Consider the following 72,089-nt stretch of genomic DNA (forward strand, 5'->3'; position numbering starts at 1 on the left):
TGTAGACCTCCAAGATATCGCAGTCTTTACCCATGGTGAACACTTAACCAGTTTGGGAATGACCTTTGTGTGGGTCAGAGAGATACCCAGCATCAGCAAAACCTTCCAAAACACTAACTTCGTTTTGGGATGGGGAGAGGGGACGCAGGCCAGTGTTGGCGGCGTTCCTGGTGTGTGATGGGTCCGAATCCATCATCTCTCTGTAGGGATAGAACAAGCCCATATCAATCGTACATCTCAAGTACTGAAAGATATCTTTTACACCAATCCTAATGGCGTCGCGTTGGCGCAAAGCTATATCTTAGTTAACAAGCTTACTGCAAATGAGATGTCCGGTCTTGTGCATTTAACTAAGTACAATAATGCGCCTATTGTACTAAGTAAGGCACTTCTGCCTCTAGCACATCCTCGTCATCATCCTTTCGACGAAGAGGATCCTTTTCAGGATCAAGACTACGGACGATCATGGGGGTGCTTGAAAGTTTGACCTTGTCAAAATACCTAAGCATCTATCAACACGATGCTCAAGTTCCAAACCGAGACATAATCGTGTTCTCCCAAAATCCTTCATCTCAAACTCGGATTTCAAGTGTTCAGCGGTTTTCCTTAACTCTTTAAGGGCTTCCAATGAAGATCATGTCCAACATGAACCGCGATAGAATCCGAAACTTATTATGGAAACTCGTGGGCATATCCCTTCCCAATCAAGTAGTCACTTTAGTGAGCGTTTCAACCTTATTGCAAACGCGCTCCGTGGTCTAGAGCCACTTGACTTGGGTAAATGAAGTTCACCATGAACCTTCATGTATATTCCGTATCTAGATCCCCATAGAGATACGTAGTGACCACATTTGTAAGCTGCATGATCAGTTATTTGGAAACTACCAAACTGACAGGGTAGTGGAGTGCAATGACATCCATTACGAGAGAATCTGTCTCATCGTAGTCGATTTCAGGGCGTTTTTGTGAGAAGCCTTGCGCCATAAGGCGAGATTGCCATCTCTTTTTCTCATCACTCTTTCTAACGAAGACCCATTAGTCAATAGGTTTTATGTTATGAGGTGTTGGCATCACTGGCTCAAAAACCTTCCTCTTCGTTAGAGAATCCAACTTAACCTGGATCGCATCTTTCCATTTAGGCCAAATCTCTCTACGTTGGCATTCATTCATCAACGGAGCTTGGTTCGATATCATCGGACTCAACAAACTCATGCGCAATGAAATGCGCGACTACATCATCAATTATGATGGAGTTTTTATCCCACGTCTCATGTACACTAGTGTAAGTTTCATAGAGCTCTATATTCTCAGGAATAGGGTTCTAACGTTGAGGCGTCCCCCAACGATAACCATAACCCGAAAGATTCTCATGAGACGGATTTTGAGTATCGATGATCAAAGGATTGGAGTGTGCCAAAGTATCCTTCGAAACCCACGGGCCTCCCATGCATCCTAGCTGGGGCCATGGCCTGTAACGCCAGAGTGTCACTCTCTATGGCGTTGGCGCCATGCCTACCTCTGTGTAGGGTGGCGCTACGTCCTCTCGTAGGGACGTCCATCCTTGCAGGCATGTTTGCAGCATATTTGTGTGATCTCGTCACTTTAGTAGGGATCGAGATGAGACATAGTGGGGACAGGCCACGACAATTCCTGTCGTTCCTGCTGAACATCTGTGTTCTTATCTCCCCCTAACGACGGGAAGACTGTCTCATCAAAATGACATCCGCACATCTAGCAGTAAGGAGATCGCCATGCAAGGGCTTTAAATGGTGGACGATTGTTGGAGTCTCAAATCCAACTGAGTTGCTCATTCGTCTGTAAGAACCCATTATAGAGCGCTGTGGCGGCACAATTGACACATAAATGGCACACCCAAAAATGCGTAAGTGCGAGATATCAGGCTCGTACCCAGTCACTAGCTGTAACGCAGAGTAAGATTGGGTGGCAGTGGGTCGTAGACGAATTAGCATAGCTGCATGCGATATTGCATCACCCCAAGCGGATATAAGGAGGTTGGTGCGCATTACCAATGTCCGGACTACCATCGTAGTCGTTTCCGCGAGACCATTTGGGTGTGCTCATGGGAATGTGATGTCCAACATCAGTCCCATTGCAATAACCATCGAAAGTCTTCGATGTAAACTCACTAGCATAGTCAAATCCAATTGACTGAATAGGATGATTCGGGGAGTGAGCCCGTTGTCATATGATGTGTGCTAGAAGTGTTTCATAAGCAGCATTACAAGTGGACAATGGCACAACACGTGACCAGCGTGTTTGCATATCAACCAACATCATGAGATATTTAAACGTCCGCAAGTTGGTGGAATCAGTCCACAGAATCCCTACGGATTCTATGTAAGAACATAATGAGTATTTTCATATCCTTTGCATAGGGCGGTCTCAGTCCTAATTTTCCTAAGGAAATGGCTTTGTAAAATGAGCGAGAGGCCTTAGAAGCAACCAAGGAGAGTTTTGGTTGGGCCTGAGCGTTTGAGACTCATATTGAAGCAAAGTTTGTGACTACATCACCCATCATGGTGTCATGATCATGGGAAGTGGCATCCACGGCGTTATAACCATGGGGATTGACATCCATGGCGTCATGGCCATGGGTAGCGCCATATATGGCGTTGTCACAAGGGACTTGGGCGGCCATATGGCGCCCCAAGACAGCTGCAGCGCCAGATGCTGCAATTGTTGCTGTCTTGCTAAGTCCAGAAACCAATTTTTGATTCTTGCTTCATGTCGCTCGAGAGTGTCCATGTGAAGTCTTTAGTAGACGGATCATCATATCATGACCAGGGTGACTTATCCTGTTGAGACAAAGCCAATATGTGTCTAAATCCAAGAGATCTTCTCTCATAATTTTATTGGATTTAATAGCTCGAATAGTGACATAGAGTCCACTAGAGAGACACATAAACTTCTCTAAGATGCGCCTTCATTTGCATTCATTAGAGGCATTGCAAAGGAACTCATTTATGTTCTCTACATGCGTTTTCGCATGGAATCCGTTGGCTATCCATAGGTGCGAGTTGCCCTAGGAGCGTAGAGAGTTTCTGTGAGAATAATCAAGGTGCCATATGGCAAGAGGAACTTGGGCTATTCCATGTCCTTGAATTAATACTGATGGCCCAGCCATCGTAGTCACAAAGTAACATGCTCATGAATCAAAATGGAGTCGTAATGAAGAGAACTCGAAATTTTATTCATAAGCCAACAGAGTACATCATTATCTCTTAACCATTAGGAAAATCTAATCCAAATGCTTAGCTAATGCAAAACAATGGTAGTCGTCTAACTTCTTTCGGTAATTCCAACGCAAATATGACCAGGTGAGTAGAGAGATGTCGGTGGAGCACAGCTCGCTTAATTACCACTTATCTCAAAACCTTCCTAGACATCACATTTACATTGAGTACGCCTACTTTGAAGAAAGACTAAACCATAGGCATATACTACAAAAATAATATGGCAATTGCCTATTACATCTCTTGGAAAAATAAAGACTTAAACAGAATCGGCGATCTATTGATCCCAGCCAGATTTGTAGTCTTCAACCCTTCACTCTAGATCATCTTCTTGATCTTCTTGTTCTACATAGTGAGCTTCTCTTGCTTCACAAATATGCTTTGTAGGCGGTGACAAGTTCTTCACGAGCTCTACAAATGTGTGCCCAATGATCAGACACTCCACATTGAGAACATACATCTCTTTGCTCAAACTTCATTGATTGAGGCTCTTTGAAAGCGTCATTAAGATGACTCTTAGTGTTGGTGGAGCCACCAACATGGCCAGAGGCGTTGCCTCCCTTTCTCTTTCCACGTTGACCTCTTCGGTTCCGTGTTCACCTATTTTGGCGATTACCTTCCTAAGTAGAGCGATTATATGGACCAGAAAGTCCAGAAGTATCCCTAGTGTTAGGGTTTTGCTCTTGGCGCCTTCTTTTAGGGGCACGACTATAATTGGATTCCGGAATATACTCTATTTCCACGGATCTCGAATTATAGTTCTTCACAAGGATGTTGTCATACTTTTCAGTGACATTCATAGCTCCAATGAGCTCATGAAACCTTGTGATCCATCCTGCAGTAACATCAATTCGATAGTTCTTAGCAACCATCAATGCAGAAACGGGGAAGGTAGAGAGAGTCTTCTCAATCAACATCGCATTTGTGATATCTTTACCACAGAATTCCATTAAGGATTTAATGCGAAGTGCTTCCGAGTTGTAGTCAAGAACTGACTTGAAATCATAGGAGTGGAGGCTATGCCATCTCACTTCTAGGTCAGGAAGCAAGGAAGGAGTCACGGACGTTGCCAAATCTTTCTTCGAGTGAGACCCACAGCCTTCTGGGGTCTTCTTCATTCATACACTCGTACTGGAGCGAATCATCCATATGACGAGTCATTAGGATGATGGCTTTCGCCTTATTTGCCTCTAAGGCTGCTCTATTTGCTTCCAAAGCTTGAGCTTGCTCAACAGTCAACAGTTAGCACGTCCTGGCTAGGCTCGAGAATCATATCCAGGATTCCATCGGCCTTGAGATGCTGGCGGACATCACGAACCCACCTGTGATATTCAGAGCCAGTTGTTCCCAATGGAGCAAAGTCCAATTTGTTCAGGTTACTCATCCTGAAAGAGAACAAGAAATTAGGGTTAGTTTAGGAGCGTGAAAGGCTACCACGAAAACATATAAAATTTCTGAGCGTAGTCGCTTCCAAGAAATTAGGAATTTCCGAGCGTAGTCGCTTCCAAGAAATTCGATTCCAAGAAGGGTTGGATTAGATCGAAACAATGATGTGTGTGGTCGATCGTTTTTCTTCTCAACAAACTCTTAGTTTGGAGGACTCTACAAGCTCTAAGCTCGGAGTGAGCACGAACCCCCACAGTTCGGCTTTTGGTCTCCCCTATGAAGAAGAAAGGGGGGTAGAAGAAGGGATGTTGGGAGTCCCCGAGAAAAAGAAGAAGAAATTGAAAAACTTCAAAAACAGGAACTTTTAGAAAAGTTTACCTTGAAAAGTTGTTGTGCGGGGCTGTGCAAGAATTGCTGCGGGGTCGCTAGGAATGTCGGGGGATGCGAGAATATTGCGGGGCCGCGAGAAGATGTTGCAGGGGTGTCGCGGGTATGCGGGTTTGAGGAGTCGCGGGCGAGTCACCGGGGTCGCGGGGTGGCTAAGGAGATGCCGCAAGGTCGCTGCGGAGTTGCCGCAAGGTCGCTGCGGAGTTGCTGTGAGGTCGGGGTGCGTTTGCAAGAAAAACAAACGCGACTGCTGCGGGGATGTCGCGAGGCCGCAAGGACAGTTGCGGGGATGCTGTGGAGATGCCACGAGGCCGCTGGTGAGTCGCGGTCGCGAGGGCAGGCGAGCGCGCGCGAAGGTAGAAGGCAAGCAGGGCTTGCGGGCGCTACAGGGGCAGCGAGGCTAACCTGGTAGGGTTAGCGTTGAGTTGCGATGCGGGGGCAGTAGTAGCTCAGGCAAGGTAAATCTGGTGGAGCTTGGTCAATTTCTGGGGTTTTGGTTTTTAAAGCTAGGGTTAGGGCTCGTGCTGATAACGTGTTGTAGAGAAACTGAAATTGAGATAGAGAAATTCGCTGTGTATTCTCATTGATAATAAGGGCCTCTATTACAATGCATAGAATCTCAATCATACAAGGAAAATAATCTTACATTGAATAAGAATCTAGATCCTTCTAATTTAACCCTATTACCACTAGGTCAAGTAACCTAGAGTTTGAGTCAAACACAAATTAGGGTTTACTTGAATATTAACAACATTTTTTGAACAAATAATTTAATCGTATGTATGACGGATTTTTAAACTTATAATTCAAATTATGATCGAATTATGCCGTAAGAAATGTAATCAGATAAAGGATGAAATTAAATTTAATCCTTATGCTTCTTTTGAGGTGGGGCTTCCACATTAGACCAGGTCGATTATGGATGAGATCGTGGTTCCGTGGCTGGTATGGCATTGTGGTGCTCAAGCTTAACCTTACGAATTTGCCAGAAAATAGAATATAATAAGAATAAGAGTACCCTTTTTATCATTGTGCATATTCGAGGTTGTGGAAATGTGTACTACTCTTTTCACGCATGCAACTGAAAGCAAAATATGCACCATGATTGTTATGGAGGGAACTCCGGGAAGCCAAGAAAGAGACACAAACATGGTGCCAAATTATTTCTTCTGATTGATGTGTCATCAAACATATGCTTTGTATTTTGCACTAAAAAACACATTTTATTAATTTTAAAAAGGACAATATGATCGGAAGAAGAACAAGAGGAGCGTATTAAGGTTGGAAGAGAACATGGTTTCCATCATATTTATTTTTCGAGGAGTTAGCAATGGTTGCTTATCACCATAAAAAGTGAATAAGGTATTTAAAAAACATAAAAGTGAATGGTTTTATCCAGTGGCGTAGCCAGAAATCTTAATTAGGAGGGTCATAATTTAAATAATAATACTAAACAAACACGCTTTTCTCTTATGATATTTCTCCAAAAGTGCTTTTGTAAATTTAAAGACGATAACACTAAGAAGAAGAAGGAAAAGAGTGAAGGAAAAAAAAAAAAAAAAAGACTTCAAGAGAAAACGGCGTAAAGAGAACGAGGAGACAAAATCAAAGTGTATATACCTAAATTTATATAGATATAGAACTAAATCACATTAATGAAGTACCTAAACAATTGTGGTATGAATAAAGTATGTGTGTATATATAAGACTAATTAAATATATTAAAAACCTAGACTATCATAGAAATATGGAATCCGTCAGAGTTGGGCCAAAACATTTAAAAGCAATTTTTTTCTTCATGTCAGAACTCAGAGGGGTCAAATATGGTATTAAATATAATATATGTATGCAGTTGTGTATATATCAACTGATCATACGTTAATTTCAAAGACTGAGAAGGGTCAAATGACCCTTCTCGCCCTACTGTAGCTACGCCACTGGTTTTATCTTTAAAAGTAGGTCACAAGTGTCATATGTTACTATTTGTTAACTATGAACATTGTATAACCCGTTCTTCTTGTTTGATTTTGACATTGGATGAATGCAAGACCGATCCTCTGCTTTAAACACAGAGAATGACCTAGACTTTCAGCATGACCAATGAGAGCATTTCCGACCACTTTCACCCTTCACAACGAGACCTACTATGACAAAAGGAATATGCAACTCCATAGTGAAGTAGCAAAATTAATCATGTAGATTAAAGTGATTTAGATCTGTAAACTAACATATAAAACATTTGAATCTACAAAAAATCATAAATCTTAAAATCTGACCTCTAGTACGAATTCTTTTACAAACAAGTGGCCAAGCGAATATCTCTTTTTAAAAAATATTTAAATTTTGTTTTAAAAATTGAATCTTAAGACTATACATTTTTTAATCCTATATCACCACAGAGGAGCTTAATCCTATCCCGAATTTTCTGGTATCAGCTGACTGATGAAGAAGATTTAACAAATAGTTAGAAAACTAATCAAAAAACCATTAATGGATTTTTTTTTTGTGGACAAAATTAATGACATATGTCTAATTTCGTTTTCTCATGGGAAACCATTTGCAATATTTATTCAGGATTAAATGAAGGGTCCAGCAACACAGTACAGTTGGATTTGACTCCATAATTGCAATCAAGTGGGGCCCAATCAATTAGGAGTCCATATTTTGTAATCTTGTCCGTACTCAGACGCGCCTTTAAAATTGGTGTTTCTGCCTCGTTCAGGAATCTTCCTCCTCCTGCTCCTTCTTCTCCTTCTTGCTGCTCCAAACCGGCGAGTATTTGAATTTTCAAACTCGGCGTCCGACCTCGTCCAGTCAACGTCTCACACCCACGCTCATCACGCGCGTTCAGCCACTAGTTTATCGTCATTTCCCTGTATTGTTATCATTTAATCACATGCCGATTTGATTTTGTTTTACCAACTTTTGCTCACTCCCACGGGAACACACGCGCCGCGGGATTTTTCCTCCCTTTCCTTTCCGGGAAATTCCTTTACCCAAATGAAAATTAAGAAAATCATTCAAATTCAAATAGTGCATTTGTACTTTTTAATTCTAACTTGTAAATAAATAAAGCAAAAATCTTAACAATTGAACATATACGGTAACTGCGCACAAAACAGTAGATAAAACTAGTCTCATCACGTAGTTGGTTCTGAAATTTTGTGGCATGAGGCAAATGTGACCTTGTATAAATTAATATTGAGTATTCATGTTTTTTTTTTTTTGGATAATTAGTAATAATTTATTCTATTGAAAAAATAAGTTGTTAAAAATAAAAAACTTCTATAGATTTGAAATGGTTTTTTATAAAGACCAAGAAAAGTTCCATGTAGATTACAATTCTAGCTAAGCAAGTTGGCATATAACTGCTAAGCCAATCTTACACTTCTAGAATATGGTTTCAAAAAAAAAAAAAATTACATATAGTATCCTTAAGTAAGTATATAAATTGGAGGCCTCTAAAAACCGGTGGCCTAAGATGATTGCCTCACTTGGCACCCCTCAGGGCCGGCCCTTTTCATAACCATGTGAGTGACTAATGTATAAATATAATAAAAGGCTTTTATGTAAAATTTCAACGAAAGTAAGTTTTTGTTTATCTTTATTATGACGTACGAATAAAATAATAATAATAATAAATTTTTTTTTTTTGAAGAGGGCTGGTGCGGCTGCCCTCAAGCCTTGATTAATGAAACTGCAGAATACAAGGGGGGGGGGGACGTAGAGCCTGAACCCCTGATTACAATAAGCATAAGCATAAAGAGAACATCCTGAAATAATATCAGGAGTCTCCACTAAGGCTATGTATTCTGACAAGCACCAATTAGCAAAGAGTGCACAATTGGCTACTCTATTTGCTTTAACAAAACGGTGAGATAACGGAAAGATTACTCTATAACGAAGAAGCATCATTACAAATATCACAGCTTTCTCACTATGTTGCCGCACGGAGATATATCCGGCGACACTCAATTTTATCCTGCCACTAGGAGGTTGATTCCATTTGATGTAAACAGCTCGCTGCCTCGCTAAAATAACTAATGCACACTGAAGGTGCATGCTGGGACCAATCCCACTTCGCCCTACCATTAAGTGATAAAGGCTTATTGCTGGCATAAAGCCACAATTAACTAAATAGAAATAACAATAAAATATAAAGGAAAATAAAATTAGAGCCAAAGCCCAAGCCCAGGCCCAGGCCCAATAACCATTAGGCCCAACAAGGAACAAACAGGATTCCAGCCCAATCCATCGACACCACAACCCCACTAACGCCACCACCACCACCACAGTGCCACCATCACCGTGCCTCTACCATGTCCCGACCTCCGTCCAGAGCCCAGCTACCCAAAGAGGCAGATAGCCAACCGATCTGAACCCAAGCAGCCAAAACACCAACAAAGAAGTCGAGACACCAGAACCACAGATCGACGATGTAGCTGCACCGACGCTAAACCTCCACCCCATCCCTCCAAACTACCTGTCCCCCTCCATCCCTTGCCAAGCACTGTTGCCTATCCGGCCATCCAACCCACTCAACCTGAGATTCGATTGGATCCGATCGGGATTGAGGGGTTCAATCTCAACAGCAGCCCAATCTCGGCCACCACCATCCTCGCCATCTGAGAGAAGAATCACCACGAAGGCCAGAGCCCGTCTGGCTGCACGTGCCACACGCCGACGAGGGTGCGCCGCCGGACGATGAAAATTCTTTACGGGGAAAACCCTACTTTTTAGAGAGAGAACGAGAGCCTTTACTCACCCCTATGGTTGCTGTTTCCAAAATAATAATTATTTTTTATCGGTTCAGAGTTTTGTCACATTGAATTTTATCCTAACAAGGTTTTTCTGATACCAAGTTAGTTTATGTTTTCTCCTAAGACCTATTTTGATTTATGGTTAAATACTTACTTGTAAAAACTACAAACAACGCTAGTTAGTTGTGAGTACACTTTTATTTCATGTCTTTCATATTAGGTTGTGGAGAAATTTTAAATACACACCCCTAACTACTTAATACACATCCCTATTATTTTATATTTCAAATTAGATTTTATAAGTAGGTTAAATGACCAAAATAGGCATCTATGTATTAGAAGAAAAAAAAAATTTGAATCGCGCATTTCTGTGTCTCTTTTTCTAAACTCTATACTGCAATACATCTTTCTTCTCTGCACTTCATCACCTGAATTTCGACTATGAACATGAATTTGAAGACCTTGTCCTTGTTCAGCAATCTTCAGTTGAGATATGTATTCTTCATCTTGTATTGAATACAATTCAATATGATCTCGAGAGCTATCTCATTGAGATCCACCGTTGTTTTGGAGGTGGTAGCTAGTAAGTTGCGAGAGTGAGTAGAGTAAGAAAGCAAAGCATTTGGGTTTTTTTTTTCCTATCAGTTTTTAGTTTTCATTTTGCGTAACATATTGAACATGTAGTGCATGAAAGTGTAAATTTTGCAGACTATATTGAAAGTTTAAATTTTGAAGGATTTGCAAATGTTCAAAATTTTACATATTCAAATTTCAATTAATTGATGTCGTAATGGAGTTGGGATGAGCCAAAATATCCAGCAAAAAATAGAAGAAAATATGTAAAAGAAAATTATGAAATCTCAATATAGTAATATATAATAATCATATAAATAATAATCTTAATATAGTCAAATAATATGATATTTCATGGTTTTAGAGATTAAGGATATTTTAGGTCATTTGGGTTGTGTATTTAGTCTAATATTAGAATGAAAAATTAAATAGGTGATGTATTGAGTATGAGGTGTGTATTAAGAAAATAAGGGTGTGTATTTAAAACTCCTCTAGGTTGTGGTTTCATACTCATCTAAAAAAGAAAAATCTAATCCATGGTCTCATGATTCCGGGTAAAAGTATTCATGCGTTTACTAACACATAAAAGAATCGGAATGAGTGTAGGTCTCACCTCCTTATAAGGAATCGATTCTTGAATACTCAGAAATTTGATTACAAAGGGGGGAGATGAGTTGGGTGTAGGTACCACCTCCTTATAAGGAATCGATTATTGAATACTCAGGAATTTAATTACGAAGGGGGGAGATGGGTTTAGGAATCAACTCCTCCGGAATCAATACCGATTCTTTTATTCTTCCATTCCAGTTGTCTCCGATTCATGATTATTTTCCATTCAAAGTAAATAAACGTGCCATAAGTTTTTTTTTTTTACGTGCCATAAGTTTTTTTTTTTTTTTTTTCTTCTTTCAAAAGAGGATCAAAGAGTTTCACTCTTGCCCTCATGATGACTCGAATCCATGACTTCGTACATAGGTAGTGAGTGCTCTAACCACTGAACTAAAGAGGATCAACATGCCATAAGTTGATAAGTAACATTATTTATCAATCAATGACTCAACATATTTAAAAAGTTATATATTTTCTTACAAATATGAAATTAATTTATTTGATGAAACAAAATAAGTAAAGAAATAAAAGATGATAATAGATATCACCGATCACTTGACGAATGACACGACAATCTAGCCGGTTCTCCCACTTAATCTCTAAAATCCAATTTTTTTATTTTCATAAAATAACCCATGACCCAATGAAATTGAGTTTATCAGAGTAGTGGAGCAGTTATGTTACTGACGTTTGGTTCTATTTATTGTCCTAAATACTACTAGTCTACTACCATTAAGTGGACAGTGGACTAACCCCGAAAATCCATCCTCTAATCGTTTTCTCATCGAAACTCCGCGTGTTACTTACGCGCCGCGTAAAGAACCCTATTTCGTCCTCTTTTCACATTCCACGCGTGCCTTAATAAAACCCTCCTACCCTTACCTTTTCATTTCTCATTCTTCTCTCTTCTTCTTCTTCTCTCCAAAACTCTCCCAGAGACTATTCCCCTCTCAGATCTACATGGCCATGTCATCGCCGTTGCCGACGACGTCGTATTGGTGCCACCGATGCACCCGCTTCGTCCGCATCTTCGTCCAAGACGCCTCCGTCACCTGCCCCTACTGCGACACAGGATTCCTCGAAGAGATAGAGACGACTCCGCCGCCGGCGCCGACTCATCACCACCGTCGCTTCCCGCCCTCTTATGCTCACGATCAAGGACCGGGTCAGAACCCCGCTCCGACCTCCCGCCGGGTCCGCGGGAGCTCCGGCGACAGGTCGCCTTTTAATCCCGTCATCGTCCTACGTGGCGCGGCCGATGACTCCGAGTCGAGCTCGTTCGAGCTCTACTACGACGACGCTGCCGGGTCGGGGCTCCGGCCGCTTCCTCCCACCATGTCCGAGTTCTTAATGGGGTCGGGCTTTGATCGGTTGCTGGAGCAGCTGTCCCAGATCGAAATCACCGGGCTGGGCCGACCCGAGAACCCGCCCGCTTCCAAATCCGCCGTGGAGTCTATGCCGGTGATTAAAATCAACGAATCCCACGTCGGGTCGGAGTCGCACTGCGCGGTCTGCAAAGAAGCTTTCGAATTCGGATCGGAGGCCCGGGAAATGCCTTGCAACCACATATACCATTCGGATTGCATCCTCCCATGGCTCTCGATGCGAAACTCGTGCCCGGTCTGCCGGCACGAGCTGCCCGTTGACCGAAATTCGGATTCGGGTCACGACGAGGAGACCACCGGGTTGACTATCTGGAGATTACCCGGAGGCGGGTTCGCTGTGGGTCGGTTTTCGGGCGGGAGAAGACCCGGGGAGCGCGAATTGCCGGTTGTGTACACTGAAATGGACGGCGGGTTTAACGGAAACGGGGCTCCGAGAAGGGTATTATGGCAATCGAGGAATAGAGGAAGAGAGAGCCGCGGGATTGGCTGGGCTTTCCGTAATTTGACCTCGTTCTTGGGGAGGTTTAGGTCAAATTCGTCTTCGAGGACCGGGTCGGAAACCGGGTCCGGGGCATTTAGTCGGAGTCGGAGCCAGTCAAGGTTCGGTCGGTACGCGCAGCGCCGGAGCCGGGCTTGGGTCTTGGATGATTAGAATGGGAATGGGGATGAGAATTTTGAGAAAAAAAAAAAAAGCTGAATTTCACAGCTAATACAAAAAGACCACAATTTTGTTTCTTTCTTTTGTTTTATTACAAATTTTTTTTGTTTTATTTATTTATCGATTGGGATATGTGAAAAGTGTATTCATTCCAGACTAGTGATTGGTCATATTCATCACTGTATATACTTTTTCTCTTTTTAGGGCAAATTTGCCTCTATATGTAGCAGAAGAGCTGAACATTATTGTAACATTTTCAATCTTATTGTATAATTCGAGCTCCAATTTGACAATTTCTTCTGGTGCAGAAATATATAGTTGCCTTATTTATTTTTTTGGTTCATGTGTGCCATGTGGCATTTTGGTTAAGAAAATGTGGCACTTGTTATGGAGAGGTCTTCAGTGGCCTCAAATAATTGAGATTCACTTAAATATCTACAGTGTCATATCTCGTGAGTGATGAAAATTAGGTTTCATCAAAAATCTTTTGTGGCTTAGATGGCTGATGGGCACTAACAACGTGCCCACTGATTGGTATGACGGTATGAGTGACCTCTTTTTATTAGGGTTTCTCTCTATATCGGGCAGTCGGATAGTTATGTTTGTTTAGTTGTCTAATCCAATACTATGTGTGTACTAATACAAATGAATTGATCATATTGACCGGGAAAAATGATATGGCACGTCCACCTCACTTAATAATTTTCTAACATTAAAAGAGTTGGAAATATAAATTTAAGTGTTTAGATTCGATTATACATCTTTTGGTTTATTTAGTGGAAAAAACTTAGCTGACCAGGGCTGGTCAGCGTGGGCTGACCACACCCAATAAAAAAAAGACAGCTGTCCATTAAAAAAAAAAAAAAAAATTTGGTTGAAACCCCCAAAACATCTCTTTTCTCCTTCATTTACCGTATCGGAACCAAATCAAAACCCCCCCCCCCCCCCCCTCCCCACACCATCCAGCTCTTCCCTACCTACTCAACCCTCTTCCCTCCTCAACCCCCGCCTCTACGGTGCTCGACGACCAAGCAGTGGCTGGGGCTTTCCTCCAGGTCAGCACCGCAGTGTTACGTGCTCCTCCTCCTTCGCCGCTCGCGGAGCAGAGGATCGTGCCTCTCCCGGAGAAGGTCAAGAAAAGCCACCGGGGACCGAGGTCCCGGAGCTCACAGTATCGCGGCGTCACGTTTTATCGGAGGACCAGGAGATGGGAATCGCATATTTGGTCCTCGGCTCTCTCTCTCTCTCTCTTCGAATACGGGTTTCCTTCTGACTTGTACTACTGAATTATAGGGATTGGAAGCGATGGGTATCGAATTATAGGGATTGGAAGCGATGGGTATTGGATTCAAAGCGATGGAGCGATGGGTATTGGATTCGAAGCGAGACAATGGGTACTGGATCATCAATTAAGTGGTATAAATTCTGGGTTTGGTGTTCTAATCCAAACAGTTCGATCATCAATTCTGGGTAATTAGATTTCGATTGGTGTTCTCGTTTAGCTTCTTGAAACTCTTTCAATGACAAAAGTTGGTTACTTGATTCTAATTTGATACCCTGTTGCAGGTTAATGGATAGTGAAAATTGTACGAGCTTGGGCAATCAACCAATAAGTGATTCCGAGGACTTACAAGGTAAAGAGCAGTGTGATGATTCTCATTGTGAGCCTACTGATGATTTGCATGTAGTGAATGAAATTGAAAACAATGAAGAGGCAATTGAAGAGGTCATACTTGGAAAAGAGTTTATAGATGTTGAGAGTGCATATAAGTTTTATAAGAATTATGGTGGCAAACATGGATTCAATGTGAGGATAAGAAACAGTAGAAAAAACAAGGAGAATTTTGTGACATGGGTGCGTTATTGTTGTGCAAAAGAAGGTTTTCAAGAAAAGGACAAGCGTCGTACAAATGCATCTTATTCTCAACCAGTTACAAGATGTGGTTGTCAAGCGCATCTGACCATCCTACTGCAGAAGAATGGAAATTTCCAAGTTGTCTCATTTCAGACAAGTCATAATCATGCCTTGATTAGTACTCCAATGAAGCATTTGCTTAAGGTCAATAGAAGTATATCTGAGGCACAAAAAGCACATGCAGATGATGCTGAACATTGTGGTTTCTCCATAAAAGCAACTGTGGAGTTGATGAGTAGAGAAGTAGGAGGGCCAGAGAACCTTGGATTTTCACAGAAGGATTACATGAATTACATTCATAGAAAGTGAATGTCTAAAATGGAAAAGGGAGATGCAGGTGCTATATTGCAGTACTTTCAAAAGATGCAATCTGAGAATTCTTCATATTTTTATTCAATCTAACTTGATGAGGATGACATGATCACAAACATATTTTGGGCTGATGCTCGATCGGTAAGTGATTACAGTCTGTTTGGAGATGTACTTTGTTTTGATACGACATACAGAACAAATGAATATGGTCGACCCTTTGCACCGTTTGTTGGGGTTAATCATCATAAGCAAACAACATTGTTTGATGCAGCTTTGTTATATGATGAAACAACCGAATCTTTTAAGTGGTTATTTGAGACATTCCTCTCTGCTATGTCTGGTAAGCAACCAATGACCATTCTTACTGATCAGTCTGCTGCCATGGCTAGAGCAATAAAAGAAGTTTTTCCACAAGCTACTCATCGCTTATGTGTGTGGCATCTTTATCAAAATGCTGCTAAGAATCTCAGTCATGTCTTTCATGGATCTTCAGAATTTGTTGATGATTTTAGCAAATGTATGTATGACTATGAGTTTGAGCATGAGTGGCTATTAGCATGGAATGGACTGCTTGAGAAATATAGCCTCAAGGAAAACAAGTGGTTGAGTAATTTATTTGAATTGCGAGAAAAATGGGCACTAGTGTATGGGAGACATACTTTCACTGCTGATATGCAAAGCACACAATGAAGTGAATGCATGAATAATGTGCTTAAGAAATATTTGAAGCCAGAGCATAATCTTTTGCGGTTTTTCGAACATTATGAAAGAGTTTTGGCTGATCGAAGATATCAAGAGTTGATTGCTGAATATAAGATGATACAAGCAACTCCTATCTTAGCAGTAAGTGCACATATGCTGCAACATGGAGCAGAGGTCTATACTCCAGAGGTTTTCTTGCTCTTTCAGAAAGAATTTGTGAGAATTCATAATTATAGTACTTACAAGGTCGGTAAGTCTGGGATGACATCAGAGTATATAGTATCATATAGTTCTGAACATAATGAGCACCTGGTCAAATATGAAGCTTCAGCACAAAATGTTAATTGTAGTTGTAAAAAGTTTACTTTTGTTGGGATTTTGTGTACTCATGCACTAAAAGTGCTTGACGAGAAGAATGTGAAGAAGATTCCAGCGCAATACATTTTAAAGCGATGAACAAGAGAAGCAAAAATTATGAGTATTACTAGTTATCATCTTACTGAGATTCACGGTAATCCTAAGGAGTCGATTGGCAAACGGTATGGCTACTTGTGCCGCACTTCTCGTGATATTTTAACTGTTGCAGCAGATGATGAAGAGTTAACGAGATATGCACATGAATGTTTGGTTGAGATGCTCAAAGGCTTAGAGTTAATAAAGAAAAATCGCACTGAGAAAGAAGGGAGAAGTTCTAGTGATAGCAGCGAAGTGAATACTACTTTTGGTCAAAGTGAAGAGGTTGAGGGAATAGTTCAATCTAATGCTTATGAAACAACAATTGTCCGTGGAGTTAAAAGAAAAGCTACAATTGGCCGTCCACGTACCAGATTCAAAGACCCGACTGAAAAAAAAAAGAGTAAAGTACCAAAGAAAAGCACAAAAGCTCCCACAAGAAGGAAAATACCCATGCAGGTACAGTTCTAATCCTTCTATTACGAATAAGTGAGTTTACTTTATAACTTTGATGAATTACATCTATTTTGAAACCATTTGTAGGAATTTGAGAGCATTTTGGTCAGTTCAGAAACACACCAAAATAGTGAACGTGATGTTCAACTATCTGGTGTTTTGACTCAAGTAAGAACATCTTCATATTATAACGTTATAATTTTCATGTCTTATTGTATGTCATTTGTGAGCATCTTTATAGTATATCATAATAAGTTATGATTTGATTCTTTTATGTTCACTGAGGAATTTTAGCTCAATTATTTGATCTGCCAAAATGATTCTTTTATTCTTTTGTGAAGGTTGCAGAACACAAATATGTTATATTAAAGTCCTCCTTTTCTTTAGCTGAAAGGAGGAAACAAAAAACTATTGAGGTCCAGACTTACAGTCAGAGGGCTTTAATATAACATGCATCTGCTATGTCGCAAATGATGGATGGCTTAGTGCATTAATATATAGCAATATTTCCTTTAGGTTTATTACTGAGCATTACTTTTGGTTGTGTTTTTTCTTGAGCATTACTTTTCTTTGATAACTGTGTTTAGGAAGGTGAGATTGGAACTTGGGACCTCAGACGTGGGGTGAATGCTAAGTAAAGAGGATGAGATTTTGGATGACGACCCTGTTGAAGCTTATTTGCTTTTGGATACTGCTGAAGCTTATTTGTATATAGGGTCCTTTTTATAGTTCAAGTTATTTTGGAGAGACCGTGTATGAATGAATGTGCTTCAGTTTTGCTATCTGATTCTGGTGCAAAAGGTGTTCTGTGAAATGGAAAGTCTGTAAATTTAATAGAATTTGATTGGGATTTTACCCTTTTTCAAGATGATCAATTTACTCTTCAACTGGTTACTTTGTAACTAGCTAGTTTTTGTGCCTTCGGATGTACACCCTTTAACTAGCTAGTTTTTGTGCTTGTGATTTACATTGTAACTTGGAGAATTAGTGCTTACTCATTTCCTTTGCAACTCGGCTTTCAATCCTTTATGAACTTCTACTCTCTGTTTTTGCTGCAGAAGCAAATAATGAATACAATTGGCTATGCAGATTACTGCAACATTCTTACAAGATAACAACCAAAACCACAAACATTAAACAACCAAAACCACAAACATTAAACAACCAAAACCCCAAAGATAACAACCAAAATCCCAAAGATGTCAAAAATACATGCAAATCTCTAATAAATCTGAGAGCATTGATACACAAATTGCAAACCAAAATTGAACCATCACAGAAAAAACATTGAATTCTACACGCATTTGTTCTTCAATAGAGCAATCTACACCCCTTTACATTTTATCTTGCACACTCTCCGCCGCTTCCAATGAGCATGAATATTATCCAGCATGTTGTGTGTCAATCCATCTCTACCTACAAACAACAGTCAATTTTCGACTCTGGTAAAACTCGTAACTCTGCATTTGAACTACTCGTTCCAAAATCTCACAATTCCCAGAGTGGAAAGGAAAACAAGTATATACCCATATTGAGTTGCCTTCTGGTCTTAACACAGCTATTAACCAAGTCTTTGACTTCCTAATCGGTCAACGGCTCACCCAATATCTCCTCCCTGGACTTGACATACTTGGGACCCGACCCGGGTAAATACGGACCCGGCGACTGCACCGGCTTAACCCCTTTCTTATGCGGCGGCGGCGGCAGCTGGAACGAATCGAACTCCTTCAGTTTCTTCTTGCTCAGAGGCAATGGGGCCCGACCCGTCCACGGCATGCCCATCGTGGTTGGGCTGAACGGCGCATAGGGCGGCTCCCGGAGCTTAATGGGCTTCTGCTTCCGGGTCTCGGTGTAGCTGTACTTGAACTCAAACGGCGCGCCGCCGATGACGTAAGAGAGCCCGTTGTCACCGACGGAGATGTAAGAGGAGGAGCACGTAACGCTGCGGAGGAGGAGGAGCACGTAACGCTGCGGTGCTGACCTGGAGGAAAGCCCCAGCCACTGCTTGGTCGTCGAGCACCGTAGAGTTGGGGTTGAGGAGGGAAGGGAGGGAAGAGGGTTGAGCAGGTAGGGAAGAGCTGGATGGTGTGGGGGGGGGGGTAGATTTGGTTCCGATACGGTAAATGAAGGAGAAAAGAGATGTTTTGGGGGTTTCAACCAAATTTTTTTTTTTTTTTAATGGACAGCTGTCTTTTTTTTATTGGGTGTGGTCAGCCCACGCTGACCAGCCTTGGTCAGCTAAGTTCTTTCCTTATTTAGTTTGCTTTCTCAAACATCTCATTCAGGGTGTAAATAAGACAATCTTTTTTCCATGAAGTCTCGCCCTAACATGTAGCCTTTTTGAAACTTAAAGGTCAGGGTGGAATAGACTAAAACATAATGCTACCATTGAAGTTCCCTCATTAGCTAGGGGGAGATTGAAAACTAGGGCAAGACTTGCTCGTTATTCTACTAATTTTGACTCTTTGTGTGCCCTTTGCAGCTCGGGGATGAGGACATAAACCACCTTTTCTTCTCCTGCCCCTTTGCTGCAAATGTTTGGCGCTCTGCTGGTATTATCAATTCAGATTTCCAAACCTTTGAAGATTGGTTTCTTTCTTGGTTCAGGAAGGATTACCAAAAGTCTATTACTGAAAATCTTCTCCTTCTTTGTTGGAAAATTTGGGAGGCGAGGAATAATCTAATTTTCAGACATTCCTCCTCTCTTCCTAACATGGTGGTTCATGCTGCGGCCTCCATTGGTGAGAACTACAGAAGAAACAACCCTTGCCACTTCAAGGGTCCTGCTTCTATCCCTCAAGTTATCCGCTGGTTACCTCCTCTTGCTGGCTTCGCCAAGCTCAATTTCGATGGTTCTGTTGTCAACAATAAGAAAGCTTCTTCTGGTTTTGTTATTAGGGATCATGATGGTTCCCCCCTCTTTGCTGGTGCGAGAGCCATTGGTCATGCTTCTGTCCCCATTGCTGAAGGAAGTGCAGTCCGTGATGGTCTTTATCATGCCCTCCACCTCAACTGTCAAAAGCTTTATGTCGAAGGTGACTCCAAGTTAATTATAGACTCTATCAACAAGAAATGCGCTCCTCCTTGGCGTCTTCGTACTCTTGTGAAAGACATCCTGAGTCTGGCTAGCAATTTCGAAGCTATTTCCTTCTCCTATGTTCCCAGGGAAGCCAACTTCGTTGCTGATGCTGTTACAAATATGGGTCACAAGTCTTCTACTCCTATCACTTGGTCAAGAAAGCTGCCTTTCTCGGCTTTGTCCGCTTTTAATTCTGATCAGTTTAGTTCTGGTTGTAGTAGGGGTTTCAGGTTGTAATTTTCTTTTCCTCCTCAAAAAAAAAAAAAAGTTCCCTCATTCAAATTTTGGCCATCTACTGCAGCCAAGGTCCAGCCTACTCATGCCTAGCTTGTGCACACAGGTATTATAATAAATATCTAATGCAGGACCTTTGCATTTGATTGCAACTGGACAATAACACCAGTTCTTTATTTTTTGAAAGGGATTTTCCCCATGAATCTGAAGTGCAATAGAATAAATTTAATTGTTTCACCAATTATGAGTGAGGCCTTATTGAACATCCTGGCCTCTAGTATTCATCACCCAAAAGTAAATATAAAACTTCAAGTGGGTATCTAAATGAAAAGGAACCTTAATCCAGGACTCCAGGTTATCACTCTTTTTTGAATACAAATTCTTCTTTTCAATTTTATATGTGAGAGTAGAGAATCCAGGTCATCATACATTAGACTCTGAAATGGGTTCCTGAGTATGTTAGGAATTCAGAAAAAAGATTAAAAATAGTACTCCTTAATCCTTATGTAGCACTTGCTTGCTCAAAAACCAGTTTCAGCTCAAGAACCAGTCAACCAGCTCATATTTTCATCAAAATGCAACATTTTGTCTGATAGTTTTGTCTTAGTGCTTAATTCCATATGACCTGTTGATACCTTGTATGGATCACAATGAGTTTTTAATTGATAGGAGCATTTTAATGCGACGTTTTAATTGTTATTTCCTCATATTTACTTAGTTATTTCCTTAAATAAGTTTCTTTTTTAGGAAAGTTTCTATTTTTAGTAAGTTTAATGTAGTTTCTATTTTTAGGTGCACTGGAGCAAATGGAGAAGAAATGAGCTTAAAGGTACATGAGAAGCTAGGAAACGTTGGAGAGGGCTAAGACAAGGGTTGCAAAAATGAGCTGAAACGAAGAAATGAAGTTTTCCTGGTCCAGCCAGGAAATCCTGATTCAACCAGGAAATCCTATTCAGAAGAGGAAACTTTGTCAAAGCAAGACTCCTGAGTCATTTGGGAAAGCATTGTCGAAGAAATAAAGAAAAATGGTGAAATGTGAGGAGTTCTGATGGCACTAGGAGACCTTATGGCTTGAAGATGACACATGGAGGCCCAAGAATCTTCTAGATTAATGTGATTTCGGCAAAATGATGAAACCCAATCAATTTGGGTTGTTGGACGTAAAATTGGGTTGTTGGACGTAAAAAGAGGGATTTTTGGAAAATAAAATCCCTTATTGCCGTGAAAATCAAGAGAGGATCATAGAAGATGACGTTGGAGATATTTTTGGGGGATTAAATCTTGATTTTGGCGTGAAAAATGGATGGAAATCATGGAGTTAATGTCAAAAATCAAGAGGGGATCAAGGATAATGACGCCATGGAGAGATTTAAGGGAGAAAAGGTCCAAAATGCGTCCGGATACATTGTCTAGGTTCATGCCTAGATATTTGGCCGAAAATTGTGAATAAAATCAGATTAAATCTTGGGAAAATCAGCAATAATATATTTGGAAAGATTATGGACTTATTTTGGAAGCTTTTGATTGGCTGGATGACTCAACAGTGCTGACATGGCATTCTGTGATTGGTCGAAGCTGTGTGACATGACTAGATAATTCTTTGGGAAATTAAAAAGAAAATTCATGAAGCTTGGCCGTCCCCCTATATAAACCCCCCTATGCAACACCACAACACACGTCTCTCACTCAGAAAACAAACATCAGAAAAATTCTCTCCATTCTCTAGTCTTCAGAAGCTCTGCGTCTCAACCAAGGAGGAGAAGAAGTCATGCAATACATCAAGATTCAAGCCGCCATCCACCCTTGGGTCGTCCCTAGAAGGTTGCTTGCTTTCAAGGATCTTCAAGTTCTTCGTCTCAAGACTTTGTCATTCATCTTCCACGGTGTATTTCATACTTTCTTCTGTTTTCCTTTGTTTGATTCGTAGAGTTATGAATTCTAGTTAACATGACGTTGTGATTTCTTTATGTTGATTTATATGTTGCTTATGTGAGATTGCTTAATTGATTTCGGATTGTAGAAAACTTTTATATGTTTATATTCTTTGGTGGCCAACTTAGGATATATGCATGTAATTAGAGTTAGATTTAGGTAAACAATTCACCTAATAGTTTTGTGAACCTATTTCATAAGTAGTAAAGGCTTTGGACAAAAGTCGAAATCAATTAAGGAGGATTGCAAATAGATGAACTTTTTCATACTAGGTTGTGCACTTTGGTTGACATCCTTTCTTTGTTCTTCATGCGTTGAATGTGTTCTTGAGTAGCTAGCTTTCTAGACTATGATTGCATGTTCAATAGGTTTAATTTATGTGCTTTCACTTAGATTAAATATTGAAGGAAAGTAAAAAATGGGAAATCGTTTGCTTACTAACGTTTTACATGGTCAACTTCTTTCTCATGACATAGAAGATCAACTATAGGATTTGTGATTGGATTTCATTCATATGGATGTGGTTTTGATCTTTATTCCTTGCGTTCCACCCTTGTATATATGTTTTTACGTTTTCTTTATTTTATTTATTTTAACTTTTGATTTTATAATTCTTAAACCCCCCTTTTATTTCGTTATTTGTATATATTTTTTTTGTAAATTACTTTATACTTTTATTAATTCTTTATTTATTTTTGCAATTACATGTGTACCCTCAATCCCCGGTTAGAACGATCTCTACTTATTTTATACTAACAACTACATGCAGGGTTAAATTGCGCGCTACTTTTAGCGTGTCATTAATTGATAGTACTATCAACCTCCAATTGTTGTTGAAGTATACACTTTGCAATCTCAAAGTAAGCATAGCTTCAAAAGGGTCTCTCTAGCAGTTTCAAGTTTGTGAAGGCCGGGCATCCCTAAAACTAATGCGTCCGTATGGAGAGGCAACAGTGCAGCAAAGCTCAACCTGCATAACTGAGACCAAGCACTTCAATTCTTCTTCACGGATGGTATTCGAGAAGTGTGACAACTCAGGGCCTCGTACTTGTGCAATGTTATGGGGAAAAGCTAATTGCACCCATTGAATAACGTTAGCTTCTCCTATGAAACTTTCATCAGTTGGACATTTGCCAGTAAACAGCTCTAACAGCAATCAGCATTACTCCGAAACTGTATGCATCTCCAGCTGTGGATGGTTTTTGTCCAAAACCGTATTCTGCATTGTACATAGTTCATTCTGAGGTCAACAAATTAGGAAGCAATCATGTTATTATAGATGCTACTATTCACACTCACAGAAAGTCATTCTAAACTCCGAGTTCATGATGTTTTGAAAACACTCGACACAAGAAATTGCAAGATGATTTTCTGACTGTACAAATAACACTTTCCTTATTGTTAAATGAGCTCATAATGTACTTAAAATAAAAGGGGACGATTACCTGGGGGATATATACCCGGGTATATATCCTATGGAATCCTTGAGGATATTTGTGGAGTCAAGAGAATGTTGAGTGCCTGATCCCTCTATCAGCAACTGAGCCAGCCCAAATCTCTAACCTCTGCAATCATGTCTTTGTCCAACAGAATGTTGCTTGGCTTCAAATCACAGTGAGCCACTGGAACTTCACAATCATTATGCAGGTAATCCAATCCACAAGCAACATCAATTGCCACATTCAATCTCTCCAAAATGCTGAACCCGGCTCCATCGCCATTTTTCCTCTTGCCCTTAATCCAATCTTCCAAGCTCCCATTACTTAAATACTCATAAACCAAAGCCAGAAACTCCATGTTCTTTGTGTCCAAGATCGAGCAGGATGTGATCAGTTTGACAAGATTTCGGTGCCTCAAACTCCTTAATGCGTTCCACTCTGCGAAGACTCTTCCAAGACCCTGCCGTTTTTATATTGAGCACCTAGCCTTGACTGCAACTTCAATTCCTTGGTCTTTAAGAAATCCTTTATATACAGAACCAAAGCTCCCCTTTCCAACCAAATTTTCCGGGTTGAAATTCCCTGTTGAGCCACGGAGCTCTTCACACGATACCATTTGATGCTGCCCTGTGACTACTAAGTCATCACAAGTTTCTGTAATTTTTGCCCTGCAGCCTTTTCTTTTCTTAGCATAGACCAAACAGCCCACTATAACAGGGAATAGTATTATTCTTCACACATGCAAATTTGAGGCAAATTTTTGGGTTGCCTTCTAGATGAACATTAGTGAAATTTTTAACAAATACGCCACCATTAGGAATCACTCCTTCTAAGTGGTTAAACGATAGGTTCAAGTATTGAAGGGCGTGTAGGTTTTGAAGATTTTTAGAAATGGAGCCAGAAAGCTGGTTTGAGGAGAAGTCTACAAACTCGAGGCCTCTAGCATTTGGAATATGATCCGAGAATATATTTCTAGGAATGAACAATCTCTCCAAGCTTTTACACTTTCCTATTGACCCCGGGATATCTCCAGAAAAAGCATTGTCAGAGAGGTCTATGGTGACTAGACTTTCTGGGACCCAATTTCTGCAGGCAAAGGTCCACTTAGAAAGTTTTTTGACAGATTGAGAATGGTGCTCAAACTAGGGAGGTTGAGAATTTCACTGGAAATGGTTCCGTTGAGCAAATTGTTTGACAAGTCCATGGCAAGCAGATTCCGGAAGTTTGAAAAAGAAGAAGGTATTTGGCAAACAAAGTGATTCCCGATAAATCAATGTTGTTCAACCTTGCCCATGGAGTTTGGAATTTGGCAGACATTTCATTTCCTGCTAAACCAAGCATTTGTAGATTTTACAATTGGCCTATTTCAGTGGGAATTTCACCAGATATTGAATTGTGACTTATATTAAGTAAGGTCAAGCTAGTGAGATAACCAACTGAGGTGGGAATGTTACCATAAATTCGATTCCCTCCCATGTACAATTTTGAGAGAACCTTGGAGAGATTGCCTAGTGATTCTGGAATGACTCCCTCCAACTCATTGTCGTCCATGGTAACAAACTGCAGACGAGCGCAGTTTGTTAGAGAAGTAAGATGACTGAGACCAGTGTTGTCATAACTAACGATCCGATTAAAGCCAATGGTGTACATTTCAAGGAATGGCAAATTTTCTAGCCCTGGTGGAACTGTTCCTTCCAGAAAATTGTTTGACATTCGAATTGATTGGATCCTGGTGATATTGTGCAAAGATACTGGATTTTTCCCTGTCATTATGTTAAAAACAGTTCCCGTAGGATAAGAGGTTTGGAAGTGTTTCACCAATGTCTTTAAGAATCCCACCCCTATGATGGTTTGAAGCAACAGTAAACAGAACCAAGGAAGTGATGTTGTATAAGGAGGGGGCAACAGTCCTAGTGACCTTATTCATCCTTGTTTTACTTTGCACTTTAGAGTTTCAATTTCACTCCCAAAGTAACTTAGTATCGCATGTTCAGTACTGTTTATCTAGTCAGTGGTGTTCAAGTGTGGTCCCACAACTTTAGATTTGATATCAAGAAACTAGATTAAATAATTACATTCTAAATGTTTTAAGTTTAGCATTTCATATTATGCATGAGTCATGACTATAAGTTTCCATGTCATAATGTGACCAAGTAAACAACATTGATGATAAATGAGGTAATTTTAGTATATGACTACATGCCTGAAGTCCATCTTTAAGAGTAAGTGCAGCGGTTTGCACTTGACCGGGCATGGACTTAGAAATGATGATGTGTTGCCCAGTTGAAGCTATTTTCAGCTTCCACCGGCCAAAGCTTCCCCAACCAAGAGTTGGCTTTGCATGACCAAGGGCAAATAAAAGGGCAAGGCCATGACTTTTTTCTTGCCCATAGTCATGGAGCTGCCAGCACTGCAGGACAGGAGAGGACATGAGAACGTGGGTGAACAACATAAATGGAGAGGACATTCCTCTTATAATAAGAGCACACACCCTATATTAAAAATAGTAAATTGCATAAATCTCCATTATTATCATTTATTTACATCAAATATATTCTAATTAAATTTTTTTTTTTTTTTTTAAATTAGTATGAACAGTGAAAAATAAGTGAACAGCAAAAACGAGCAGTTAAAATACTAAAGGAATAGTTAAAATTGATGAACAGTGAAAAGTAACACAATGTTGACCAGGCAAGAAAAAAACGGGTGCAAACCTATGTCCAGTGGCAGTGAATAGTAATTTGATTGGTCGAATTCTTGACTTCTCGACTTTGCCTTTTCTTGACTACGGGTGCACTTGCTCTAATGGTAAATCAGAATGCCCAAAAGTTGAAAATAGCTTGGAGCTTTTGCATTATTGAAAATATTTAAGGGGACATGCTTGTACTTATTTATTATTATTATTAGTAAAAACGTCAATAAACAACTGATAAGTAAAATAACAAGTTCATGACTTGTTAATAATTTTTATTTTGTTGATTACTTAATATTACTAATGTTTGTAGACCAGATACAATTAAGTTTGAAAAATATCACTTAACCAAAAATACTTGCATAGCGGCAGAGAGCTTTTTGTTATGTGATTGACTCCTTCTGCAAATTCGCACTAGTTCTGCGGCGCACGATGTCGAGCGGGCCTCCGGGCTTTGCCGGCTTCTTTGTGCTGCTGCCGGAAGGGTGATCTAAGGGCAGGCTCCAGGGTGGCGGTTTTGTTGGATGGCGTGCTCGAAGTTTTGACAGATTTTGCCTCAGCGGCTGTCTGGGGTGGCATCTTTGTGTTTATGGCGATGCGGTGCGGCATCTCTGTTTTGCGTGGTTGGCTGCTGTGAATCTGGGGTCGGTGACGACAATGGTGGCTCTAGGTGAACTACATCGGTCTGGTTTCTGCATAATCTCAAGGCGTGGCGTCTCGGGTTTGCTAAGTTTTCAAGCGTCTGGGGTTCACGGTGGTCGGAATTGTTGTGACGGGGCTTTGGGTAGCAGCGGTGCCAGACGGGATGGTGAGGGGCGGCGGCACTTGCAGAGGATGACGACTTGGGCCGGTTTGCCATGGCTTGGGTGATGCTGTCCTTGGGTTGTTCTCTTTTGGGCGTGATTAAATTGGGTCTGGTTGCTTTAGGCTTGCATTATGTTAGTAGCTTAGTTTATTTCCAATAATTCCTTAAGTTCTTTTTAGGGACTAATACACTTTTTGTGCTTCTAGCGGATATTTTGGAGTAGTACCGAAATAAGATTCATGCTATTTCAAATGTATTTAATGTCAAATGAGTGCTCAAATTTCTACGTACCACTGTGGGTACTAATACAACTTCTTGCCTACCCCTAATTGGTAGTAGGAGGGTATATAATGATCATTCTGGCTTGTAATCAATATAGTGGCTTTTTGCCTTGATTAAAAAAAAAAAAAAAAAAATTGTTTGTAGACCAGATGATATTAAGTTAATACTTAACAATTTTTTTCCCGAATACTTAATAGTAAAGCCCCGCAAATCTTATCACTTGGGCATACATGCATGCATGGTTCACATACATCGTCGACATGCTCGGAGGAAGGTAAGTTCATGGTTTGAGGTAAGTAATGCTTTAACAAGTGCTTTATACCTTGCATGTAATTAATTACTCAAAACAAAATATATATATAAAAAATATCTAATATCTGTTCTCTGGAAATATCTAGAAATTTTTTTTAAAAAATTTTTATATAGACACGCCTGTAAGTCCCAGGCCTGAAAGATCAAGACCAACAACTCTCTGACCCTGGCCTTGTTTGGTGCGGTCCAATTGCTGCATGGGGATGAATTCTGGTCCCAGCCGAAAGATGGAGGGAAACTGAGCAAGGCCTCCTTGAAAGAGATCAAGGCCTCCTTATCGGCGGAAATGCTTGGAATTATGGCCGATTCTATGCTTATAAATATATATGCCTAAAACAAGAACTAGGGTGAACGTTTGAGGAAGCAGCATAATATGGCGGTGGGAATCCATATCCGTATCTTGGTGTGGATTAAGAAAGCTTATCCACTGAAACTTATAAACGGGGGAAGAGAATGACACATTGGTTGTCTAGTCAAGTGGGAGTGTTTATTTGTTGACTATTCTGAACTGGGGTTTCATTTAGTTAATGCCATTGCCATCAGGCAGTAGTGATCAAAACCCTCTTCCAAGTACCTTGAAACAGTCAAACAGAGTTGGCAAATGTCTATGTGTGGTTGATAGGTAGCAATGATTTTATTCTTCGATGTTGATAAGGGGTTTTAATTTTGTAATGGAAGTAATTGATCTCCTAACTTAGAATAATTTCGGCTAATTTGAACACAACTCCTCATTCTGTCTGTATTCACTTTAAGGAGTTTATACTGTAATAAGCCTTTATATTGAATCATCAAGAATTAATGAATAACAAGATGTGCTTGTAGTTGTGTAGACTGTAGACATAACTGATTTGATGCTAGGGCATCAAATTGGAATATCAACTAGCCAAGTGGGTTGTTGCTGACTATGGTCAACTGAAATATCATTTATGATCAACCAACCTAGCTAGATTCACGAACGTCAATCATCTGATGAATCTATAGATATTCTTGTGCGTTAATGCATGAATCTATAATTGTTTCTATTCTCTAATGTTTAATTACAAAATCCATCTTGTTACTTTGCATGGACAAGTACTCATTCCGTCAGTCATTACAATCAGTACTGTACTGCTTAGCTAGCTAGTAGTATCACCAGCCTCCATTAGTTGTTGAAGTTTACACTTGGCACTCTCAAAGTTTTGTGAGCAATTGTAGCAGTTCAAGTTTGTGAAGCTAAAGTAATGATCATTACATCAGTCATTCCTCGAGCTAATGCGTCCATCAATCAGGAGAAGCTAAAGTGCAGGCCTGAGATCGGGCAATTCATTTCTTCTTTAGGGATGGTATTCGACCCTTCGTTGTGCCCTTGTACGTGCTCATAGTGTAACAACTCAGAGTCTAGTACTTGTGCAATGTTGTGTTGGAAAACCTCATGCTATTGGACTTCACTCATACAAATTTTGGCCATCTACTGCAGCCAAGTCCTGCCTATTCATGCCTAGCTTGTGCACATATACATAATATACTAAATATCTAAAGCAGGGCCTTTGTATTTGGTTGGAATTGGACAAGAATGGCAGTTCTTTATTTTCTTGAAAGGGATGTTCCCCTTGAGTCTGAGGTGCACTAGATTAATTGTTTCACCAGTTAGGAGTGAGACCTTCCCTTATGAACATCCTGGCCTCTATTATTCATCACCCAAAACCTCAAGTGGGTATCTAATTATTGCAGAGTTTCCATGGTATCTAAAGGAAATTAAAAGAATTCAAATATCCAGATTATATCACACTTTTTTTTTTTGTTTAAATAAGAATTCATCTTTCACTTTATTCGTGGGAGTAGAGAATTATGTATGCGTACGTGCTTGCTCAATACATAATACATGCGGATGTGTGGTAAGTTGCTGATGGCCAGTTTCAGCTCAAGATCACCAGCACATATCTTCATCAAAATTAAATGCCGCATTTTGTCTGATAATTGATTTATTTCATAGCGCTTAATTACAAATGAGTTCATGGTACTTTGTATGGACAGGTACTCGTTACTTAAGTCATTAGATTACAATCACTTCTTAACTAATCGTACCTCAAAACTCCAATTGTTGTTGAAATTTACACGCTGCACTGTCAAAGTGAGCAAGCTTCAAAAGCGTCTCTCTAGCAGTTTGAAGTTTGTGAAGGGCATCCCTCAAGCTAATCCGTCCATCAGGAGAGGCGAAAGTGCAAGAGAGCCCAACCTCAATAACTGAGATCAGACAATTCAGTTCTTCTGATGAGATGGGATTTGAGCCTTCGTCGTGCTCATAATGTGACAACTGAGAGTCTAGTACTTGTGCTATGTTGTGGGGAAAAGATGACTGCACCCATTGAACGAGGTTAACTTCTCCTGTGAAGCTTTCATCGGTTGGACTTTTTCCAGTAAACAACTCCAACAACATTACTCCAAAACTGTATGCATCTCCAGCTGTGGAGGGTTTTTGTCCAAAACCATATTCTGCATTGTATATATATTTCATTCTCAAGGTCAACGACATAGAAAACAACCATATTATTATATTATAGGTCAACAACCATAGAAAACAACAAAAATGAACTCATAAAGTACTTATATAAGAAAACTGCTAGCTCATCGATTTATACTGACCTGGCGGTATATATCCTATGGAACCCTTGAGGACATTGGTGGAGCCAATAGAATGTTGAGTGGATGTTTCCTGTATCAGTAACTTTGCCAGCCCAAAATCTCCAACCTTTGCAGTCATGTCTTTGTCCAAAAGAATGTTGCTTGGCTTCAAATCACAGTGAGCCACTGGAACTTCACAATCATTATGGAGGTAATCCAATCCACAAGCAACATCAATTGCCACATTCAATCTCTCCACAATGCTCAAACCGTCTCCATCTGAATTTGTTCTCTTGCCCTTAATCCAATCTTCCAAGCTCCCATTACTCAGATACTCATAAACCAAAGCCAGAAACTCCATGTTCTTAGAGTCTAAGCTTGAGCAGGAGGTGATCAGTTTGACAAGATTTCGGTGCCTTACACTCCTTAATGCATTACACTCTGCCAAGAAACTCTTCCAAGACCCTGTTGCTCTTATGTCGAGCACCTTGACTGCAACTTCAATTCCTTGATCTCTAAGAAACCCTTTATATACAGAACCAAAGCTCCCCCTTCCAACCAAATTATCCGGGTTGAAATTCCCTGTTGAGCGACGGAGTTCTTCATAGGATACCATTTGATGCTGCCCTTTGACTTCTAAGTCTTCACAAGTTTCTGTAATTTTTGCTCTGCAGCCTTTTCTTTTCTTAGCATAGACCAAACAGCCCACTATAACACATATGGTTGCGAAGACTGTTGTAATGATCATAACTGGGACTAGTATTTTTCTTCTTCGACGACCATCAATATTCTTCACACATGGAAATTTGAGGCAAATTTTTGGGTTGCCTTCAAGATGAACATTAGTGAAATTTGTAACAAATAGTCCACCGTTAGGAATCACTCCTTCTAAGTTATTAAATGATAGGTTCAAGTATCGAAGGGCATGTAGGTCTTGAAAATTCTCTGGAATGGAGCTGGACAGCTGGTTTGAGGAGAGGTCTAGAAACTCAAGGCCTCTCAATTCTCCTAGACCATTGGGAATAAGACCTGAAATTCTATTTCTTGACAACAACAATCTCTCCAAGCTTTTACACTTTTCTATTGATCCAGGGATATCTCCAGATAATGCATTGTCAGATAGGTCTATAGTGACAACACTTTCAAGGGACCCAATTTCTGAAGGCAAAGGTCCACTTAGAAAGTTTTTGGACAGATTGAGAACAGTGCTCAAACTAGGAAGGTTGAGAGTTTCACCGGAAATGGTTCCGTTGAGCTGATTGTTTGATAAGTCCATGGAAAGCAGATTCTGGAAGTTTGAAAAAGAAGAGGGTATTTGGCCAACAAAGTGATTCCCAGATAAATCAAGATCGTTCAATTTTTTGAGATTTCCTAAAGAGTTTGGAATATGACCAGACAGTTGATTTCCTGCTAAACCAAGCATTTGTAGATTTTCCAATTGGCCTATTTCAGTGGGAATTTCACCAGATATTGAATTGTAGCTCACATTTAACAAAGCTAAACTACTAAGATGACCAACTGAGGCAGGAATGTTACCATAAATCCGATTCCCTCCCATGTACAATTTTGAGAGAACCTTCGAGAGATTGCCAAGTGATTCTGGAATGACTCCCTCTAACTGGTTGTCGTCAATAGCAAGATATTGCAGGTTGGTGCTGTTTGTCAAGGAAGTCATAAAACTGAGACCATCACTGCCTTTACTAATGATCCTATTGAAGCCAATGTTGTACATTTCTAGGAATGGCATGTTTCCCAGCCCTGGTGGAACTGTTCCTTCCAGAAAATTGTTTGACATTCGAATTGATCGAATCTTGGTGATATTGTGCAAAGACGCTGGAATTTTCCCTGTCATAAGATTAAAGCAGTTCCGGTAGTGTAAAAGATTTGGAAGTGTTTCATCAATATTTTTGGGAATCTCACCCCAAAGTTGATTTGAAGCAACAGTAAACAGAACCAATGAAGTAATGTTGTATATGCAGGGAGCAACAGTCCCAGTGAACTTGTTACCAGAAAGATCAAGTTCCTTGAGATTGATAAGTAGACCCAACTCACTAGGTATGATCCCACTGAGGCTATTTGTACCCAAATTCAAATATGTGAGCGTGGATGAGAGGTTGCTTATGGATGAAGGAATTGAACCAAAGAAATTGTTTCGTCCCAGATTCAGGACTTGAAGTTCTTTTTGGCTGAATATCTCCTCAGGGAGCTTCCCTGTTATGTTATTCCCCGCCAAGTCGAGCATTTCTAGTGCAGTCAAGTGGCTCATGTTTGAAGGTAGTGGACCTTGTATGGTGTTGGAGCTCAGGTTCAGAGATCTCAAGCGGAAAAGGTTAACAACTTGAGTAGGAATTGCTCCTGTTAACTTGTTGTTTTGAAGTTGGAGGGATTGGAGGAAGGATAAGTTACCAATGTGAGGGCTTATGGACCCTGTAAGCAACATATTTCAAATATCAACAAGACATAAACGATATGGAAGTGAAATTACATAAAAATTTCGAGTTTAATGTGCATAAAGAAAGTCGGTAATTAAACTTGGCACACTCCAATATTTCATTCGTGTTTTTCACGTTGTACAAAAAAAGTCCAACTGCATTGATCTAACTAAGAGAGCAACAAAAGTAGGTATTTTAGCAGATTTAATTTTTGTAAAAGTCCAACTGCATTGATCTAAGCGCCCGCGAAGCCTTTAGGTATGATAGCCCAAGTCTTGGAATTTTTTGAAAAAGTGTTAGATGTGCACGGTTGGGCCGGCCCTTTCACAAATATGTGAAACTCAGGCGCTAACTGTGAGTTGATAGACCTGGATCGAGCTAAACCTGCGTATAATTAAGCTTACGCAAAGTTGGCCCATAGTCTGAAAAAATAAGGTAAAGCTCGAGCATGCTCATCAGCCCTAAGCTGCAGCATTACGTTTTTTTTGTGTATTTAATATTTTATTTCAACTAATAATTTTTTTTTTTTTTTTTTGTTGGTGAAGTTGCTTCTCCCAACTTAACTAGGTTCTAATAAAGCTCATTTCAACATAAACAAAAAACAAAAAAAACAAAAAGCGACGTGAATTGCAAATATAACTAGCAAGCTCAAAGAAAATGTAAAAAATATCCAATATCCGAACTCGTATTTAAAAATGCAAAATATGTGGATAATATTAAAATTAAGATATTCGATAATATCAGACCATACCTGTAAGTCCCAAGCCAGAAAGATCAAGACCAACAACTCTCCAACTCTGACCATGTTTTGTGCAAACAACTCCGGTCCAATTCCTGCAAGGGGATGAATTCTGGTCCCAGGTTAAAGATGGAGGGACATCGAGCAGGGCCTCCTTGAATGAGATCAAGGCCTCCTTGTCGGTGGTAATGCTTGGAATTATAGCAGACTCTGCGCTCAGAAATGCTATGCATAGAAGAAGAGCTAACATGGAAACCTGAGGAGGCAGTAGAGTATGGAAGTGGGAATCCATGGTTTTCGAGGATTATTGTGGAAGAAGCAGCTTAACCACTGAATTTATAAACGCGGTAGAGAATGACATATTTTGGAGATTTAGTCAAGTGATATTATGTTAGTTTGTTGACTATTCTGAACTGGGATTTCATTTCTTTCTGATAGGTCCCATTGTCAACATGAACAATAATTAAACCCATGTCTTTGAAAGAGTCTAAGTTGATAGACTTGGTTGACAAGTAGACATGCTCTGATATGATGCTTTGATACGAGAGATTATTCAGAACACCGCCGTGTACTTGCACCAACATAAATGAATGGTTAGATTGCATTAAATACACTTTTTGTTTATTAAAAATAAAGTTGATAATAAATATCAAGGGTTGAGATTATTTTATAAGGGTTGGGTCACTTGCACGGTTGGTGCATAGAATAATTTCCAGCTTTGATACTGTAATAAGTTTTTTACATTGGACGTACTCGAGACTTGGCCTATCATTTTCGGCTAATCTGAACACATATAACTCCCTGAAAGGTTATGCTGTGGCGTACAAATCTTTAGATTGAATAATGAAGTATGAATAACAAGATGTGAGAACGCGCCGCACGTGTGGAGAAAAAGCAGAAAAATCCCGAAGGTTTGTTCTCTCCCGGCTGAACGCTGTCGGCGCCACTGCCGCCGCATTCCCGCCCGGGAGGGGATGCTGATGATGAGTAGCGGTGGGTTGTCGGAGAAGAGCACGCGGTCTGGGAAAGAAGGCTGGGTCTTCGACCTTGGGCTGGACAGACAGATCCCATTCTATCCTTCTCGGATCGGAGACGAAGGCGGTTGTGGAGCAGCGACTAGATGGCCCTTTCCGGTGGTGGGATCTGGCGCCACCATTTCGGCGATCTGTGATGCGGCGGACGAGATCGAATTGAGGCAAGGATCGGTCCCGGTTTTGGATCTAGTTGCGGTCGTATGCAGGTTGTCGGATCTGTCTGCAATGTGGCCGGCCGGCGCGGTGGCGTGGTGTGGTGATGTGTGGCGGCAGAGTGGTGACATCGGAGCTTGCCGGCGTCGGGAAGGACTGTCTGGGGCGCTTGCTCTCTGTTGGGGAAAGGGGTGTTTGGGCTGGGCTTCTTTTCTTGGGCCTTACTGGTTTTGTGTTGTTTTCAGTTTCTTTAGGTTTTGGGGTTTTTGTCCAGTTATTGTTATGTTGAAAATAAGTCCCTCCTCTTGTGAGCGAGGGTTTGGGGGTTTCTATCTAGTGTCGATGCCATTGTTATGGTGTCATGGTCGTTCTGCTGTGTCATGGTCTGGTCTTTTGTCGGTGCTTTTTGGTTATCAACGTGATGGTGAATCACCCTTACACGTGGTCTGGCGGTTTTGGACTGCGGTGTCCGAACGGGTGAAAACAATTCATCGTAATGTTGGTGGCTGGGTTGTATCGATCGGTACAGGTTTGGTCGTTACTCATTGTAGCTCGCGGGTATGAGCGTAAAATTTGGTTAGGGATTGGGCCTTTTTGGCTCATAGAAGTCACTCATGTTGACGGTCCCGTAACTATGGATCCAATGCTATGTAATCTGTTTGGTTATTAATGGAATTTTCATCTTCTAAAAAAAAAAACTGAATAACAAGATGTGCTCCTAGCTAGGTGCGTGTTCGGAATGTTTCCATTGTGCTAAGCGTGTTTGACTAGGTACACATGAATGCATGATTGATTAATTTGATGTTAGGTCTTCAAATTGGAACATCAACTCTTTGTTATAGTGCCGGATTTTGTTGACTATGGTAAACTGGAATTTCATTTATAATTAACCAACCTACACCCTTTGCCATCAATGAATTTGTATACTCATGTTTTTTTTTTTTTTTAGTCAAAAGAATAGATTTAATTAATTTGAAGGCCAAAATAGCACATACAATAATTTTTATACTTCCTAACTTCTGCCCTACATCAGTGGCCAAGTATTTTTGAAAAAACTAGTACAATTTACTAAAACATTGACACTAACTTATTCAGTAAGATTACATGACTGACTAATCTTCTTACACAAAATTAAACCTAAAATGAGAATTCATTCGCCAATGCACTCAATTATGGTTCTTGGGAATTCTCTTTTAACTAAGTGTAAAAACACTATATGGACGGTAAGCTTTAGATTAATAAACGTTCTATGTAATAATTAATGCCTAGTCCAACTGAGTGATCCACTCTAGTTGGAGGTCAGAGTAAGGCCCAAAGGTCACACCCCAAACCCAAATGAAGAGAACCAGCCCAATAGGCCCAAGCATGCTTGAAGCCAACACTAACCATCCAACGTCGCTAAGAGCGCTGCAGAGGCCCCCATGCACCTTCATCAAATCCCTGGTAAAACAGCAACATGAATCTTCACTGCCATACCTATGCAGTCCATCGAGCAACCCACCACCAACTATGGTCAAAACCAAATCGATGAAGAATGTATCTCTCAAACCAAGTGTATCAACACTCAAGGGACGAGTAGTGTCGTCCTTGAATTTTTGAAAGGCAGCGTCTTTCTTCAGTAGAATACCGCCTCCGTCATCTAGCGAACCACCAAAGTTGAAAACAATCTCATATGCTGCAACCTTCATCTCCTCTATACGAGCTTGTCGTGGCTTGGCTTCCCAATTATCCAAATCAGCCATCGTGTGGCCACCATCGTGGAAAACACCGTACCCATCAGAGCGTTAGATCCACTCGAGCAAAAGGTTGCCTTGATGATTAAATGATCAGCCTGATCATGAGATCGGCGTCCACCACATGATCAGCCAAAGGGTCATAGAAACCTGGCTTGGTGTTTGTCAAACAAACTCGATGCTAAGAGACCATAAAAATAGGATATGAGTTGGCGAGGGAGCCTGCTGTGATGCCCCGGAAATTCGTATTTATTTTTTGAGGATTTTTCAGAATCTAATTTGTGGTTATTGGGTGGTTTCGTGGCTCGTGGATGGAGCGGAAGTGTTTCGGGCGAATAATTATTCGAAAAATGTGGATTTAGGGGGGGGGGGGGGGTTCAAGGTTGACTTTTGATACGTTGAGATTCTCCAAAAACTTTCTTCACGAAAGTTATAGAGCGCGTCGATACGAGTTCGTGGATGTGTGGAATGCGGAAATCGGAGTTCGTATGAAGAAGTTATGGCCGTCGAAAAAAATTTATATTTTGGTATATATGGGATTTTTCCGAAAAAAATATCAGAAAATTGGAAAGTTTCCAAAAAGGGAAATTTTTCTCTCTCTTCGGTCCCGACCCCGATTTTGCCCTCTCCACTTCGTCTGCTTCGTTCTTCCTCCTCCGGCCACCATTAGACTTGATTCCAAGTGGGCTTTCTTCGCCTCAACCTCCTCTACACGTCTGTGGAAGTGATTCTTCACGATTCGAGCTGTGGTGGACGCTGCAAGGCCGAGAAGAAGCCTCGTCGGGGATGAAATCGCCTTCGTCGGAACTAGAGATTCCGGCCACCTTTGCCGGTGATTCTTGAGGGCTTTTGGAGCTCGGAGGACGTAGATGCTTCCCAGAAGGTGGCTTGCATCGATTCAACTCGTGGAGGTCGAATTTTGGAATTGAAATTCTAGGGTTTCAATCGAGTTGTTTTGTTCTAAGGTAAAATTCGATCGATTGATTCAAAATTGGATCTTGGTGTAGTTATGAAAGTTGAAATTGGAGTTGAGATAAAGAACTTTGGTGTTGGGAGTTTTGTCAAATTCCGACTTTGGGCCGGCGGCACCGCCGCCACTGTGGTGGTGTTTTCAGGTGGTTTACGGCCCCCTCAGGGATAGTTTCTGTTCCTGAGTTCGATCTACTCGTCGATACGAGCATTTCGATATATTGTTTGTAATTTTTGGAGATCATATGAGCATATTAGGGTTTTTACAGTTTCGGACAGTTCGATGTTTCGATCCGTGAGGATCCGACTATCCGATCGACTTGTGGTTTTGGCATATCGATCGTGGAAGTATTCCGGAGACTTTGGGAGGTCTCGGATGTGGTTTTGCCTTGATTGGCGCCACTTTGGGGATTTTAGTTCAAAACAGGGGTTTCAGACTTAAATCTTTTGTGAATCATTACTGATTTGAGATCATTGGTGAATAGGTGCTTCTAAAGGTGAATTGGACGAGTTGTTGGTGTGAGTGTTAGTTCGGTTATGTATAGAAGACGCAGCGAGAGTTTTGAGGTGAGTAATCTCATAAGATTCATTAATGAACGGAATACCGTTATCGTTTTGAGAGTTATTTAGTAACTGCAAACTATAGTTGGTATTAGTAGGCATTCCTGAGCGGATGACTACGTATATATATATTTACGTGAAATATATATGTGTTGGTGGATTTGTGGATTTATGGAAACAATATGCATGAATGATGCGCTTTATTGTTTTGGGTTGTGGCTTTTCGGAAAACAAATGGTGGGAAATGGTATTTCAATTGTATTGAAAAGTGTTTGAGGATTTGAGAGTCACAGGTTGTGATTTCTCCTTTTGGTTTGATTTAACGTTTTGATCTGACGACCGGTGGTCTGAGGATGTGATAGTCACAGGTTGTGATTTCTCATTTGGATTTGATATAACTTTTTGATCTGATGACCGGTGGTCTGAGGATGTGAGAGTCACAGGTTGTGATTTCTCCTTTGGATTTGATTTAACGTTTTGATCTGACGACCGGTGGTCTGAGGATGTGAGAGTCACAGGTTGTGATTTCTCATTTGGATTTGATTTAACATTTGGGGTCCAGTGCGACTCGTTTAATGTTTTGATCTGAGGGTCAGGTTGGCCTAAGGATCCGGGGTAGCAGGTTGCATCCTTAGGCAGTGTTATATCGTAAGGTTGAACCTTGGCCGGGTGACAGGTTACGATTCAGTTAGAGTTCTAGTCTGTCTGCCATGGTATTTCATGGATCTAAGTAGGTTACTTACGACTCCTGGGTAAGTATTTTGTCCAGGTTGGACCAAAGAATCATATTCTATTTGTTAGGTTAACGATAGACATGATTGATGTGTGTTGTTATATTGTCCAGGTTGGACCGATTTGATGTATTGTCTAGGTTGGACCGATTTGTTGTTTTGTCCAGGTTGGACCGATTGTTGTTTTGTCCAGGTTGGACCGATTTGTTATTTTGTCCAGGTTGGATCGATTTATCATATTTGAATTATTAGGTTAACGATTTATATGATTTTGTTACGGTGTGATTTTTGTTGTTTCTTTTGGGAAAAGAATATTGTTTTGGGAAGCATGGTATGTTTTCCTTATTCTCGAGTTGAAAGGTTTTCCTCGTTTTGGTGTGAGTTGTGTGGTGTTTGTTTTGAGTTACTCATACGGGCTTGTAAAAGCTTACTGGGTTTGTTGTGTGACAACCCGGTACACTATTCAAACGGTGTAGGGGTTAATCCTACAGGTTAAGTGGAGGTAACGCCTTTGCAGCTTTACGGTAGGAAGTCATTTTGTGACCTTACCATTGATAAGGACTTCCGTTGTATAGTTAACTCTGAGCGGTATTTACTTATTATTTTGTTGTTGACAATTTAATTCATAAGTTTGTGTAATATATAACTCTGTGGAGCGAGTGTATATTAATTTTGAGGGTTCAGGGCATCAGTATGTACTTGGTTTAAAAGGAAAAAATTTCAGGTATTTTGTATTGATGGCTGAACGATCACGCATATATAATTATGGTATTGTATATCGATTTTTATTTGTGTTAAAAATCAGGGGCGTGACACCTGCAAACCGAATGGTCGTGCGGCATCGTTGATATTCCCAGCCTTGACACTTGCGCCTTGGGCTTCAGATTTAAGGAGCCTAAAAAAAAAAAAAAATTATGTTAGCCTAGAGCAAAAAAATAAAATAAAATAAAAATAAAGTAACGAAACGATGATCATATCAGATGCAACATGCAAAAGACTGAAAGAATATAGATTTTTCTCAATTCAAGTTCTCGAGGCCAACAAGTATCTCTTTCTCAATCCAAGACAGAAATTCAATTGTGGTTGAACCGTTGAAAATCATACCAGAACAAAATTATATTTCCCAATGATGGCTGAAGATCGAGACTCAGAAAGAGAGTACGGGTGTAGGAGATGATCAGACGAGACTCATGAGAACAAGACTGTGGCTTGCAGAGTTGAATTTATATTTTATCTTCTGAAAAGGCAAAAATGTAAGATCTTTAAAGCTCTTTTCTTTATGTTTTGAAGAAATTTTTGCTAATTCTTGTTTGATATAACTTTACTTTTCATAGCTTTGATGTTTGGCCCCGTTTGTTAGCCAGGAAATCAAATCTGGAATGTGAAATAGTTTCCTATTCTATTAAATTGTAGTGTTTGGTAAGTCATAAGTCTGGAAAAGAAAGTAAAATAAATGAGTTGGCCAGAGTTAATTCCATAAAAGAGGTGGAATAGAAATACCATCTAGAGTGTGGTATTTCAATTCCTTCACTCAATGGAATTGAAAATTTACTTGTTTAGCCCCTCATAAAATCTGGTCAATTAATAATTCCTATCTCCACTCATTCATTTTTAATCTTCCATATTTAATTCGATTGGGCATTATTGGAAAATCATTAACAAATTAATTCTCTCAAACCATTTTCTAATCTCAAGTCTTGAATCCTTCCAAACACCACAAATGGAAATGCTAAATCAATTCCATTCCATCCTTTTTTTTTTTTTTTTTGATCGAATTCCATTCCATCCTTGAAAGGAAAATTAGTACAATTCATTTTCCCACCGTAACATTCCGGTCAACCAAACGGGGCCTTAGTCTGTTTGATCACTTGATATCGATTTTGGAATTTGGATGATATATTTAATACTTGATAAGAAGTCAAAATTATCAAAAGGAAACATAATTGAATGTGAATATCACATATTCGATTGTTGAAGCATATGCTGATATAAAATACAAGTATAGAACGAATATGGGTCATGAATGTTAATTATGTAATTGGGATGCCACTGATGTACTTTAATATTTAATCTTACTGTGCAAAGTTCAAATTAATAAAGAAAAGTAGAATGGTTAGTGCTAAATGTTACAAGTATTATTTAGTAATATGGCTAAGGCTTTCTACATTGTAATATTTAGGGATTCAGTTGTTGAATTTGTTGGATTGTTGGTTAGGTTCGAAGTTGTTATCATGGTTCCTATTAGAAAGTTCAAGTCCAAAGCTCAGAAAAGAAAAGAGAAAGAGAGGAGAGAAGTTTTACATAAAACTCAAGTTGGTTCTCTTATTAAGTACTTTACTAGCAACAAAGACGGAGCATGTCAACCTATGAATGAGAATGAAAGTGAGGAACTAGAACAGGTGGTGAATGATCATCATATATATATATATATATTTTTTTGAGAATGATGAATGATCATCATATTGAAGAGGTAGAAGAGCTAAATTAATCATTAAATGAGGAAAATAATGAAATTCTCAATGAAGATGTTCACACTACAGAGCTAAATCAATTAGAGAATGAGAAAAATAATGACATTAATTATCAATAAAGGTGTTCATACTACAGATTCAAGTGAAGAAATTAGCTTTCCTTCGACATAAATGATCCAAGGAATTGGAATAGCACAAACCAAGAAATTAGAGATTTTTTTTGTTGAAAGAGGCCCAAAAAGAGACAATAATGTTATATTTCCGAAAGATAAATTTGACATATATTTTTCTTCAAAGCATTACTTCAGGAAATTACCAAATGGGAGAGAAGCAAGATAGAAAGTGGCTGGTATATTCAGCTTCTTTAGATAAAGTTTTTTGCTTTTGTTGTAAATTGTTTGCGAAGAACATCTTGTGGGGCAATTAGTTGATGAAGGTGTGAATTATTGGCACAATATTTCTGACCACATAAAAGTCATAAAAGAAGTATCATATTAGGTCAATGACAAGTTGGATGGAGTTGGAAAAAAGGCTGAGACTGAAGTTAACAATTAGTGCAAGTCCAAGAAAAAGAACACTGGAAACAAGTATTAGGAAAAATCCTTACAGTTGTGAAAAGACTTGGGAAAAATAATATGTCATTTCATGGAGATAATGAAAAGCTATATGAGGAGAACAATGGGCTTTTCTTACAGATGATAGAACTGCTTGCTGAATTTGATTCTACAACGCAAGAGCATGTTCGTTGTATTTTTAAACATGAGACTCAATATCATTATTTGAGTCACAAAATTCAGAATGAAATGATTTAATTGTTGGGATGTGAGATACAAAGTTCAATTATTAGTACAATCAAAGAAGACAAATATTTTTCAGTTATAATTGACTGTACTGCAGATGCAAGTAATGAGGAACAAATGTCTCTTATATTAAAATGTATCAATGTTTCGGCAAGTCCAATTGTGGTTGAAGAATATTTTCTAGAATTTTTAAAGGTAGCTAACACATAAGGGCTTTGACTGCTTAATGAGCTTCTAAATGCATTGAAGACTCTTGGACTTGATATTGGCGATATAAGAGGCTAAGGGTATGATAATGGATCCAGCATGAAAAGAAAAAAAAAAGGTGTACAAAGTAGACTACTTGAAATAAATCCAAGAGCATTTTACACAATTTGTGCTTGTCATTCTCTAAATTTTTTGCTTTTTGATATGGCTCATGGTTGCCCTAAAGATGAGTCTTTTTTTGGTGTAATCACTACGTCAGTAAATACTTCATACCATACCCCTTAGATGATAGAAGATGTTTTTTCTGTTGTTTGATTTTTTTGAATGTCTTCAGACAATAGTTTTAAGTATTTTTGTTGTCTGAATGGTATCAAAATCAAAACTTGTTTAACTTTTTCAAGTTTGTTGTAATTTAGAAAACCCAGACAATAGCTCCAACTAGATTTTGTTGTCTGAATGGATGGAGAAATTATTTCATCTTGTCTGGACCTTTATGCAACCCCAATCTAGAGTAACCGCAGCTCCCCATTCTGGTTCTTCTTCCCCCATCAGCTAGCCATCTATGCGACATTCTTCCCCTTTCCAAATTCTTGTTCTTCTCCCCCGATCTATGCAACAAAAGCCTCTTCCCTATCTAGATTTTTGACACAGAAGAGTCTCCTCAACCTCTCCCCTAGCTAGGTTAACAAGATACTTGTTAGCCCAAAATATTGTAGAATTGGCATTTCCTAGCTCAACAATCAAGAGTCATTGTAACTAGAATTTGTTCATCTCTTGGGATTTCATAAATATGGATGTCTCCAAAGCTTCAAGTGCTACTCTCTTCAACACATCGCCATCAGGTAATTCTTGCATTCATATGCTTGCTCATACTTGTGTATAGGAGTGATCTTATTGTTCTCTCCTAAGTCAGGATTGAACCTGCCTTTCAATCCTAATGTGCTGACCTGGAATTGTGCTAATATATATTACTCCAACAACATAACTTCTATAGGCTTTTGGAGTGTCATTTTTTTCTGGTCCATTCCTATCTGAAACCCCGACAGAAATCTTATCACTTTGTTGTTCAATATATATGTGGTGTTTTGGAGCTTTTAGGGTTAGCGAGCGAATCCATCATAACATCTTCGCTGCCTCTTCTTAGACAGTCTTTTGCCCTTAAGATCTGCAGAAGCATGAGCCTTTATTTCATTTGAGAACCTTTCATAAGCTGTTCCTTGCTTAGCTCGTGAATGATTGTCAAAGTCTCAATCCTTTACTGTTAGAGTTAATTGGTGAGTCTTTGCATTCATGTGTGTTGCATACATGCCTTTGTGCCTTGAGATGATTGACGACTATGTGGAGAGTTGTGGCATCTGAAGATTGACGAAGGAGGTTCATATCCATCATTCAATATCAGTAGCAAAGCAGAGACAGAGCTGCCTTCTAGATTGGGTCTAGGAAGATTGAGTGTCTGTAAGTTCTTTATGTACTGATTCTTTAGAGGATTTGTTACCGACATAGTGCTCGTAGTTTTTTTTCCCTTTTCTAAGGGTTTTACTGCGTCAACAGATTTGGTGTTTGTGTGTGATGTTTTAGTTTCTGTTGATGGTTTGGTAATTCAAGAAAGTCATAGCATCATTAGAGATATTGAGATCGATCTGCAGTTTCAATTAGGATTCAAGTTATACTGCAATCCTATTTTAGGATGAGAACCAACCTGCACTCCTAAGACTGATTCCTAAAGTTGTTGACACATTGACTCATTTCCATTAGTTGGGAAATATATAGCCATTCTGTACTTACAATTGGTATTAGAGCGGGTCACTACATGGACATAGTGAGATTGTTTGGGCTACACAGAATGGAAAGATCAAGTGATCTTTCTGCTGGGTCAACATATCATCCACCATTCCTTGATGATAACGCCAACTATGTTGTTTGGAAGGCTAAAATGAAGGCGTTTTTGTGGGCACAAGAGGTATCTGGTCCATTGTTGAGAGTGGTTGGGAATATCCAACAAAATTAGTAAAGACAATTGAGAGTACTTCAATTACTGAAGGTAAAGTGCATAAACCAATGAGTGAGTGGACTGCAGATGAGAAGATCAAAAGTACAAACAATCAAAGGGCCCTAAACTCCTTTTACACTGCCTTGTCTTCTGAAAAGTTTAAGCTAATATCTCATTGTGAGTCTGCAAAGCAAGTTTGGGAGGTTCTTGAGATTACACATGAAGGTACCTCTACTGTCAAGGAGTCGAAACTTCAACAACTTATGCAAAGTTTTGAGAACATGAAGATGACTAATGATGAGTTATTTGATGACTTCTATGCTAAGCTCAGTGTGGTTGTCAATGGATGTTTCAACTTGGGAGATTCTATCAGCATAGGATTGTCAAGAAGATACTCAGAGCTCTTCCAATGAAATATCATTCCAAGAAGACTGCAATTGAGGAGTCAAAAGATTTAAATGTGTATAAACTCGATGAGTTGATTGGAAACTTGTCCACTTATGAGATGGATTTTCCTGATAAATAGAAAAGCAAAAGAATTGCTTTCAAAGCTTCAAAGTTCGTGGAAGATGAGACTTCAAGTGATGATGTTGATCACGATGATATTCTCTCTAGAAAAATCAGAAAGTTCCTCAAGTACAAGGGTGATAAAGGATGTGAATCAAGGTCTAGCTCTAACTATGAAAACAAAAATTTGCAAGAGCATTCAAGTGAACAAGCTGCAAGGTTCCGGAAGATCCTTGAGAAAAAGAGAAACAAAGCTAAAGTCAAGTGCTTTGCATGTGGAGGGCATGGTCATGTTGCAAGTGAATGTGCTAATACATTGAAAAAGCTAAGGAGTGACCGAGATATGGCCAAGAATGCTCAATCGAGTGATAGTGAATCTGGAGATGACTTTTCAACAGATTGTGATCGAATCTGAAGTAGTGGGATTTGTTGGTCTAGTAGCTACTGGTGATGAGTCTGATGATGAACAACCAGACTTGGAGGAGGTTTTGCAGCAATACATCAAGTTGTCTGAGACCTCCAAAGACTTAAAACGAAAGAATCAAGTTTTGAATGATGAAGTTGAGTTTTTAAAGAAGGAGCTCAATAGGAGTGAAACAGGTTCTCAATCCCAACTGAAAGCTAGTGAAAATTCTAGGCTTTCTTTGTTGGAAAAGATTTAATTTCTGGAGGAAAAATGTAACGTCCCGAACCCAAATTCACCCGTTTACTGGTCATTTGGACGGTAAACGACAACTACTTTCACTTTTACTGTCGTTTCAGCACTTTTAGTGGCCCTAAAAGTCGACTTTTTGTTCGGGTCAGAATTTGAGAAAAGTTTCTTTACGAAAGTTGTAGAGGACGTTAAACCGAGCCCGTGCATATGTGGTTCGTAAAAATTGGAGCTCATATGCGCAAGTTATAGGCGAAAAAGGAAAAAGTTACTGTTCAAGGTAAGTTTCTATAAAAAGGGAAAATCACTGTGGTAAGTTTCCAATTTTGCTGGGCTCTCTCTCTCTCTCTTCTCCCCCGAGCCCTTCTCCTCCGGTTTGGGTTTTTTTTTCTTCGAATTTCCGGCCTAATTTCCGATTCCGGCCACCTGACGGCGTGCCACCGGTCATTTTGGGACCGCCTCTTCCTTCTCTACACGCTGGTACCCTGGGCTATCGACAATTTGGTCGGAAAACCTCGATTCGAAGCAAATTCTCCTCCGGGTGCAATTTTGGTTTTTCCGGCGATTCCGCCGTTCCCGGCCGTCTCCGACCGCCAGACTTGGATCAAAAGGAGCGCCTTGAGCAGGCGAACGTTTCCCCTAAGGCCTCTTGCTCCGATTTGCATCGTGGAGGCCGAATCGACGAAGAACATCCTTGGGTCTGAAGCAATTTTCTGGGCAAACTTCATCAGCTTAATCCGAGCTCTTAAAGGTAAAATTGTGAGATGTTGTAGTTGAATGAATGGTTGGGTTTGTTGAGTAGAAGCTACTGTCCAAATTTGGTGGCCATCGGAGGTAGTGGCCGCCGGCGCGTGGGCCCCACTCGCCGCCACTGTGGGTGGCGCGTAGGGCTGACATTTAATTCCAATTTTTAGCCCATTAAATCCTATAATTTGAGTAGAGCTTGTTTATGAAGTTTGGTAATTTTTGGAGGAGTTTAGAATTGTTTGTGAATTTTGAAAGTGTGGAGTTTCGGTTGTTGATTTGTGGGAATCCGGCCTTCGGATTTCCCTTATTCCGTCATGGAATACCTTAATCGACGGATTGATATAAATGGTGAAGTTTGGCTTGAAGTCGAAAGGAGTTGGAGTTGCTAGTTTACGTGGGGTTTTCGGGATTCAATATAGAATTGTATTGTTTTATCGAATTGTTGTTTACGGAATACAATTGTGTACAGGACGAGATACTGACTCATTGCTGGATGAGGATCCTTATGCTTGGATACCACGCTAGCCGTATACTGTGAGTGGACGTTTGTTTTTGAATATTGATGCATGCATTTATTTTTCGAATTAATGTTTTATTAATTATCATATTATTTTAGTTTCGGATATGATTTCGGTTTTGGAATATTGCTTGGATTTTCCATCATGATTTTTGGAACGTGAGTTTTATTCGCTCGGATTTGAACTTGTGATTTAAGTGATTTTCAACGAATTATTTTTCCGAGGTGATTTCCGGAATTTATTAATATATTTTATTCGTCGATATTGAGATTTCTGGAATATTTTTCGAAATGGGATTTCGATGGAATTATATTTCTTGTTATTTATTGACTTTCGATTTTGGCATTGGAAATGCCTTATTGTTAATCTAGTTATTCTTTTAGCGTGTGGGACACGCTGTTGCTTTATACGACTTTTACGAGAATTTCCAGGTACGGTTGGGAATCGTACCCGTGTTTTCTTTATTCGCGGGACTTATGGGGAAGCCTTACTGATTTTCGATTTTTCGTATGATTTTTATCCGCCATACCTGGGTCGTCATATTTATTGCTAGCTAGCCTATTAGTACTCCTCCCTGCTTACTATGTGTTTGTGGGTGAGTAAGAGCAGAGCATGAGATGCTCCAGAGTGTGGGACACTCCGACCCGAGCCTGGGAGGCTCCCTTCTCGTTTGGTGATAACTTCTTCCCCATACTTTTTCGTGACTTGACTAGCGGGGCTAGTCCGTTATTTTAGTAACCAGCGGGGCTGGTGTGTTTTTACGAGAATCTTGGATTTGTTGATAAATGTGTTTTTCTTAAATGTTGCATGCATCGGGTTTTAAAAGGAATAAATGTGGAAAAGCACAAAACCCACTTTCCTTTACAATTATTTATTTATTTATTTTGTCCACTCACGCTAACGTTTTATTTGCTTCTCCCCTGGGCCCTTCGGTTTCAAATGCCCAGTCTGTAGAGTAGCTGGTTCGGCATAGTAGGATTCTGGGCATAGCATCTGCTGCTGTTGTTTTCATTGTAGGTTAACTGTTGAACCTACCTGTATTGTTATTTTCTTCTTCCTCTTTTAGATTACTCTGATAACCTGTGGGGGATAAATAATGTAAAGGTTGGAAGTTACTTTGGTGTAATTAAGAATATGTTATTTTCGGATTTCAGTTACTTATTGTGAAGTTGTTGGGTTTTGGGGAGCAGGGTGGCTCCAGGAGATTATGGATGATTTGTTAGAAGTGTGATTGTTATTCTATAGGTTTTGGGTAGTCCATTTTAGGAGTGACTCTGCCAAATTTTTGGTAGAGTTATTCCTAAGGTGGGCCCCACAAGGCCACCTCGGATTTTAGAGTGAAATTCGGGGCAGGTCCTGTCAAAAAATGTCAAGAGAAAGCTAATATGTTGAATGAGCTTGAGTTTTTGAAAGGTAAAGCTGACAGTTTGATTTCAAGTGAAAAGAAGCTAAATAATCTACTGACCATGGGAAGAAGTTTCGGTGATAAACATGGCTTGGGGTATATTGGTGAAAATACATTTAAAGGTGAGCATGTTACCAAGTTTTTGAAGGATTCAACTCAACAAAACTCATATTTTATCCATCCCATATCTACAGAGTTCAAACCAAGATTGAAGATGTTTGTTCCCGTTTGCCATTTTTGTGGAACTCTTGGCCACATTAAACCAAGTTGTAACAAGCTTCGAAAAGCAATTTTGAACTCAAAGAAAAGGTTTGTGAAGCACTTTAAAGGAGCAACTAACAATTCAAAGCATATCTCTTTGTCAAGCTCAAATGGTAGAATGAAGAAAGTTTGGAGAATGAAAGAGTCTAATCTTGGCTGGCGTGGAGATGTGAGTTCAAGTTACAATCAGGTGAGAAACAACTCTAGAGATTTCAAGAAGTTGCTGATGAACAGAGAAAAAGAATTGCTTGAAGAAAAATTGAAAACACATTTGAAAGAAATAAAAAAGATAACAAAGCTCATTTCAATCCCGATGTCACCTATCTCCAAAATGAAACAAGTTTGGAGAAGAATAGAGCCACTTGAGCCTAAGCTTCCGCATACAGGTATCTGAATTCTTCTGTCTTTATGTGCTTGTGTAAATGTGATCATTGTTTTACTTGCATATATCAATATTTTATGGTCATCATAAGCACATTTTTAGGGGGAGTTGTCTTCTGTTAGTCTGTACATTTTTTTGTTAGCATTTCTGAATATTTAGGATTGAAACTGATTTTGAATCCTATATTTTCAGCAGCTTCTATAGTGGTGGTATTGCATCTAGTTTAGATTCCTAAGTGTCTAATGTCCACTTGTTGAGAAGTTGTTCATTAAAATTTCAGCTAGATCTTGTTTTGAGTTTGGGACACGCAATTTTACAGTTTATTTGATTAGTTGTTCCTTAAATGTTGGCATCATTCTGAATGCTGATTTTAGTCCAATTTTTTGGGTTTGATGATTGTTAAATCAATGATGTTGAAATGGGTGAAAGGCAACACATATATGCAGGTATCATAATATGTTGTATCAAAAAAATAGAACAGCAGAAACAAACAATGATATGTTGTTTCTACCAGCTTCAAACAACATAAAAGTAGAGTTCAAACAACTCCCAGACAACAGAAGTAGGTGGTTAATCTCTTGTTTCTTCATACTTCAAACAGCATAAAAGTGGAGTTTAAACAGCTCCCAGACAACAGAAGTAGGTGGTTGATATGTTGTTTCTACCAACTTCAAACAACATAAAAGTAGACTTGTAATCACTCTCAAACAAAATAATTAAATGGCTACTGTATTTCTATTAACACTCACACAACAGAACTGAACTAAAACAATGGTTGAAAGTTCAAACAAACGACAGAAAAATAAGATTGAATACTATTTCAGACAACAGAAATTAGAGTCAGACTATACTCCAAGTGATATTCAAATAACATAAAAAAACTAAAACTATAGCTGGAAATCAAATGTAACCACAACAATCATAATTATTTGTAGTCCAAACAATCTCAAACAACATAACTCACATTATAAATGTTGTTGCATATAAAATCAGTCGACATATAACTGTCATTGTGCTTTGAATTTGTCACGCCCCAAACCCAGTGTCGTGGATTTTAAGCACCTGACCCCTAATCCGAGGTGTGAGTGTTACAAAGCAGAATGTAAATAAAATCTTCCTTCTAAGCTCTTCATTTTAGGCTCGTCCAACCCACTTCGGCTCGTCAAAACCTAGGTACTTCTCTGCAAAAGGTATTATAGATGAGTGGGTGAGCAAAACCGCGCGCTCAGTGAGTAGATCATGTAATATGCCAGTAAAGCCATGTCATTTTACACATGCTAGAAAGTAGTATATCTTATACATATCAATTCACAGCAATTTATCATATCGCATCATCCCTTCTTATTGATTATCCTTCAATTTAGTGACCACCACGGGCATCCCAATGGCCTTCTCTAGCCCTATACCACCGTGTGACACATCCTTACTTCGGCATAATCAATCAAGAAGTTCTCATGTTCCATGACTAGTCAAACAATGGATCCAGCACATAATATATATAAACTCCGCATATTTCGCAAATAGACATGCTTCACTTGAAAATAGAGAGATATTTTGTAAATTGATAAAATCATGCTTTTCCACCATTTTTGTAGAAAATAAGAATATATGAAACATATCACACAAACCCACTCACCTCGATAATACGAATCGCCTCCTAGAATACCGATCGTTAACCGAACCTCCTAGAACGAGCCTTCTAGAAATCACCATTGGATATAACTTAAACCTCTATGGATAGAAAGAGGACATCAAGACGAATCAGTATCCCTTCGCGGATCCTGAATCGGAGTTATGAATCAAAAGTTATGATCCGTCGAAGTTTAGAGAGAGAAAGTAGAGAGAGAAATCTCTTCGAAATTGGTACGGAAGAATGGGGTGGCTGAATTCCTATTTATAGGGAGAGAACTGCCACGTGTCAAGACATGAATGGTTGGTTTGGTACCACTTGTCAACTTCTAAATCAAACACCAACATGCTTATGCCACTTGTCAAGCACACAAAGACATGATGCCACCATTTGACACATGTCAATCTGATCTTGCACATGCAAGACACGTTTGGCAGCTGCTACTTGGTCTCCAAGTCAAGCCTATCGACCAATAATGACACGCCACATCGCCAGTTAATTTGATTTCCAATTAAACTTCAAAAATTCCTTAAAAATAGCTCGGAAACTCGAAAAATTCAACGAAAAATGCTGCAAACTCGTGGCGACCTCTACTTTCCATTTCCAACCTCAAAAACAAAATTTCACTAACTTTGAAATTCGGGATCTCACAGAATTAGACAATAGAAACATCAACTAAGCTTCAATATTGTTCAATCAAACGACAGAAACAAGTAAAACTTCGTCATGTTAAATTAACTACATTGGCAGATATTTTGTTAAACCCGTCGATGAAGTGAATTCTCAACAACATTAATATGTAGTAATAATATGTTTCAGAAGATAGATGGTCCCTAATTTTTCAATATTAGGTACTTCAGACGACAGTACCTTAATCTAAATCTGTTGTCTGAGTGCATTATCAACGACGGGGAATCTCTGTCGTTTGAGTGGCTTAGAGACGGCAGCCACCTAGACAACATATTTTTACTTCATCAAACGACAGATCATATCTGTCGTCTGAATGCATTTTTTGATGTAGTGAATACAACAAATATATTCCTTATTTTCAGCTTCTAGAAAGAGATGGAAAGTCTTTACAAAGCATGTGCCAGGTCTCACCATTAAGCCATTATTAGAAACTCGTTGGGAAAGTCGTGTGGAGAGTGTTAGAGCAATAAGATATTAAATTCCAGAAATAAGAGAGGCTTTGATTCACTTGATGAACAGTAAAGAAGATGACAAGATAAAAAGTAATGCTGAGACTTTAGCAACATATAATCTTCAGAATCTTGAGTTCTTATTGGGTATGGTTATATGGTGTGATTGGTTGTATGCTGTTAACAACGTCAGCAAAGTTTTGCAAACTGAAGATATGCATATTGATATTGCCATCAAAGATTTGGAACGTCTTTTTTCCTTTCTTCAAAAGTTCAGAGAAGCCGAATTTGAGGACTCATTGATTAAAGCTAAAGAGATTGCAAGTGAGATGGGGATTGAACCTATTTTCATGGAAAAACGGACAATCAACAAAAAGAGACAATTTGATGAAAGTTCTAGTGAAGCGGTGACACAATTAGCTGCAGAATCCTTTGAAGTCAACTATTTCCTATACATAGTTGATCAAGCTATTTCTTCATTCAAAACCAAGTTAGGACAATTTCATAATCATTTAAATGAGGATGATTTTTATATAGTTTATTGAACTTTTTTTTTCCTAAACCAGGTTTGAACAATTTAAGTCTTATGAAGAAAATTTTAGACTTTTGTTTAATTTGGAAAGTTAAAGTTTGCAGATAGTTTGAAGAGTTTTGTGTTGACCTTACAAATTTATTAAAGCATGATCAGATTTCTGATCTTAATGAGGATGATCTATTTTAGGACTTATGAATGTTGAGTCAAGATTTACCAAAAGAAACAGAAAGAGCTATTGATGTGCTGAATTAATAAAAGAAGTGGATGACTGTTACCCAAATGCTTCGATTGCTTATAGGATTCTGCTAACTATACCAGTCACAGCTGCCTATGCAGAAAGAAGTTCTTCAAAGTTGAAATTGATCAAATCTTACCTTCGGTCTACTATGTTAGAAGAGAGATTGAGTGGTTTGCCTATGATATCTATTGAAAAGATATTGTTGGAAAACTTGATTATGTAAGTTTGATTAGCACCTTTGCATCTAAAAATGCAAGATAAATCATATTTAAGTGATACTTTAAAATTGGGATATTGTTTTCTTCTTCTTTTGTAAAGTTTTGAGCATTGATCACTACTAGAACAATATCATCAGACATTGGTTTTTAGCCGATGTAAAACAAAATTTCGACTGATGTCCTAGTGGGTGTAGAGAAAGATCAAGATTTTCAGACATCGATTTTTAGTCAATGTAAAAAATCACACTGAACATCTCTTTCTTATAAGTACGTACTTGATGTAAAAGTTAATTCTTAACATCGATTAATTAATAAGGAACCAATTTATTTTCTTCTTATGACATCGTGTTAGCACAAGAAATTGATTTACTTTCTTGTATTTGACATTTATTATTTAGATATCATCGATGTATTGGTCATTCTTCTGGGACAACGGTTCATTATTTTAAGCTATTTTGTTTTCCTTTGTTTTGCTTCAATTTCAAGTTCAAGTTCAAAAGTGATGTTTCTTTGTAAAACAAGTGTAATAACCATCAGAATGAGAATGTATATCGTAAATAAATAAATTTTTTATTAATATTGATGCTCGAAGTACATAACAACATCCCAAGTATTTCTATTCATAAAATGTTGAAATAGAACAAAAATTTAAGTCTAAACGGTTCATAATACTAGATAACTAGAAACATAAACGAAAGCGAGCCTCGTCATACTTCATATCCTATTTGTTCTTCTGTTTTCTCCTGTAAATAAAATGGAATGAACAATTAGCTATGAAAAGAAAGAAAGAAAGAAAGAGACCAAGACCAAAAAGAAAGATGAAAAAGTGGCTCATGCTACGATCAAGGAGGAAAAACATAGTAAGAGCGATAAGGTTGCAACATATTCTTGTTTTGCTTCTATATATCTTTATACACCTAACCAATGGTTTGCAAGGACATCAAATTTATCTAAAGAAAGTAGAAGCAGAAAAGTGAGCAAAATCAAATGTAAAGGACATAGAAATTGCAAACCAAAACACCATTTTTGTAATGAGAACGAAAATATATATGAAGATTTAACATATCCAAAAAATATTCCATAATATTTTTTTGACAAGAAGAAGAGATTTCATTAGTTTCATAGCTAGAACGGCACATACAGTAATTTTCTATACTTGCACCCTACATTAGTAGCCAAGTAATTTAGAAACAGCTAGTACCATTAGAACATTGGCGCTCACTTATTTAGTGAGCCTATAAGACTATGACTAGTCCTCTTACACAAAATTAAAATCATATGAGCATCCTTTCGTCAATGCACTCAATTGTGGTGTATAGAAAATGAAACGAAAAAAAAAAGACATAAGTTTTCGTATGGAAAAAGAAGAGAAAAAGAGAAAGAAAAAAAAAAGTAAAAAAGGGATACAAGGCTCAAACCTTGGTTGGTTCAAAAACAAACCAACAGCTCTATCGCTGGAGTAACATATTACTCTATGATAGCACTGTACCGCTGGAGTAAGAGCTGTTGGTCTATTTTCGAACCAACCAAGGTTCGAGCCTTGTATCCCATTTTTACTTTTTTTTTTCTCTCTCCTTTTCTCTTCTTTTTCCATACTAAAAACTTAGGTCTTTTTTTTTTTTTGGTTTCATTTTCTATCCAAAAACATACAATTACTTCATTTCCTTTTCCTTTTTCATATCAATAACTAATTCATCATTTCCTTCTCTATATAAAAATTTTGACCAAAAATCCTATATATTAATTATGTTTAACTATTTTGTATTTCAGAAATTTATGTACGAATAAAAATTCATATATTTATGTTTTGGTACTAATTCTACATGATTTTGTACTGTTTTTTGGCGCAATATGTGTGTGTGTAAGGAGAATCAAGAAATGACCTCCTTAAACTTGAAAAGTAAAGATGTTTTATTTTTAGCATGTATTTTAATACTCGAAACCATTCATTCTCTAGTTACCTACATACATATGAATCCTACAAAAAATTAGCCAAATCGGAAAACGTTTAACCATTTAATTAGCGCAATATTCGTTTTGATTTGATCTAACGGACTACATTTGTTTAAACAATTTTCAATGACCAAATGCTTATGGATTTGGTTGATTTTTTGTAAACACAATTCTTATATAGGAATTTAAAGGATCAAATGTTGAAATCATTGAATTAGGTCGTATATTAGTGTAAAATAGTAAAAATCCTCAAATTTTTAAAGTAAGAGGAGGTCCTCTATAGAACAGGCACACACACACACACACACACACAGAGATCCATTTTTTGCCAGTTTAAGGGATTGCTCATTAGACATACTTTTTTTTTTATTAATCACATATCGGCATATCGACCGTTCAGTTTTTAGGTCTATATATGAGTAGGTCAATTCTGTAAATTTTCAGCCAAATTGATAATCGTTAAGACTAGGCCTGGGCTCGGGTCGGGTCGGGCCCGAAATTTGGTAGAACCGAGACCAAGCCCGAAATAATCGGTTCAGGCCGGTTCGGGCTTTTTCAAAAGTGAAAATCGACCCAAACCGAGCCCAAACGGGCCGGTTCGGTCTTCGGGCTTTTCAGGCCCAAAATCAAGTTTCCCAGCTCTGATGCAAAATACACACAAAATTCGGTAAGAGGCGAGGTTTGAACCCCCGACCTCTTACACGAAAGCTTTGCTCCCAACCACTGCTGCACGAGACAATCTTGTCATAGTATCTCCAAAGTTTATATTTATTCTCGTCCTAGGCGAAACAAAACTTACAAAACACTAAAACAGAACCCAGATCTGAGGCTTTTGCCTCTTGGTTCATCTCTGTTTTCCCCATTCGTCTCGTTCCTTTCTCTTTCCATCTTGCCCCAATTTTCTTTTTGAACCTTAGCCCCAAATTTTCTCTAACCCATTCCTCACCACCCATCACCTTCTTTTACCCACCATCTCTCATCTCCATATCTTGTTGCCCAGATTTTCCTTTTCCTTTTCAAATCGGTACCATGGCAATCTGTGGTTGTTGCCCAGATTTTTCTTTTCATTTTCCATATTTTTTACCCACCCATCACCTTCTTTTACCCACCGTCTGTGGTTGATGGGCTGCTGTCTCGGGTCGTCGGAGCATTTAGGTTTGCAAATGGAGGGGAAAGGTTTAGGAGGAGGAGGAGCTGGCTTGGGAGGAGAGTGAGAGAGGCTGAGATGAATGGGGTTGAAATTTGGAGATGGTTTCGAGATCGGGCTGAGTTGGTTTTCACTTTTCAGAGACTGGGTTTTCAGAAAATGGGGAAGAACACGAGTGTTAATCTGAAATGGGGTTGAAATTTGGAGATAGTTTCGAGATCGGGTTGAGATGGTTTTCACTTTTCAGAGACTGGGTTTTCAGAAAATGGGGAAGAACACGAGTGTTAATCTGAAATGGGGTTGAAATTTGGAGATGGTTTCGAGATCGCGCTGAGATTGTTTTCAGAAAATGGGGAAGAACCGAAGAACACTAGTGTTTAGGGTTGAGAGCCTGAGATAGTTTCGAGAGAGAGAGAGGCTAAGATCTGGAAAATGCCGAAATGGGTTAGGCATGACTGTTTTAGTGTTTAGGGTTATTATTATTTTTTTTAATATTTAGTATATTAATATCACCCAATAATAGAGGGACAAGTGGCAAATGATGGGAAAATCAGGCCGGTTCGGGCTTTCGGTCTCATAGTATGTGAGGACCGAGATCGAACCGATATAATGCATTCGGGTCGGGTTTCGAACCGAACTGAGAATTTTCATATCAAAATCGAACCGAATCGGGCTTTTTTGCTCGGTCCGGGTCGGGCTTTCGGTCTTTCGGGTCCAGACGCCCAGGCCTAGTTAAGACATTTATAACTGTGATTTACAGTTATGAACATGAATGATTTAGGTTGGACATATTTGGCTCGTCTATTGATTTAATCTAGTTTGATACCTTAACGATTATCAATTTGGCTGAAAAATTTGCAGAAGTGATCCACACATTAAGACATAAAAACTGAACGGTCAAAATGTCGAAATGTGATCGAAAAGTAGGTCCCACCAGTCACCGAGCACCACCAAGGACGCTATCAAGACCACTGAGCAGCTTCATCAGTCCAACAGAAAAACATGAATCTTTGCTGCCATATCTACATAACCCATCAAGAGACCCAAACAGTGGATCTGGTCGGAACAAAATCAGTGAAGGAGATGCCCATTTACTCTCCGTTTAGTTCTTGTCCTCCTCACCATCAGGCCATCAACCAACTAATTGTGTTGTTCTGCTTCCTGCAGGAACATATATACTTTTCGCATCTAACATAATGCAACTTCCATATTGCTGCCGAATGGTTTGAAGTATGGTATAGATGACTCTTATCTATTGCAGCCATTGTATACATCAATAAGCTCATGAAAAATAGAACGTATTTCAGTTTTGTCTATGTACGAGAGTTGATAATATAAATGCATAAAGAGGCTGCTTGAGCAGTTGAGAGTGATTTTGATCTGTCTCGTACATGAACAAGAAGGAAATATACGAGGTCAATCATGGGTGATGTGATGGGTAAGAAGTGAAATTAATAAATAATTACACAGATTTGGTATTATATCAAAGTTTAATAGTTTATGGTGCATGATTGATTTTTGATTAGTCAATTAGTCGGTATTTAATTTTAGCCGGACCAATTGTGCTCTATCTGAACTCATCTCAGGATACACGATAAACTATTGTGCAGTACAGTGCTATACTATCTTCGAATAAAGTCAATGTTGTACTAGAAAGAGAAAAGTAGAACTGGATGATGATGTCCTTTGCTAGCTGTTGTTTAATTGTTTGTAATTTGCCCATTTATACCGCCAAGTATACAAGAAACCAATCAGAAGCCATTATTGGGTTGGGATAGGAACTTCATCAAACTCATCCATGGCTTCCACTTTTGTCATCAAGACTCTCAAGTCAACCTCTCTCTCACTTTGTGTGCTGCTACTCCTGCAACCGCTCCTAATTAATGGTCATGGAGGCGAAGACCATGACAGCAATAGCAGTAGCGACGAGCACGAAGTTCTGCATTCGAAAAGCTTGCTGTTGGTGAAAGTATGGTGTTTGATCATTTTACTCGTGACCACCTTCATTGGTGGTATCTCTCCATATTTTTATCGATGGAATGAAAACTTTCTTCTCTTGGGCACTCAATTTGCGGGTGGTGTTTTTCTCGGTACCTCTTTGATGCACTTCTTGAGCGATTCAGCTGAGACATTCGGAGGCCTTACGACCAAAACGTACCCTTTCGCATTCATGCTAGCTTCGGCTGGTTATATGCTAACCATGTTTGGCGATTGCGTGGTTATGCTTGTGACGAGGTCTAGTGAAACAGAAGCTAGAGTTGAAGTGGAGGAGGGAAGGGTTGATGTGGAGCATGAGGACAAGGAAGTTCCAATTGGAAATGGGGTCAACCCAGTTTTCTTGAAGACAACTTCTTTTGGAGACACCATGCTTCTTATTCTTGCCCTGTGTTTCCATTCAATTTTTGAGGGTATTGCTGTTGGAGTTGCAGGTACTTTTCAAGTAGTTCTAATTTACTCGCATCATATTTTTTCTTTTTTGGTTACAACAAAGGGAATCGATTCACTAACCTAATTATTTCCCTATCCTCCATGAAATTCAAGGGCTTACTCGCATCTTATCCATATATTAATATGTGCCCACTTATAGCTTTTTCAGTAGCTATTGTGTATATAACTGATCAGGTTAGTTTTTCTTTGAATTTATGGTTCAAATTTCATATAAACCATCTGATAGCATGTAATAGCTAGATGTTTGATAAGAAAATACTACACTATGCACATATACAGTTATAAACTCCGTCTGTTTAGTATCTATTGCTTTCGCAAGTTTAGATGCCTACTCCATACATGCGACCTTGATCGAGGCCATTAGCATGCATGTTCAAAGTTTAGGATTTAGAGTTTAATTGGCTCCCTATTAATACGTACATGAACTTGAATTTTGTGAACATTTTTGGGTATATTACATAGTTTGTTCGTCTCGATCCATTAATATTTATTACTATGAATTGATCAATTTTTTTATGGATCATCTCCACAAAAAATCAGTTGTCTATATGTTTGTAACATTGCAGGTACAAAGGCAGATGCATGGAGGAATCTATGGACAATATCATTACACAAGATTTTTGCAGCCGTTGCAATGGGAATTGCATTACTGAGGATGCTACCAAAGAGAGCATTTCTAGTAACTGCAGCTTATTCTTTTGCTTTCGCTGTTTCTAGTCCCATTGGAGTAGGCATAGGGATTGCCATTGATGCCACAACTCAAGGAGCTGTAGCTGATTGGATCTATGCAATTTCCATGGGACTTGCTTGTGGGGTTTTTGTCTACGTTGCAATCAACCACCTCATAGCCAAAGGGTTTAAACCACAAACCAAATGTTACTTTGACACTCCTGCTTTCAAGTTCCTTGCTGTGCTTCTTGGGGTGGGAGTCATAGCAGTAGTGATGATCTGGGATTAATGAAGTGTTAGCTCATTATGAACAAATTTGGTTGTGTTGCATTTGTGAAAAAATAAGAATGGTCCGATATAGGTTGATCGTATTGAAGGATGTTCAATTTATGCGTGCCTTGTCAAAGTAGGATTACTTTCCATTGTTGTAATAGGAGAAGATTGTTCTAGATTTCTGGTCTTAATTAGAATAGGATTCCTTGTACTAAAAGGTTTGTACTAATCGTATCCTTTATATATAGAGGCTCTTATTATTAATGAAAGATATAACTATTCTCTTTGCATCATTTTCCCTTAAACACGTTATCAGCACGAGCTCTAGCCATAGTTTCAAGAAGCCAAAACCCAAAAACCCTAAATCCCCGTTCGTTGCACACCTGTATTTGCCGAGCATAGTGTCCATGTGATCATTTGCACGTTGTTGATGCAAGTGACCCTTGGTGCATGGATCCTCTCCGCTTGTATTATTGATAAAAGTTTCTCTAATTGAACAATGCCTAACATAGAGTTCAACTTTAAAAAAATTTCACCTATTGATAAAAGCTTGACTTGATTGGTCATCTTCCTGTCTTCCACTCCAATTTTCAGCATGATGTTTATAAACACCCACCCATAGATCATCTTTCATACAATCTTTACCCAAAGTCGGATTTTGACTAACAATTTTGCAAGACTTGCACAATTGAATGTCTTTCATAAAGCCTCATCTTGTTCTAGCTTGAGCACTATTTTCAGCAAGATCTAGGCCTTATATGTCTATATTGAAAACCAAAAATTTGGGGAGATCAAAGATATTAGGAGAAGGAAGAAAAAACTTATGTGCAACTATGAAGTTTTTTTTTTTTTGTTGCATATATGAGGTAAAAGATATGGTATGTATTTATTTATCGAGAATTTTTTATAATTTTTAGAATTTTTTATTCACGTCCTTCCACTGCGCGATAAAAAAATCGCACATGCTGGGTCAATCTTTCTCCCTAGCCCAAGCCCCAGGTCACTAACAGACCGGGCTCCAAATTGCCACAGGAAATGAATTTTCTGTCCTGTCAGAATTGGGTCATATACTTGCTGGACGCATGTCTATAAACAGGCCGGTGGACATGCTCTCAGGTTCTGTACGAAGTCAAAACGATTATGACGTGAAACTAAAAATTAAAAAAAAAAAAAAATTTAAACGTAGAAGATCAACTTTGTACTTTTGACTCGATGAACCTCAAGTATTATCACAATATTTGTCATGCATACTAACTTGAACTTGAATTCTGTTCGATCTGTCTACTCACATTTGGTTTCAAAGGGGATTCATCTGCACCATCTTTGGAATTTCCAACATACTAGCCAGCGTACTAGTCTTGTGATTCGTCCAAATTTCCCATCCTGAATTAAGGAGCTATATAGATATTTGTGAGGAAACACCTACACTGATGATTCATACAGGTACATGTGTTTCAGATGTTGATATTCAAAATCCTACGGTTAGAACCATACTCCAATGCTCTGAGCATTAGGTTTCCCGATATATAACATGTGTTTCAGATTTTGATATTCAAAATCCTACGGTTAGAATCATACTCTAAGCAGTAAGTGAAAGACAAATGAATAACAGAGAGAATTTAAGAAAACCTCACACAGAGGATCCATTGTATGGCCTTATTTATATTGCAACATATACAAGCTATAAGGTAAGTATTAAACATAAAGATTTACAAACAGATTTACAAAGAACTAAACTTATGCAGCAAGTAGACTTTGCCTCCAAGACTGGAATCAACTAGAAGATTTTGACTTAATTTGCAAGGCACGAAGATTTTGTTCATCAGTAAGTTTCTAGATATATAAGGGCATGATTATTTTTGTTTAATCCTGTTATAGCTTTTGTAGATTGCAAGGAATTGTATTGGTGGTTCTTGCGCGGTGTGCTTTTCTAAAGCATTTTTCCCCATATATATTAGTCCTTGTCATCTGACTAAGCTCAATCAAGTCTAGAAATATTACAACTTCATGAGCACACTTCAGTTATTGTATTATTAAATTTCATTAATTTGTTTACTGATTAGCTGATATTGGTTCAAGTGAGAGAATGTAAGTGTGTGTGTGTGTGTGTGTGTGTGTGTATATATATATATATCTTATCCAGAGAGGAGCTCCGCTTTGAAATTAACGTGTGAAGTTCGAGTTTTGGGTCACTTTTCGGTCGCATATCCACATCTCGACCGTTCAGTTTTTAGGTACTACTGTGTAGATCATCTCTGCAAATTTTCAGTCAAATTGATTATCGTTAAGGTATCTAACTCACTTTAACCAATGGATGGACTGAATCTGTCAACATGAACCGTACTAGCTTTAAGGAAGTTATCAATGCCTTAACGATCATCATTTTGGCTGAAAATTTGCAGAGATGATCTATACACTAGTACCTAAAAACTGAACGGTCGAGATGTGGATGTGCGATCGAAAAGTGACCCAAAACTCGAACTTCACACCGTTAATTTCAAAGCGGAGCTCCGCTCTGGATAGGATCTGTGTATATATATATATATATATATATATATATATATATATGTGGACTCAATGTCATTTACTTAGTGGACATAAGCAAACCAATGACTTATGGGTAATGTGATCAGAGACACGGATGAGTTCTATTTTGTTACAACATATAGATAGTTATCTGGTCATTTGTTGATGACTTAATTATAGGGTAGTGCTATTCACACACCTATTTTTTCTATTCACATACACCTTATAATTTTCTAATAGTTTAATGCAATTTTTTTATATAAATTACCCTAACTACCCCTCCCTTGTAATTCTGTTTCTTTTTCTTTTTTCTTTTTTCTATTTGGTAAGTCAATCGTGAATCAAACATCGTTATACAATAAATCATTTTTTTTACCTATAAATGAAGGAAAAATAACATGTTTATTAAGTGGAATGACCTGTATTATTAGACAAAAAATATGCTTCCCAGGTTACCTTCATCCAACTGAATCCAAACTGCAAAGTTTATCCTCATACTTTGCAAAGCACCAAACTCAATGCTTGTTTGTTTATGATTCTTAATCCAGGTGTATCATCCTCAAATAAAAATAAATAAATATGGAATCAGCGTTTTATCTACTTCAGCTACAAGCTTCCACACTGCAGCTGATGATGTACACAAAATTTGGAGATACTCTACATAATATTGGATGCAATAAGTTGCAATCTTCGTGTGGGGACAATATTATGTTCTACTAGCATAATATAGTAGAACAAATCATGTCTACAATCATAAGGCTATCATTATTACAGCCTCATAAGTTCTATAGTTGCTAAATGGATTCAAATACACCAAATAATTTCAGTTAGAATCTTACCAGGAATGATGGATTCAAAGGGGCTTGAGTGATCATTGAACTCATATTTTTCTTTCATGTCTCCATTTCAATTCAGATGTAAAATTTTCTCCAAAGATGGGTCTAAAGTTTCTTGTTCTGCCATCATTAAACTTTAAAGCATCACATTAGAGAGATAGAATGACCATGCTAGAGAAGTTTTTGATGGAAAAGAAAAAAGGGAATAGAAAAATAAAGTTTTGAAGTCCTCTGTGGATTTGAGGATGATTGACTTGCCAAATAGGAAAAAAAAAAACATAATTATAAAAGAGGGTAGTTAGGGTAATTTATAAAAAAAAAAATTGAATTAAAGTAATAAAAAAATAGAGGGGGTGTGTGAATAACGGAAAGGAAAGTAATTCATTTATCTTTCCCATGAGAAGGGAAATGGAAAGTCCCAACAACTTTCCATTCCGATGTTTGGTAACGTAAGGAAAGTTATCAGGAAAGTTGTTAAAACATTTGTAAATAATGTAAAAAAATAATATGTTGTGAGTAATAAATGCAAGGAAAGAAGGAGGAAAAGTGATTCATTTGGGGTTTGGAATGAACCACTGCACTTTCCCCCTTATTTTCCCTTACTTCAGGAAATGATTTCCTTTTATTTTGCATCCCAAACGCAAGAAAGGAACAAGTTTCCTTTCCTGATGCTTATTTTTTGCAAACCAAACATGGTCTTCCTTCAGGAAATGATTTCCTTTCTTTTTGCATCTCAAACGCAGGAAATGAATCATTTCCTAATACTTACTTTCCGCGAACCAAACAATATTTATAGAGGATTAGTCATAATTAAGCGGTATTCTCTTTTTGAGAGGGGTTATGTAATGAAACCTCTATACTCACAAGGTCCCTGAACTCTTTACAATACAAAGCATGTTGCCCCATAAAGAAATACTCGGTCCGTAGAGAACATGCAGAAGACTTTTGTTTAGTTGCCTCAATGGTCTTTAGTTAATAATGTTTATGTTTCTATAATCAAATTTAAGCGTATACATATTTTGTATCCATTCTATATATATGTGATTGATCTTCGTTCATTTTCAGTTTTAGTTATACAAGCATACGTATAATATGTGCTCAATAATTATATTATTTGTGATTTGTTAGAACAAAAGGGTGGGCCAATTAAGGCTGAATATATTTACTACTCACACTATTTGTGTGTTTAAATTATTTAAACAGAAACAGAGTGTGAATATCACCTCACTTTTGGTTGTTGCTTCCAAAGAAAAATGACAGATGCTCACGTGAAGAATCGATGTAGACTTCAGTTATACCTTGCCCTAAAAAAAAAAAATTTGATAAAATAAAGGTATTCGTGTAGCATGCATGTTTATTCTTTCCTTGATTGACCTTCCCATAATGCGTTCTTGATACAGTCACTAGACTAGCTTCAACCATACTTAAAAGAACTTTTGGATTATATATACGTATGTTCCATTGTTACAAACTAATCCTATCTACTTGATCAACTTGAAATTCAGCAGTTCGGTCCCAGAGTTTGTTCGAAGGGATTTGCTGCATCTTCATTTCCCAATTTCCCCTCTTTTAATTTAATCCAATCATTTGTAGAAGAAAGCCTATCCAAAACTAGCCATCCAGGTATAACTCACTGGCGCAAATGTATTTAGACAATTATAATCTCTCCCTGTATATATCTCTTTATTTTCTCTGTGTGTGTTAGACAGGCACGGAACCAGGAATTAAATTTGAGGTGTGCTAAATTTACCTTATGCTGGCAAGAAAAATTATTCTAAAAAATTTGACAGAGTTTACTTTGTTTTGATGGAATATCTCAATTGCATAACACTTGTCAAAATATGATCCACAAGATGCATTTTGTCACCCAAATCTAACAATAGAAAGCATGGAAAACAAAATGCCTTATCATTCTCATTAGTACTCAAGCCAATGATATTTTTCAAACCACATCCCATTAAATCTGCGATCTTGATCTCCACAAAGATGAGTTGGATACTCTTCTAATTTTGGTTGATAAGGACCATAAAGTATATATTTTTCTTCGAACTTCATCACGCTCATTAATAGGATATGACGAGATTGCAGGGCGTTTTCCAGGATCACGTTCAATGTGATTAACATCAATTTCATGAGACTCAACTCGTACAGAACAAGAAGGTTCTTCCACAACTGAACTTGGAATATCACCCATAACAACATCATTTTTCAGAAAATATGAATTTACTTTCTTCTGAACTTTTCGTGGCTTAGGATTTTGAGGTTGATCTGTCATTAAAAACAAAACCTAGAAAAAAGAAAACATGAAAACAACCAATCTTAAGTTGCTGCTTGCTGGCCATGTATAAATTACAAACTTAAGTCAAACTCAAATATACAAGGACCACACCCGGACACCCCACCAGGCCACCACATCCCTCCCCACCACAAGGGAAAACAAATTTAACTTACTCAAAAGCTAAAAAACACCCAATCAAAAGTATAATCAACTCAACTCTCAAACAATCAACACAATAAAGAAATTGCCACTATCATGAGCAATTGGGTATTTGGGTATTAATAATACAAATTCAATATCTTTTTCTACAAATCAATATATTTGATTGCTTACATCAAGAAATCTAGAAATACCCAAATTCTAACCTAAATTACATTCTAATTTCGTCAAAAAATTTCATTATAGAAGAGAAGTTAAAGTGTAATACCTGAATAAGGTTGAGAGATGAGACTCATGAGAGCAGATTATTAAGGAGAGGAGATAAGAGTGACTTGGTAGAGAGAGGTGAGAGTCTGAGGCTCTGAGCTTGAGAAATGCAAAACAGAGAAAGGGAGAAAAGGAGGTGAGGACGAGAGGACAGAGAGGATAGAGAAAGGGAGAAAAGGAGAGACTTGTCTGCTAGTTGGTACATACATTAGTTATATATGTTGACTTTTTTTTTTTTTTTTTTTAAAGGGTGCTATGACTTAGTATACATATATTAATTTTTTTCTCCCCAAAATCTTGAGGTGTGCCAGCACACCCCTAGGTCCGTGCCTGGTGTTAGATGAATCACATTTCTTTCACGCAAATATTCCTCATATAAAATCTCCTTATATATATTTGCAATAATTCGTAGTCAACATTCAGAACTTTGTGGTATGAGGAAGTTTCCAAGTCATGGCCAGCTTCGCTAAACGAGATGATGACATTGAAAGGTTAGTTTCTTCAGTGGCTCAATCCATGAACTAATTAAAGTTCTTTCTGTTTTCTCATCATACTATGTCTATAATACCCTTTTCCTAGATTTCAGGTGCTTCAATGTTTATACAATGTAATGAGTTTTACTTGCTTTTACTTGTTAAAAGTGTGTTCCTAGCCTAAAGAACTTGATCTAGCTGTTTTATTTTGGTGTATGTATCTCTCAAGCTAGCTTTTGGCCTCGTTTGGTTCGCGGAAAAGAAAGTAATTCAGTTGTCTTTTTCATGGGAAATGCAATGAATTTTCTGAAGAACATTCCATTCCGATGTTTGATAATATAAGAAAAGTTATTCGAAAAGTTGTTAAAAAGTTTGTAATTAATGCAATAAAATAATGTGTTATAAGTAATAAATGCAAGGAAAGAATGAGGGAAAATTATTCCTTTGAAGTATGGAATGAACCATTTTCCCTCCTATTTTCCTTTGCTTCAAGAAAGTATTTCATTTCTTTTTGCATCCCGAACCTAAGGAATGAACAACTTTTCTTTCTCGATGCTTACTTTCCGCAACCAAATGAGGCCTTAATGCAATTATCTTTGTCTTAAAAAAAAAAAATCAAATTTTTAATTTTTATGCCATAATGTCTTTTAGGTTTCAAGTCCTTCCTAACTCTATATATGTGATTTGCAACTTTAGTGAGGTGCTTATTATGCCAGTGATTTTTGTTGACTATCCATGTTTTCCTTCTTACATCCTGGTGCTGTATGCTCAAAAAGGTGTGATAGGCAGTGTTCTAAAAAACGGCCGCCTAGACGGCGGCGTCTACTAACCGCCCCGATTAAGAGCTAGGTGACAGGACCCACCCCGGATTTCACCTTGAAATCCAAAGTGGCCATGCGGGGCCCACCTTAGAAGAAATTCTACCAAAAATTTGGCAGGACTTCCTCTAAAAGTGGACTACCCAAAACCTGTAGAAAGACATTCACACTTCTAAAATAATCCACCCTTAATCTTCTGGAGCCACCCTGCTCCCTAAATCACAACATCTCGCATTTCACAAAACAATTCTGAACTTAAGAATACTAATCTCATGGGTTATCAGAGCAATCTAATGCACAGGCGTACAAGAAGATAGAATACAAAATAAAGGACCGATACTTTTATAATGCGGAAGCTATGACAGCTATGCCTCAACCCCATGTACGCTCGGCCTCAAGCTAAACTGGCCTGCAAACTGGGCATTTGAAACCGAAGGGCCCAGGGGAAAAACATTTGAGAATCGTTAGAGTGAGTAGACGAAAAATAAGTAATTTCGAATGAACAAGTGAAACTTAATGTTTTCCCAAGTTATTCTCTAAAACATCGCATGCAGTAAAAATCTTAGAAACACTCTTAATCATCATCTTTATTGAAATCTCAATTATGTAATGTCGATCATCTCGAAATCTCTTTAAAATCTCAAATCCCTCAAATACATAATGATAATTCAAACATCTCGTTAAATTAGTCATATCTCAAATCTTATCTCAAAATAGAAAATGACTAAAGGGGACTGTTGATTAGTCATTTCATGCCACCTGGAGGGGACTGCTGACCAGTGACGCATCGGAGGGGACTGTCGACTGGACGAGGAGGTAATGGTTAGAGGGGACTGCCGACTAACCATAGGTAGTTAGAGGGGACTGCCGACTAACTACCTCATGCCATCTAGAGGGGACTGCCGACCAGATGACGCATCAGAAGGGACTGCCGACCGGAATATTCTGGAGGGGACTGCCGACCAGAATATTGTCTGGAGGGGACTGCCGACCAGACTTACCTGGAGGGGACTGCCGATCAGGTAATGCATGCATGCGCTGACTTATTTACCTCCTCAATAAACTGGAATGAATCTCTTTAAAATAATTGCTTTCGGAAAGAAACTCGTTATTAATCCAATAAGTCATCAATAATTCACCGAAAGCGTAACTTAAGAATATCCCGATAACTCAAGGCTCAATATCTCAATAAATCATCGGAAGCATAAATCCTCGGTAAATCAATAAATGCTTTCGGAAAGAATCTCAATATAACTTCAAAGCTGATAAGTGCGGACCTCAAAGCTCAAGAAATCTCGATAATTCTATCATGCTCAAATATTTGCCAAATCATTTGTACTTTTATATCACCATATAAATCGATATTCGAAATCAATAATTCTCACAATATTTTCTTAATCAATCACTTCCCGAAAATCATTTCCCAACTCAATAACTCATAAATAAATAGCTTGAAAATCTATTGAAAGCCCTCGGGAAGGAAATCCACTAATAATCCCGTAACTCATAGAGCATAATAAATCTCAAGAAATCAAGCTCATAAAATCATAAAACTCAATAATTCAAATAATAAATTAAACCTCAATCAGAAAATAATAATATACTACATGCACAATTAATTTAAAATAAATGTCCACTCATAGTACTATTTAGGCGACCACGCTACCGGTTTCCTACGTCGAGCAGTAGCTCGGCACGTCGCCCTGTACACAATTATAATTCATGAATAACAATCCGGAAATTAAATACGATTCCCACATCAAATCGTCATAAATCAACATTTCTATTTCTTCTATGATTTAACCAAAACTTCATCATTAACACCAATTCTTTAATTCAAAGTTTCTAGGGCAGAATTGAGAGAAATCTGACTGTGGAATTCTCGTAAATCAATAACCAAACTATTGAACTTCGGAAATTCAGATTAATATCAAAACCTCCTCCAATTTCCACCAAACACCTATCCATAAATTCGTAACAACATATACTACCCAACAGACCAAAACAACCCACCATGAACGCCCGGAAGCGCCATCACGCTCCACCGGTCAACCACCATATCTGGCTACCAAATTTTACCAGCATCATCAACTCAAAATTCTAAGCATCTTTCATAACTGTGGCCAATCTCAATTTCAAGTCTAGATACTCGAATTTACTTCAAATCCATGTGGAGGTTCTCGTCTTCGATTCGCCGTAATCCGGCAAAATTGAGGTTACCCACTGGCATGGGTCGAACCACGAAGACGAGGACTCCATGCTATGGGTAGTGGAACGGCCGGAAATTGTTGGAAAACGCGAAATCACCGGAGACCCGAAATGCCCCCGCGGTCACCGCCTTGCTGCACCTCCTACGGCCCAAATCGCGCCACTAAAATACCACAGACGTGATGAGGAGGAAGAGAGGGTTCCATAGCCCCCGGCCTTTTCCAAATCCGTTGCCGGACGAGGGAGAAACCGCCGGCCGAAGCTGACGGGGTCGGGGAGAGAGAAACGGAGAGGAGAGAGGGAGTTACCAATCTGACCTACCACAGTAACTTCCCAGATATATAAGAAATTACCATGAACAGTAAGTTTACCTTTTCACTTATAACTTTTGCATACCAACTCCGATTTTTACGTACCACATATGCACATGCTCGGTTTAACGTCATCTACAACTTTCATGAAGAAAATTTCCTCAAATTTTGACCCAAACAAAAAGTCAACTTTTAGGGCCCCTTAAAAGGTCGAAACGGAGCCGAAAATAAAAATAACTCTCGTTTACCGTTCGAAAGACTAGTAAACTGGTAAATTTGGGTTTGAGACTTTACACTAGGCGACAAGGAAAATCGTTTTACAGTTAGGCGGGCCGCCAGGCGGTCTGGGCAGGCGCCTAGACGGTTTGCGCGAGCTGGGCGCTGGGCGGACTGACGTAAATCATACCCACATCTCTCTCACCACCTCCAACTTCAACTCCAGTAACCTCTCCTCCTCCTCTGAATCGCTGTCGTACATCCACTTCCTCCTTTTATTGTAATCTTCTTTTGGATTTCTCCATTGCATCATCACTTAGCCTTTGGTGCAGCCAGTTCTTGAAGTTCCATCGGAGTTGGGCTTTTCTGGCAAATCAGACTCCAACCTGGATAAGTTGTTATTGGGGTTGGGTTTGCTGGCACAATTGAAGCAACTGCAAGGGTAGTGGTTGAGTGAGGATGATCAGGTCGTATTGGAGTGGGAATGGAGTGGAGGTGGTTGAAAACGGCGTATGGGGTTGTCATGGGAGAGAGAGAAGGGTCTTGGTTCTAAGAGAGAGAGAAGAGTCGTATTGGAACCCAGCAAGAACGTGTCGTTTGCTAATATAACAAATGTGTACTTGCAGTATGGGAGACGTGTGGTTTGTTCAATGAATCACTATAAAACAAACAAACCCACTAGTCTGAGACATATTTTTGGCCAATAATATGTAAGATTGTTAAATTCTCAATCTTTATTTAAAAAAATAAATAAATAAAATAAAATAAAAATCTCAATCTTTTTCTTTAATTTAACTATTTTGACTATTTTAATTAATTGTTAGACTCTTAATATTTTTATTTTTATTATTTTATATCAAAAAATTATTTAAAAAATTAAAAAAATAAAAACCGCCTAGTCCCCGCCTAGGCCCCTAGGCGCTAGTCCCTGAGTTTTCGCCCGACTAGCGCCTAGCGTTTTTTCGAACCTTGGTGATAGGTAAGGTGCTTTTACTTGTTGATTTATTTTCAATTTTTTATTTTATTTTTTGGTATAGTTGCGTTCGTCTATGGTACTTCTGACTGTTGCTGTGTTGGGATTACTATTTTCTTTTTGGTTTATTACCTAATAAGATTAATCAATCTACCTAATTACGTAGATGAATTAGAACTGCTGATATGTATTTGTATATAGGTATATATGTTAAAATTCTTCTCTCATACGGACATACCAGTTATGCCAGACATAATGTAGGTAAATTAGGTCAGATATAATTTACCTACAATATTATAAGTAAATCAGGAATTCACTTACAATAATACCTATAATTTGTATATAGGTATGTATGTTAAAATTCTTCTCTCATACGATCTTACCAGCTATGCCAGGCATAATTTACCTACATTATGTCAGATATAATTTACCTACAATGTTATAAGTAAATCAGGAACTCACTTACAAATAGATACTAGCATTTCTCTACACATGCTCTGCATGTGCAAGTTATTTTTTTTTTCAAAAAATAAAAAAGAAAAGAGTTGGTTATTGCAGAGAAAAGTGGGTTGTGGGTACTTTTTATTTTATTTTTTTAATAAAAATATATTTTGTAAATGTCTTAATTATCCTTGTTATTTAATTAATTCTCAAAGTTTATTAATTTTCTAGGATCAATTCTGTCAAAATTTTAGATTTCGGCTAATAAAGCCTCTTCTCTTAATAATCGTATAGATTACCTTTGTAGGAAATTTACCTAATGTGTATATACTTTACCTACTGTAAAATATTGTGTAAAAAATCCAAAGTATAATTCTCCATGTATTAAATAGGTAAATTATACAGATAGTTGTCACCCACTTATCTACTTAGTTCATCCTACAATAGAAATTTAATCAAATATTCCAATACTAATCCTATAATTAAGAAATTTTGTAAAACATATATGTAAAAATTAAATCACAACCGCAGCGAACTACCTTCGTCATCTTCCTTTTAAGCAATCTCTCTTTTTTAACCTCTTAGCACTGATCCAATTTCATGCGAGCTCTCTTAATAATTTGATGGAACTTGTTCGCAGTCTTCTTGACTTTGGTTTTTATTTTTTATTTTTATTATTATTTTTTTTATGGCTTCTCAATTGAGGTGATCATCACTACAACTTTCCAAGTTATATAATCTATAGATCATCATAATCGTACGTCTGCCTACTATACTAGACAGCCACATGGTAGAGGACATGCAGAGAGAAAAATAGAGTAGGGGTAAAGTTAAAAGTCTAGTGTGCTACAGAATACATAGGACCACTCTCAGTATTTATCCATGTAGGGACAAATTTGAAATTTAAAAGTCTCAACATGCGCTTGAGCCCCTTCTTTATTATCTTTTTCTTAATTGATCCCGAGGCGTCACTCTCTAAAACTCATCAATTAATAATTCTCACAAGAACAAGGTCTAGTTTATGGAGGTTTTAGGGAGCATGAATAAATTAGGATAATTGTTCGGTGAAAATCCTGTTAGTGTCAGGGTTGCTGGTTACTTAGCATTTCTCTCTCAGTTAGCATTACATAGGTATAGCTTTAGGGCTCCCTTAGCAGTCATAAAAGTCATTCATGTCCTCTGTGCGTGGTTACTATGTACTGTTAACCACATTTGTTTTTAATGGATTGACGCCCAATTTCATTTAAAAAAAAAACGTAAAAGTTTCAAAGTGAAACCACTTATTTTTATTAATCTAGTGACCTAACATATATAGCTTCAAATACTTCAATGATGGAGGAGCCTGATGATCGAGAATTTCTTCGTCAACTAGTAGAGATCGCTGGCAATCCAACTTTAGTTTGTTGTATTATAGCTAATTACTCTTAGGCAAATGCTTATGTAAGTACAAGATTTATTTATGATTTATGTTTTCTTCGAGTTATTTATGATTTATCGCAATGAGTTTATTTTGAGTTACAAAAGATTTTCAGAGTTTTTGTTGATATTTGAATTATTGAGATTTTATGATGATTTCTATTGAGCATTTTGAGAATCGAGTTTTTGGGAGAGTAATGGAGATTTAAATGTTATGAGTTTGATATTTAGATATTTGAGTATGATCTATTTCTTGAGATTTCACGAATTATGCTTTTGATGATTTATTAATGATTTACTAAGTTAATATTGATTTTCTTTTCCGAAAGCATTTATTAATTAGATTGAGTTCAGTTTATTTGAGGAGGTAAATATGTTAGCGCATGTATGCATTAATTA

The 72,089-nt window shown here is 38.5% G+C and overlaps 4 protein-coding genes and 1 pseudogene across 4 annotated transcripts; 3 read left to right on the forward strand and 2 right to left on the reverse strand.

Moving 5' to 3' along the window:
- Positions 1-11,857: 11,857 nt before the first annotated feature.
- LOC133732121 (E3 ubiquitin-protein ligase RDUF2-like) lies at positions 11,858-13,342 on the forward strand. The gene has a single exon (XM_062159589.1). The coding sequence runs from the start codon at positions 11,930-11,932 to the stop codon at positions 13,004-13,006; it is 1,077 nt and encodes a 358-aa protein (XP_062015573.1). The 5' UTR covers positions 11,858-11,929; the 3' UTR covers positions 13,007-13,342.
- Positions 13,343-14,310: 968 nt separating this feature from the next.
- LOC133730392 (protein FAR1-RELATED SEQUENCE 5-like) lies at positions 14,311-15,929 on the forward strand. The gene is made up of 3 exons (XM_062157991.1): positions 14,311-14,482; positions 14,579-15,232; positions 15,434-15,929. Exons 1-3 carry the CDS (start codon positions 14,403-14,405, stop codon positions 15,927-15,929), a joined length of 1,230 nt encoding a protein of 409 aa, XP_062013975.1. The 5' UTR covers positions 14,311-14,402.
- A 6,199-nt stretch (positions 15,930-22,128) lies between these two features.
- On the reverse strand, positions 22,129-25,461 carry LOC133732202 (probable LRR receptor-like serine/threonine-protein kinase At3g47570; annotated as a pseudogene).
- Positions 25,462-29,568: 4,107 nt separating this feature from the next.
- Positions 29,569-33,802, reverse strand: LOC133732201 (probable LRR receptor-like serine/threonine-protein kinase At3g47570). The gene is made up of 3 exons (XM_062159691.1): positions 33,410-33,802; positions 30,248-32,653; positions 29,569-30,097 (listed from the first exon to the last, which is right to left on the reverse strand). Exons 1-3 carry the CDS (start codon positions 33,687-33,689, stop codon positions 29,691-29,693), a joined length of 3,093 nt encoding a protein of 1,030 aa, XP_062015675.1. The 5' UTR covers positions 33,690-33,802; the 3' UTR covers positions 29,569-29,690.
- A 23,339-nt stretch (positions 33,803-57,141) lies between these two features.
- Positions 57,142-58,926, forward strand: LOC133734367 (zinc transporter 2). Its single transcript, XM_062162002.1, has 2 exons — positions 57,142-57,807; positions 58,393-58,926. The coding sequence occupies exons 1-2, from the start codon at positions 57,177-57,179 to the stop codon at positions 58,782-58,784; spliced, it is 1,023 nt and encodes a 340-aa protein (XP_062017986.1). The 5' UTR covers positions 57,142-57,176; the 3' UTR covers positions 58,785-58,926.
- The last annotated feature ends 13,163 nt before the right edge of the window (positions 58,927-72,089 follow it).

The sequence above is a fragment of the Rosa rugosa genome, chromosome 2 (assembly GCF_958449725.1).
Source record: "Rosa rugosa chromosome 2, drRosRugo1.1, whole genome shotgun sequence".
NCBI classification, from domain to species: Eukaryota; Viridiplantae; Streptophyta; class Magnoliopsida; order Rosales; family Rosaceae; genus Rosa; species Rosa rugosa.

Excerpts from the sequence above, each read along its gene's own strand:
- LOC133732121 (XM_062159589.1), top strand. The coding sequence starts at position 11,930 with ATGGCCATGTCATCGCCGTTGCCGACGACGTCGTATTGGTGCCACCGA.
- LOC133730392 (XM_062157991.1), top strand. The coding sequence starts at position 14,403 with ATGGGTACTGGATCATCAATTAAGTGGTATAAATTCTGGGTTTGGTGT. Across the intron at positions 14,483-14,578 it reads AGTTCGATCATCAATTCTGG|GTTAATGGATAGTGAAAATT; the intron begins GTAATTAGATTT and ends ACCCTGTTGCAG. Across the intron at positions 15,233-15,433 it reads ATGAATTACATTCATAGAAA|AACAAATGAATATGGTCGAC; the intron begins GTGAATGTCTAA and ends TACGACATACAG.
- LOC133732201 (XM_062159691.1), bottom strand. The coding sequence starts at position 33,689 with ATGGATTCCCACTTCCATACTCTACTGCCTCCTCAGGTTTCCATGTTA. Across the intron at positions 32,654-33,409 it reads TTCTGGCTTGGGACTTACAG|GGTCCATAAGCCCTCACATT; the intron begins GTATGGTCTGAT and ends TGTTGCTTACAG. Across the intron at positions 30,098-30,247 it reads CATAGGATATATACCGCCAG|AATATGGTTTTGGACAAAAA; the intron begins GTCAGTATAAAT and ends TATACAATGCAG.
- LOC133734367 (XM_062162002.1), top strand. The coding sequence starts at position 57,177 with ATGGCTTCCACTTTTGTCATCAAGACTCTCAAGTCAACCTCTCTCTCA. Across the intron at positions 57,808-58,392 it reads TATTGCTGTTGGAGTTGCAG|GTACAAAGGCAGATGCATGG; the intron begins GTACTTTTCAAG and ends GTAACATTGCAG.